This window comes from Salmo salar, chromosome ssa18 (genome assembly GCF_905237065.1).
Source record: "Salmo salar chromosome ssa18, Ssal_v3.1, whole genome shotgun sequence".
In the NCBI taxonomy this organism is placed as follows: Eukaryota; Metazoa; Chordata; class Actinopteri; order Salmoniformes; family Salmonidae; genus Salmo; species Salmo salar.
The window spans coordinates 69,621,099-69,678,649 of record NC_059459.1 but is presented as its reverse complement, the minus strand read 5'-3'; the positions used below and the strand labels follow the sequence as shown (position 1 = coordinate 69,678,649).

The following is a 57,551-nucleotide window of genomic DNA, read 5'->3' as shown; positions in this document are numbered from 1 at the left end:
GGCCTTGCTTTAACAAAGTTAACCATTTTCACTGTAGTGTCCAAAACATTTTATTTTTATTTTTTATTTCACCTTTATTTAACCAGGTAGGCAAGTTGAGAACAAGTTCTCATTTACAATTGCGACCTGGCCAAGATAAGGGAAAGCAGTTCGACAACATACAACAACACAGAGTTACACATGGAGTAAAACAACATACAATCAATGATACAGTAGAAAAATAAGACTATATACAAATGTGAGCAAATGAGGTGAGATAAGGGAGGTAAAGGCAAGAAAAAGGCCATGGTGGCAGAGAAAATACAGTATAGCAAGTAAAACACTGGAATGGTAGATTTGTTATTTGAAGAAAGTTCAAAGTTAAAAATATAAATAATATGGTGCAAAGGAGCAAAATAAATAAAATAAATAAATACAGTAGGGAAGAGGTAGTAGTTTGGGCTAAATTATAGATGGGCTATGTACAGGTGCAGTGATCTTTGAGCTGCTCTGACAGCTGGTGCTTAAAGCTAGTGAGGGAGATAAGTGTTTCGAGTTTCAGAGATTTTTGTAGTTCGTTCCAGTCATTGGCAGCAGAGAACTGGAAGGAGAGACGACCAAAAGAGGAGTTGGCTTTAGGGGTGACCAGAGAGATATACCTGCTGGAGCGCGTGCTACAGGTGGGTGCTGCTATGGTGACCAGTGAGCGGAGATAAGGGGGGACTTTACCTAGCAGGGTCTTGTAGATGACCTGGAGCCAATGGGTTTGGCGGCGATTATGAAGATTATTATAAAAATGTGAATCACATTTTTATTTGGCGTACCCGACGGCATTCCCCAGTTTGGGAATACCAGTTCTTGATGATTGAGGTAGTCTCAGTAGTACATTTCCCTACCCTGGAAGTCATTCTGAATGCAAGTTGCGGGTGATTATACAAATCCTCTTGTTGGATATGCTAACTCTGCCTTGATTCCAACAGGAATTACACATCACTACTGTATGTAGCATAATGACTTGCAGGCCTGATGTGGCCTGTAAACGAGGGCATTCCTAACAGCACTGTGTACTAGGTCCTCAAAGAAAGGCCTTATGATATAATGTATTGTTATAAACAATACAATTTTAAAGGCTACTAAGGCTGATGGAACCGTAAGGAAGAACCTTTAAAATGGTAAAATGGTTATTGGTTCTATTGTTTTATGCGCTGCAAGTCCCATATATAAACATATACCCATGTGGGTGATTGAAAGATGAACTGAGGTCCACACTCCAGATGGTGGTGGTAGTGTTTGCCAACTGACATAAAGTCCTCCTCCTCCTCCTCCGTGGTGGAAAAAGTAGCCAATTGTCATACTTGAGTAAAAGTAAAGAAACGCTAATAGAAAATTACTCAAGTAAAAGTGAAAGTCACCCAGTAAAATACTACTTAAGTAAAAGTCTAAAAGTATTTGGTTTTAAATATACTTTAGTATCAAAAGTAAATTTAATTGAGAAAATGTACTTAAGTATCAAAAGTGAAAGTACAAATCATTTCAAATTCCTGATACTAAGCAAACCAGACAAGACCATTCTTGTTTTTTTTCATTTACGGATAGCCAGGGGCACACTCCAACACTCAGACATCATTTACAAACAAAACATGTGTGTTTATTGAGTCCACCAGATCAGAGGCAGTAGATGACCAGGGATGTTCTCTTTATAAGTGCATGATTTGAAACATTTTCCTGTCATGCTAAGCATTCAAAATGTGTGGAGTAAAAAGTAAATTATTTTCTTTAGGAATGTAGTGAAGTAAAAGTAAAAGTTGTCAAAAATAAAAATAGTAAAGTAAAGTACAGATACCAAAAAAACTACTTACTTAATACACCACTGCAACTACTACCACTGTGAAGGAAGATTTAAGCTTAATGACAACTATGTTAGACAGCTGTACTGTGTGCTTTAAAGTTATTATCCAAGTTGAACTCGAACTGGACAAAATCTGGATTTGAGGAAGGGGAGTATGAAACGTGACAATCCCACGTGTTGTAAATTGCAGAGAGGGGGGAAGGGGGGTATCACTTGGATACCTCTCATATAATAGACACGCTTGCCTAGAAAACTTAATAGAGAGGAGAGGGCTGATCTGAACCAGATGTTCCTTGCCTATATAAACTAAAATGTATTTATGTCTGAGAGAGTCCAATGCTGACTGCATCTAGAAAAGGTCTCCCATGCGCTGGTCACTACTGAATAAACCCTTGTTGAATTCTTAACAGTTTTTTCGACTACAAGAGCTGATTTTTCTACAACACTACTACTATTGAAGGAGGAGAGATTACTAGACACTAATTAGGTGTCCTCTTTTATCTGTGGATTAATTGTTGGAGTAGAGAACACAATTTTGTATAACTCAAAATGGGTAATTTTTTTACAAAGAACCAGAAAGAAAGAAAGTGCACTTCAGGTAAAATAACAACCCAATGTTTATATCCCAGGACAAATTAGCGATCAACAGTAAGCTAGCTAGCTAAATGTCTATGAATGTTTAATGTGTTTCAACTTGTCCCCAAATTAATATAGTTGATTGTCACAATTGTAGATCCATGTGTGCGGGAGGTTTAGGGGAATTAGTGAGTCAGAAATGCATGGGTCGGACTCAAACCCATGTCAACTCTGATAGCCTCTTTACATCCATCCTGTGGCTTTAACATCTGGAACACAGGCCCCTCTATTCCCTCTATATCTGTTTTTCTCTGAAGCACAGGGCACCAAATAAAATACAGCAACTGATCTGTAGTACCATGGCTAATTGTATCAAAACAATCGTTAAAAACTAGCCAACTTCATCAGATTACAGTATTTCTGTATCTTTAAATATCCAAGGCCTATCCAAAATAATAATCCAACACTTACAATCAAATACTTCTATTTGTAAAACAATTATCTACACACGGAAATTTAGGAACAGTAATTCATATTTGTGCAACGTGCAGTTTTATGAAGGGAAGGGAAGTGAAAGCAAAGCTGTTTTACAGACTAGCAACTGTTTTTGTATTCATGAGGGAGGAAATGAGAAGTTATGTGATTACGGGGAACTACAGAGAGGACAAACTAAACCAAGAAAACAAAAAGGGGCACAAGGAAGTGATGCATCCATTTTCTTAAAGGTCTCAGTTCAGCTCAAACTAACTCCATTAGCCATGTGCTCTCATCAAATGAAGCCGTTACATACTCAGACAAAAACTGGGTGTCACGGCTTTCTTCGTCGGAGGACGATATAAGCGAAATCGTCGTCCGAAAAGGTGGACCAATATGCAGCAGAGTTGGTGTTCATTTTCTTAATTTATTCACAAACGTTGAACACGAAAAAACAAGAAACAATAAGCACGACAAATGCCAGTTTTGCATGCTAACAAAAACACGCAATGCAAAAACAATCTCCCACAAATACAAGACAAACACACCCAACTAATATAGGACTTCCAATCAAAGGCAACACCAAACAGCTGCCTTCAATTGGAAGTCCACCCCAATTAACTCAACATAGAAACACACTCACTAGACTTCACATAGAAATACATAAACATAGACCATAACCCAAAACCCGGAAATAATAAATCAAACGCCCTCCTAACTAACACACCACCCCGAACCACATAAAACAAATACCCTCTGCCACGTCCTGACCAAACTACAATAACAATTAACCCTTATACTGGCCAGGACGTGACACTGGGATCCAACATGAATGTAAACCTTGAAATGTTTACTCTATTAACAATCAATTCAATTGGTTAATTTTCAGTACTTCATGAATGTAGATTTAAAAACAATATTCCAGACAATATCTGATTTAATTTCAACAATACATGCAGAAGGCTATTTAATCTCAACAGCTATAAGGGTCATTCCATGTCAAATGGGCACCAATAATGAATTTTAAAAGCCTGTTATGTTAAACGAAATGCCCTTTAATATAGTACACATGGAGAATTCAATAAATCGGACTTGTATTATGACTAAAGACTTGTTGCTAAACAACTTTAACGCAATTGCTAACTAGTGTTAACTAGTGTAATAGCTAGCGTTGCTAGCTGTTCCTGTAGACTTTCAGTCATTGCATTAGTTAGCATTGGCTCGTGAAACTTCCTCTTAACTTTCTTCACACTGGATGCAGATACACAAAAAGGGTATCCATGAGTTCATCTGACTCTGGGGAAGTAGATCAAATAATTTGATGACGCCAGAAACCCACATTAAAGTTTGATCCTGAGATTAAAACACTTATATTTAGCCTGCTACAAATGAGAAGTGTACAGGAGGAGCCTCACCATAGGGATACTCTATAGAGAATCTAGGAAGATCCATTTAGTTAACAAAGTGGGACATTTTCTCTGAACTTGAACTTTAGATACAATATAACAAAGGCAGAGAAGTTGCTTAGATGACGCATGGTGTCTCCAGCGGTCCTCGTCTCCCTCATGGGTCAGGTACTGGCAGCCCATCCTCTGCTCAAACTCCCTCAGGCCACACCACAACTGGAAGTCCTGGGGTGTTAAGGTCATGGTTATGGTTAAGGATAGGGTTATGGTTAAGAGTTATGAGAAGGGTTTGGTTAGGGTTAGAGGTGGGTTAGGTTTGGGTCATTCTTTTGGATCAAACAAATAGTCACATTTACTCATACAGAAAAACACTAGTCAACAAGCATTGAGAGTATCTTCTTATTCATTGCTTGTAGTTCTTTTAGCAATTGTGTCATAGTTTTGATGATTTATATAGTTATTTAATTATCTTAAGCACACATTTTCATTAAAGGGGCTAGCAGCAGTTAATGCATACATTATGACTTAAGTTAATGACATGTACACATTGATTCTTGAAGTATATATATATTATGCCTCATGAGCTTAATTCACCTGTCATACCACATCAGAACCCAAAATATATAGCTATGCTTGTTTTACTTTTACAAATACTGTTTAGCCTCAAAACATTGTTAGAACTAATTTTGGTCAGATAGTAGCTCTGTCTATGAATTTCAAAGTGGTTACGGACTCCCACTTTAATGTATTATTTACTATACAATTATTTACAAGAAATTAGTTACCAATTAATTCATGACTCAGGGATCATTTAGAGATCTTTGTGATTATACATGTATATTACTATAAATTATATGTACAGTATCATTAAAAGTAATTCAAGTCATAATGATGCCCCTCCTCCCTATAGAGTCAAACCCAATGAGGATCGTGCTGCTGGGGAAAACAGGATGGGGCAAAAGCAGTGCAGGAAACACCATCTTTGGAGGAGGGACAGAGTTCAAGATAAACAGTTCAGCCAAGTCCGAGATGTACAAGTGTGAAGCAAAGACCAAGGACATCAATGGAAGAAAACTCACTGTAGTAGACACACCTGGATTTTTTGACACAAACATCCCTGAAGAGGATCTGAAACCTGAACTAGTGAAATGTATTGTAGAGTGTGCTCCGGGGCCACATGCCTTTCTCATTGTGCTTAGAGTGGACCGCTACGGATGTCATGAGGAACAAGTCATTGAAGAAATTGCTAAATGTTTTTCACCAGAGGCCTTCAAATATTCCACAGTTCTCTTCACTCACGGTGACCAGCTTGAAGGAATAACTATTCAGGATTTTGTGAAAACGAATGATAAACTGAGTGAGCTTGTGGAGAAATGTGGTGGCCGCTGTCACGTCATTGACAACAAATACTGGAACACCAATCAGCAGAGTCAGTACAGGAACAACCAGTACCAAGTAACAGAGTTACTCAACACCATAGAGGAGATGGTGAGCGAGAACGGAGGAGAATGCTACACCAACGAGTTGCTCCAAGAGGCAGAGAGATTAATACAAGCAGAGATAGAGAGTCTTAGGAAGGAGTCAATGGGAAAGATGTCAGAGGAAGCGATCAATAAACAGGCCACTGAAAATGTGTGGAAGAAACTCCTGATCAAATTAACAGGGATAGCAACAGGTACAATAGTGGGAGCTCTCCTTGGGGTTGCAGGGGCAGAAGCATTCGTTCAATCAGTACTTGGTAAGATACCCACGATAACTGAACTTGGGGCAGGAGGACTAAACACAGCAATAACAGTAACCATAGCTGGAGCAATTGTAGCTGGGGGGGCAATAGGAGGGAAGATGATAGGAGCTGCTGCAGCAGAGAATGCAGAGACACCAGGAGAGGCAGCAAAGAAAGCAGCTGAGGCAGTCTGAGGTGGGTAAGTATATCTTGGAGCAGGGTCAAGGTATTGTGGACGATGTAAGATGTATGTCAGAGGGGTTGCCTACAGCAAATTGAGTTTGAGTGAAGAAAAGAAGTAGCAGGAGCACTCTAGGTATTCAGAAAACACAGGTGAAATGAGTGAATGAGTGTTAACAACCTGTGTTTCAATAGTTTATTAAACACAACAGCCACTACTCTACACACACACACGAGTCAGTACTCTATACACACAAGTCAGTACTCTACATTTACATTTTAGTCATTTAGCAGACGCTTTTATCCAGAGCGACTTACAGTAGTGAATAGATACATTTCATGTATTTTTTTTGGTATACTGGCCCCCCATGGGAATCGAACCCACAACCCTGGCGTTGCACACACCGTGCTGGCGTTGCAAACACCACGCTCTACCAACTGAGCCACAGGGAAGCTCTATAGACACACACATACACACACACACCGGTACTCTACACACAACCACACACGTCAGTACTCTACACACACACACACACACACACGTCAGTACTCTACACACACACACACACACACACACACACACACACACACACACACACACACACACACACGTCAGTACTCTACACACACACACACGAGTCAGTACTCTACACACAGAAGAAAAACTCTTCAAACTAATAAACATTTCAGACAAATCAAACCTTAACATGTCATTGTTTTAACATAATTACAGTAGAAAATGTTTGATTGCTAATTTCAACAGACTAAAATAAGCATTATTTCCTTTCAATGTAGATGATGAGTAAAATGAAAAAAAGCACACAGTATATGTAACATGTCATTATAACACTGTATGAGTAACAAGACTTAGAAGTGGCTGATAAAACCGTATTTCCCAAGGCATAGATTTGATATCAGGGTTTCCCCTTTTTTACAGCCTAATAGCTTATAGTTCATGGAAATTTAGTCAGTGATGTCACCTAAATTGTATAAATATTGACTTTATTTACAAACAAATCTTGATGACTTTTATATGATTACTATGATACATTTTGTATTTACTCTTTTAAATGATTGCAGAAGGATTGTGTCCTGGCATGTATTCCACTCTGTTGATTGAATTGCTTGCAAAAAAAATAAAAAAGCTACTTGTTCACAATCTGATGGATATTTCTGTGTACATTACAACACGCAATTATCGAAAGCATAAGAGAGAGAGCTGAATATTTAACTCTGCATATTTCAAGAAATGGCATATGAGAGTGCGGTAAGATACCCAATGGGGTCGACCATACTTTTCTCGTCAAAGATTTTTTTTAAAAGTCAACTTAAACTGGAAATCAAATTATCCTCCATCACTACAGCAGTGAATGAATGAAATGTATTATTTAAATATTGAAAAGGTGTGGACTACGGAGAAAAATGGAGAAACTGCTATTTGAGGCCATATGGCATAGAGTGCTACTGTACAAGAACTGAACAATTCCAGGGGATGAAGGATGAGGGGGGTTGAGACATACGTGATGTGTATGGTTGAGGTGGGAACATGTGGGTCAGACCAGGTGTGATGTCATTGACGTTTGTTGAAATGTGTGTGTCTGTTTAGTGTCTTTTGGTTGGATGGCACCGAAGAACATGGCTGACGTTTTACATTCTCCCAACCACTTGTGCTATTTAAAACATTTTTTTGGGTGCTTTGTGTAACTTCTTTTGTAACTTATTGTGTACATAATGTTATGACCCGAAAATAACTTCTGGACATCAGAAAAGCGATTACTCACCGCGGACTGGAAGAAACATTTTCCTTTAACGAGTCCGACGAGAAGGATATCCTGCTTTCACTGGAACAGGCCCAGAGCCACGCCTTTGCGTGAAGAAAAGACGCCTGAAAAGTGGACGCAGTCAGATCTCAACAAGTACATAGGGTGCAGGGGTATTCAACTCTTACCCTACGAGGTCCGGAGCCTGCTGGTTTTCTGTTCTACCTGATAATTCATTGAAGACACCTGGTCAAAATCAGTCCCTGATTAGAGAGGAACCCTTTGATATTTCCACATTTTGTTATGTCACAGCCTTATTCTAAAATTGATTAAATCGTTTTTTCCCTTAATCTACACACAATACCTCATAATGACAAAGCAAAAACAGGTTATACATTTTTGAAAATTAATAAAAACTAAAAAAACGTATTCAAGCCCTTTACTCAGTACTTTGTTGAAGCACCTTTGGCAGCGATTACAGCCTTGTGCCTTCTTGGGTATGAAGCTACAAGCTTGGCACAACTCTATTTGAGGAGTTTCTCCCATCCTTCTCTGCAGATCCTCTCAAGCTCTGTCAGGCTATTTTTAGGTCTCTCCAGACATGTTCGATCGGGTTCAAGTCCGGTCTCTGGCTGGGCTACTCAAAGACATTCAGAGACTTGTCCTGAAGCCACTCCTGCATTGTCTTAGCTGTGTGCTTATGGTCTTTGTCCTGTTGGAAGGTGAACCTTAACCCCAGTCATCAAGGATCTCTCTGTACTTTGCTCCGTTCATTTTTCCCTCAATCCTGACTAGTCTCCCAGTCCATGCCACTGAAAAACATCCCCACTGCTTGATGCTGCCACCAACATGCTTCACCGTAGGGATGGTGCCAGGTTCCCTCCAGACGTGACACTTGGCATTCAGGCCAAAGAGTTCAATCTTGGTTTCATCAGAACAGAGAATCTTGTTTCTCATGGTCTAAGAGTCCTTGAAGTGCCTTTTGGCAAACTGCAAGCGGGCTGTCATATGCCTTTTACTGAGGAGTGGCTTGCGTCTGGCCACGCCACCATAAAGGCCTGATTGGTGGAGTGCTGCACAGATGGTTATCTTTCTGGAAGTTTCTACCATCTCCACAGAGTAACTCTGGAGCTCTGTCAGAGTGACCATCAGGGTCTTGGTTATAGTAGAGCAGTGGTTCCCAAACGTTTTATAGTCCCGTACCCCTTCAAACATTCAACCTCCAGCTACGTACCCCCTCTAGCACCAGGGTCAGTGCACTCTCAAATGTAGTTTTTTTGCCATCATTGTAAGCCTGCCACACACACTATACAATACATTTATTAACATAAGAATGAGTATGAGTTTTTGTCACAACCCGGCTCGTGGGAAGTGACAAAGAGCTCTTATAGGACCAGGGCACAAATAGTAATATAATAATAATCATTAATGTTGCTCTTTATTTAGCCATCTTACATATAAAACCTTGTTTGTTCATCAAAAATTGTGAATAACTCACAACAGGTTAATGAGAAGGTTGTGCGTGAAAGGATGCACATAACTGTGCAATGTTGGAGAGAGTCTCAGTCTTAAATAAGTTCCCACACACAGTCTGTGCCTGTATTTAGTTTTCATGCTAGTGAGGGCTGAGAAACCCTCTCACATAGGTACGTGGTTGCAAAGGGCATCAGTGTCTTAACAGCACAATTTACCAAGGCAAGAAACTCTGAGCGCAGCCCTATCCAGAAATCTGGCAGTGGCTTCTGATTAAATTCAATTTTCACACAACTGCTTGTTGCAATTTCGAAGAGGTTCTCTTGTTCAGATATCGGTAAGTGGACTGGAGACAGGGCATGAAAGGCATGTGGCTCAGTTGGTAAAGCATGGTGTGTGCAACGCCAGGGTTGTGGATTCGATTCCCACGAGGGGCCAGTACAAAAAAAAAAATGCATGAAATGAAATGTATGTATTCACTACTGTAAGTCGCTCTGGATAAGAGCGTCTGCTAAATGACTAAAATGTAAAATGGATAACAAATCCAGTTACTTGTGTCATCTGTTTTGGGAAAGTACCTGCGTAATTGTGCACCCAGCTCACTCAGGTGCTTCGCTGTATCACATTTGACATTGTCTGTAAGCTTGAGTTCATTTGCACACAAAAAATCATACAATGATGGAAAGACCTGTGTGTTGTCCTTGTTAATGCAGACAGAGAAGAGCTCCAACTTCTTAATCATAGCCTTAATTTTGTCCCGCACATTGAATATAGTTGCGGAGTATCCCTGTAATCCTAGATTCAGATCATTCAGGCGAGAAAAAACATCACCCAGATAGGCCAGTCGTGTGAGAAACTCGTCATCATGCAAGCAGTTAGACAAGTGAAAATTATGGTCAGTAAAGAAAACTTTAAGCTCGTCTCTCAATTTTTTAAAAACGTATCAATTCTTTGCCCCTTGATAACCAGCGCACTTTTGTATGTTGTAAAAGCGTTACATGGTTACTGCCCATATCATTGCACAGTGCAGAAAATACACGAGAGTTCAGGGGCCTTGCTTTAACAAAGTTAACCATTTTCACTGTAGTGTCCAAAACATTTTATTTTTATTTTTTATTTCACCTTTATTTAACCAGGTAGGCAAGTTGAGAACAAGTTCTCATTTACAATTGCGACCTGGCCAAGATAAGGGAAAGCAGTTCGACAACATACAACAACACAGAGTTACACATGGAGTAAAACAACATACAATCAATGATACAGTAGAAAAATAAGACTATATACAAATGTGAGCAAATGAGGTGAGATAAGGGAGGTTAAGGCAAGAAAAAGGCCATGGTGGCAGAGAAAATACAGTATAGCAAGTAAAACACTGGAATGGTAGATTTGTTATTTGAAGAAAGTTCAAAGTTAAAAATATAAATAATATGGTGCAAAGGAGCAAAATAAATAAAATAAATAAATACAGTAGGGAAGAGGTAGTAGTTTGGGCTAAATTATAGATGGGCTATGTACAGGTGCAGTGATCTTTGAGCTGCTCTGACAGCTGGTGCTTAAAGCTAGTGAGGGAGATAAGTGTTTCGAGTTTCAGAGATTTTTGTAGTTCGTTCCAGTCATTGGCAGCAGAGAACTGGAAGGAGAGACGACCAAAAGAGGAGTTGGCTTTAGGGGTGACCAGAGAGATATACCTGCTGGAGCGCGTGCTACAGGTGGGTGCTGCTATGGTGACCAGTGAGCGGAGATAAGGGGGGACTTTACCTAGCAGGGTCTTGTAGATGACCTGGAGCCAATGGGTTTGGCGGCGATTATGAAGATTATTATAAAAATGTGAATCACATTTTTATTTGGCGTACCCGACGGCATTCCCCAGTTTGGGAATACCAGTTCTTGATGATTGAGGTAGTCTCAGTAGTACATTTCCCTACCCTGGAAGTCATTCTGAATGCAAGTTGCGGGTGATTATACAAATCCTCTTGTTGGATATGCTAACTCTGCCTTGATTCCAACAGGAATTACACATCACTACTGTATGTAGCATAATGACTTGCAGGCCTGATGTGGCCTGTAAACGAGGGCATTCCTAACAGCACTGTGTACTAGGTCCTCAAAGAAAGGCCTTATGATATAATGTATTGTTATAAACAATACAATTTTAAAGGCTACTAAGGCTGATGGAACCGTAAGGAAGAACCTTTAAAATGGTAAAATGGTTATTGGTTCTATTGTTTTATGCGCTGCAAGTCCCATATATAAACATATACCCATGTGGGTGATTGAAAGATGAACTGAGGTCCACACTCCAGATGGTGGTGGTAGTGTTTGCCAACTGACATAAAGTCCTCCTCCTCCTCCTCCGTGGTGGAAAAAAGTAGCCAATTGTCATACTTGAGTAAAAGTAAAGAAACGCTAATAGAAAATTACTCAAGTAAAAGTGAAAGTCACCCAGTAAAATACTACTTAAGTAAAAGTCTAAAAGTATTTGGTTTTAAATATACTTTAGTATCAAAAGTAAATTTAATTGAGAAAATGTACTTAAGTATCAAAAGTGAAAGTACAAATCATTTCAAATTCCTGATACTAAGCAAACCAGACAAGACCATTCTTGTTTTTTTTCATTTACGGATAGCCAGGGGCACACTCCAACACTCAGACATCATTTACAAACAAAACATGTGTGTTTATTGAGTCCACCAGATCAGAGGCAGTAGATGACCAGGGATGTTCTCTTTATAAGTGCATGATTTGAAACATTTTCCTGTCATGCTAAGCATTCAAAATGTGTGGAGTAAAAAGTAAATTATTTTCTTTAGGAATGTAGTGAAGTAAAAGTAAAAGTTGTCAAAAATAAAAATAGTAAAGTAAAGTACAGATACCAAAAAACTACTTACTTAATACACCACTGCAACTACTACCACTGTGAAGGAAGATTTAAGCTTAATGACAACTATGTTAGACAGCTGTACTGTGTGCTTTAAAGTTATTATCCAAGTTGAACTCGAACTGGACAAAATCTGGATTTGAGGAAGGGGGAGTATGAAACGTGACAATCCCACGTGTTGTAAATTGCAGAGAGGGGGGAAGGGGGGTATCACTTGGATACCTCTCATATAATAGACACGCTTGCCTAGAAAACTTAATAGAGAGGAGAGGGCTGATCTGAACCAGATGTTCCTTGCCTATATAAACTAAAATGTATTTATGTCTGAGAGAGTCCAATGCTGACTGCATCTAGAAAAGGTCTCCCATGCGCTGGTCACTACTGAATAAACCCTTGTTGAATTCTTAACAGTTTTTTCGACTACAAGAGCTGATTTTTCTACAACACTACTACTATTGAAGGAGGAGAGATTACTAGACACTAATTAGGTGTCCTCTTTTATCTGTGGATTAATTGTTGGAGTAGAGAACACAATTTTGTATAACTCAAAATGGGTAATTTTTTTACAAAGAACCAGAAAGAAAGAAAGTGCACTTCAGGTAAAATAACAACCCAATGTTTATATCCCAGGACAAATTAGCGATCAACAGTAAGCTAGCTAGCTAAATGTCTATGAATGTTTAATGTGTTTCAACTTGTCCCCAAATTAATATAGTTGATTGTCACAATTGTAGATCCATGTGTGCGGGAGGTTTAGGGGAATTAGTGAGTCAGAAATGCATGGGTCGGACTCAAACCCATGTCAACTCTGATAGCCTCTTTACATCCATCCTGTGGCTTTAACATCTGGAACACAGGCCCCTCTATTCCCTCTAATGCTGTTTTTCTCTGAAGCACAGGGCACCAAATAAAATACAGCAACTGATCTGTAGTACCATGGCTAATTGTATCAAAACAATCGTTAAAAACTAGCCAACTTCATCAGATTACAGTATTTCTGTATCTTTAAATATCCAAGGCCTATCCAAAATAATAATCCAACACTTACAATCAAATACTTCTATTTGTAAAACAATTATCTACACACGGAAATTTAGGAACAGTAATTCATATTTGTGCAACGTGCAGTTTTATGAAGGGAAGGGAAGTGAAAGCAAAGCTGTTTTACAGACTAGCAACTGTTTTTGTATTCATGAGGGAGGAAATGAGAAGTTATGTGATTACGGGGAACTACAGAGAGGACAAACTAAACCAAGAAAACAAAAAGGGGCACAAGGAAGTGATGCATCCATTTTCTTAAAGGTCTCAGTTCAGCTCAAACTAACTCCATTAGCCATGTGCTCTCATCAAATGAAGCCGTTACATACTCAGACAAAAACTGGGTGTCACGGCTTTCTTCGTCGGAGGACGATATAGCGAAATCGTCGTCCGAAAAGGTGGACCAATATGCAGCAGAGTTGGTGTTCATTTTCTTAATTTATTCACAAACGTTGAACACGAAAAAACAAGAAACAATAAGCACGACAAATGCCAGTTTTGCATGCTAACAAAAAACACGCAATGCAAAAACAATCTCCCACAAATACAAGACAAACACACCCAACTAATATAGGACTTCCAATCAAAGGCAACACCAAACAGCTGCCTTCAATTGGAAGTCCACCCCAATTAACTCAACATAGAAACACACTCACTAGACTTCACATAGAAATACATAAACATAGACCATAACCCAAAACCCGGAAATAATAAATCAAACGCCCTCCTAACTAACACACCACCCCGAACCACATAAAACAAATACCCTCTGCCACGTCCTGACCAAACTACAATAACAATTAACCCTTATACTGGCCAGGACGTGACACTGGGATCCAACATGAATGTAAACCTTGAAATGTTTACTCTATTAACAATCAATTCAATTGGTTAATTTTCAGTACTTCATGAATGTAGATTTAAAAACAATATTCCAGACAATATCTGATTTAATTTCAACAATACATGCAGAAGGCTATTTAATCTCAACAGCTATAAGGGTCATTCCATGTCAAATGGGCACCAATAATGAATTTTAAAAGCCTGTTATGTTAAACGAAATGCCCTTTAATATAGTACACATGGAGAATTCAATAAATCGGACTTGTATTATGACTAAAGACTTGTTGCTAAACAACTTTAACGCAATTGCTAACTAGTGTTAACTAGTGTAATAGCTAGCGTTGCTAGCTGTTCCTGTAGACTTTCAGTCATTGCATTAGTTAGCATTGGCTCGTGAAACTTCCTCTTAACTTTCTTCACACTGGATGCAGATACACAAAAAGGGTATCCATGAGTTCATCTGACTCTGGGGAAGTAGATCAAATAATTTGATGACGCCAGAAACCCACATTAAAGTTTGATCCTGAGATTAAAACACTTATATTTAGCCTGCTACAAATGAGAAGTGTACAGGAGGAGCCTCACCATAGGGATACTCTATAGAGAATCTAGGAAGATCCATTTAGTTAACAAAGTGGGACATTTTCTCTGAACTTGAACTTTAGATACAATATAACAAAGGCAGAGAAGTTGCTTAGATGACGCATGGTGTCTCCAGCGGTCCTCGTCTCCCTCATGGGTCAGGTACTGGCAGCCCATCCTCTGCTCAAACTCCCTCAGGCCACACCACAACTGGAAGTCCTGGGGTGTTAAGGTCATGGTTATGGTTAAGGATAGGGTTATGGTTAAGAGTTATGAGAAGGGTTTGGTTAGGGTTAGAGGTGGGTTAGGTTTGGGTCATTCTTTTGGATCAAACAAATAGTCACATTTACTCATACAGAAAAACACTAGTCAACAAGCATTGAGAGTATCTTCTTATTCATTGCTTGTAGTTCTTTTAGCAATTGTGTCATAGTTTTGATGATTTATATAGTTATTTAATTATCTTAAGCACACATTTTCATTAAAGGGGCTAGCAGCAGTTAATGCATACATTATGACTTAAGTTAATGACATGTACACATTGATTCTTGAAGTATATATATATTATGCCTCATGAGCTTAATTCACCTGTCATACCACATCAGAACCCAAAATATATAGCTATGCTTGTTTTACTTTTACAAATACTGTTTAGCCTCAAAACATTGTTAGAACTAATTTTGGTCAGATAGTAGCTCTGTCTATGAATTTCAAAGTGGTTACGGACTCCCACTTTAATGTATTATTTACTATACAATTATTTACAAGAAATTAGTTACCAATTAATTCATGACTCAGGGATCATTTAGAGATCTTTGTGATTATACATGTATATTACTATAAATTATATGTACAGTATCATTAAAAGTAATTCAAGTCATAATGATGCCCCTCCTCCCTATAGAGTCAAACCCAATGAGGATCGTGCTGCTGGGGAAAACAGGATGGGGCAAAAGCAGTGCAGGAAACACCATCTTTGGAGGAGGGACAGAGTTCAAGATAAACAGTTCAGCCAAGTCCGAGATGTACAAGTGTGAAGCAAAGACCAAGGACATCAATGGAAGAAAACTCACTGTAGTAGACACACCTGGATTTTTTGACACAAACATCCCTGAAGAGGATCTGAAACCTGAACTAGTGAAATGTATTGTAGAGTGTGCTCCGGGGCCACATGCCTTTCTCATTGTGCTTAGAGTGGACCGCTACGGATGTCATGAGGAACAAGTCATTGAAGAAATTGCTAAATGTTTTTCACCAGAGGCCTTCAAATATTCCACAGTTCTCTTCACTCACGGTGACCAGCTTGAAGGAATAACTATTCAGGATTTTGTGAAAACGAATGATAAACTGAGTGAGCTTGTGGAGAAATGTGGTGGCCGCTGTCACGTCATTGACAACAAATACTGGAACACCAATCAGCAGAGTCAGTACAGGAACAACCAGTACCAAGTAACAGAGTTACTCAACACCATAGAGGAGATGGTGAGCGAGAACGGAGGAGAATGCTACACCAACGAGTTGCTCCAAGAGGCAGAGAGATTAATACAAGCAGAGATAGAGAGTCTTAGGAAGGAGTCAATGGGAAAGATGTCAGAGGAAGCGATCAATAAACAGGCCACTGAAAATGTGTGGAAGAAACTCCTGATCAAATTAACAGGGATAGCAACAGGTACAATAGTGGGAGCTCTCCTTGGGGTTGCAGGGGCAGAAGCATTCGTTCAATCAGTACTTGGTAAGATACCCACGATAACTGAACTTGGGGCAGGAGGACTAAACACAGCAATAACAGTAAGCATAGCTGGAGCAATTGTAGCTGGGGGGGCAATAGGAGGGAAGATGATAGGAGCTGCTGCAGCAGAGAATGCAGAGACACCAGGAGAGGCAGCAAAGAAAGCAGCTGAGGCAGTCTGAGGTGGGTAAGTATATCTTGGAGCAGGGTCAAGGTATTGTGGACAGTGTAAGATGTATGTCAGAGGGGTTGCCTACAGCAAATTGAGTTCGAGTGAAGAAAAGAAGTAGCAGGAGCACTCTAGGTATTCAGAAAACACAGGTGAAATGAGTGAATGAGTGTTAACAACCTGTGTTTCAATAGTTTATTAAACACAACAGCCACTACTCCACACACACACACGAGTCAGTACTCTATACACACGAGTCAATACTCTACATTTACATTTTAGTCATTTAGCAGACGCTTTTATCCAGAGCGACTTACAGTAGTGAATACATACATTTCATGCATCTCTTTTTGTATACTGGCCCCCCATGGGAATCGAACCCACAACCCTGGCGTTGCACACACCGTGCTGGCGTTGCAAACACCACGCTCTACCAACTGAGCCACAGGGAAGCTCTATAGACACACACATACACACACACACCGGTACTCTACACACAACCACACACGTCAGTACTCTACACACACACACACACACGTCAGTACTCTACACACACACACACACACACACGTCAGTACTCTACACACACACACACGAGTCAGTACTCTACACACAGAAGAAAAACTCTTCAAACTAATAAACATTTCAGACAAATCAAACCTTAACATGTCATTGTTTTAACATAATTACAGTAGAAAATGTTTGATTGCTAATTTCAACAGACTAAAATAAGCATTATTTCCTTTCAATGTAGATGATGAGTAAAATGAAAAAAAGCACACAGTATATGTAACATGTCATTATAACACTGTATGAGTAACAAGACTTAGAAGTGGCTGATAAAACCGTATTTCCCAAGGCATAGATTTGATATCAGGGTTTCCCTTTTTACAGCCTAATAGCTTATAGTTCATGGAAATTTAGTCAGTGATGTCACCTAAATTGTATAAATATTGACTTTATTTACAAACAAATCTTGATGACTTTTATATGATTACTATGATACATTTTGTATTTACTCTTTTAAATGATTGCAGAAGGATTGTGTCCTGGCATGTATTCCACTCTGTTGATTGAATTGCTTGCAAAAAAAATAAAAAAAGCTACTTGTTCACAATCTGATGGATATTTCTGTGTACATTACAACACGCAATTATCGAAAGCATAAGAGAGAGAGCTGAATATTTAACTCTGCATATTTCAAGAAATGGCATATGAGAGTGCGGTAAGATACCCAATGGGGTCGACCATACTTTTCTCGTCAAAGATTTTTTTTTAAAAGTCAACTTAAACTGGAAATCAAATTATCCTCCATCACTACAGCAGTGAATGAATGAAATGTATTATTTAAATATTGAAAAGGTGTGGACTACGGAGAAAAATGGAGAAACTGCTATTTGAGGCCATATGGCATAGAGTGCTACTGTACAAGAACTGAACAATTCCAGGGGATGAAGGATGAGGGGGGGTTGAGACATACGTGATGTGTATGGTTGAGGTGGGAACATGTGGGTCAGACCAGGTGTGATGTCATTGACGTTTGTTGAAATGTGTGTGTCTGTTTAGTGTCTTTTGGTTGGATGGCACCGAAGAACATGGCTGACGTTTTACATTCTCCCAACCACTTGTGCTATTTAAAACATTTTTTTGGGTGCTTTGTGTAACTTCTTTTGTAACTTATTGTGTACATAATGTTATGACCCGAAAATAACTTCTGGACATCAGAAAAGCGATTACTCACCGCGGACTGGAAGAAACATTTTCCTTTAACGAGTCCGACGAGAAGGATATCCTGCTTTCACTGGAACAGGCCCAGAGCCACGCCTTTGCGTGAAGAAAAGACGCCTGAAAAGTGGACGCAGTCAGATCTCAACAAGTACATAGGGTGCAGGGGTATTCAACTCTTACCCTACGAGGTCCGGAGCCTGCTGGTTTTCTGTTCTACCTGATAATTCATTGAAGACACCTGGTCAAAATCAGTCCCTGATTAGAGAGGAACCCTTTGATATTTCCACATTTTGTTATGTCACAGCCTTATTCTAAAATTGATTAAATCGTTTTTTCCCTTAATCTACACACAATACCTCATAATGACAAAGCAAAAACAGGTTATACATTTTTGAAAATTAATAAAAACTAAAAAAACGTATTCAAGCCCTTTACTCAGTACTTTGTTGAAGCACCTTTGGCAGCGATTACAGCCTTGTGCCTTCTTGGGTATGAAGCTACAAGCTTGGCACAACTCTATTTGAGGAGTTTCTCCCATCCTTCTCTGCAGATCCTCTCAAGCTCTGTCAGGCTATTTTTAGGTCTCTCCAGACATGTTCGATCGGGTTCAAGTCCGGTCTCTGGCTGGGCTACTCAAAGACATTCAGAGACTTGTCCTGAAGCCACTCCTGCATTGTCTTAGCTGTGTGCTTATGGTCTTTGTCCTGTTGGAAGGTGAACCTTAACCCCAGTCATCAAGGATCTCTCTGTACTTTGCTCCGTTCATTTTTCCCTCAATCCTGACTAGTCTCCCAGTCCATGCCACTGAAAAACATCCCCACTGCTTGATGCTGCCACCAACATGCTTCACCGTAGGGATGGTGCCAGGTTCCCTCCAGACGTGACACTTGGCATTCAGGCCAAAGAGTTCAATCTTGGTTTCATCAGAACAGAGAATCTTGTTTCTCATGGTCTAAGAGTCCTTGAAGTGCCTTTTGGCAAACTGCAAGCGGGCTGTCATATGCCTTTTACTGAGGAGTGGCTTGCGTCTGGCCACGCCACCATAAAGGCCTGATTGGTGGAGTGCTGCACAGATGGTTATCTTTCTGGAAGTTTCTACCATCTCCACAGAGTAACTCTGGAGCTCTGTCAGAGTGACCATCAGGGTCTTGGTTATAGTAGAGCAGTGGTTCCCAAACGTTTTATAGTCCCGTACCCCTTCAAACATTCAACCTCCAGCTACGTACCCCCTCTAGCACCAGGGTCAGTGCACTCTCAAATGTAGTTTTTTTGCCATCATTGTAAGCCTGCCACACACACTATACAATACATTTATTAACATAAGAATGAGTATGAGTTTTTGTCACAACCCGGCTCGTGGGAAGTGACAAAGAGCTCTTATAGGACCAGGGCACAAATAGTAATATAATAATAATCATTAATGTTGCTCTTTATTTAGCCATCTTACATATAAAACCTTGTTTGTTCATCAAAAATTGTGAATAACTCACAACAGGTTAATGAGAAGGTTGTGCGTGAAAGGATGCACATAACTGTGCAATGTTGGAGAGAGTCTCAGTCTTAAATAAGTTCCCACACACAGTCTGTGCCTGTATTTAGTTTTCATGCTAGTGAGGGCTGAGAAACCCTCTCACATAGGTACGTGGTTGCAAAGGGCATCAGTGTCTTAACAGCACAATTTACCAAGGCAAGAAACTCTGAGCGCAGCCCTATCCAGAAATCTGGCAGTGGCTTCTGATTAAATTCAATTTTCACACAACTGCTTGTTGCAATTTCGAAGAGGTTCTCTTGTTCAGATATCGGTAAGTGGACTGGAGACAGGGCATGAAAGGCATGTGGCTCAGTTGGTAAAGCATGGTGTGTGCAACGCCAGGGTTGTGGATTCGATTCCCATGAGGGGCCAGTACAAAAAAAAAAATGCATGAAATGAAATGTATGTATTCACTACTGTAAGTCGCTCTGGATAAGAGCGTCTGCTAAATGACTAAAATGTAAAATGGATAACAAATCCAGTTACTTGTGTCATCTGTTTTGGGAAAGTACCTGCGTAATTGTGCACCCAGCTCACTCAGGTGCTTCGCTGTATCACATTTGACATTGTCTGTAAGCTTGAGTTCATTTGCACACAAAAAATCATACAATGATGGAAAGACCTGTGTGTTGTCCTTGTTAATGCAGACAGAGAAGAGCTCCAACTTCTTAATCATAGCCTTAATTTTGTCCCGCACATTGAATATAGTTGCGGAGTATCCCTGTAATCCTAGATTCAGATCATTCAGGCGAGAAAAAACATCACCCAGATAGGCCAGTCGTGTGAGAAACTCGTCATCATGCAAGCAGTTAGACAAGTGAAAATTATGGTCAGTAAAGAAAACTTTAAGCTCGTCTCTCAATTTTTTAAAAACGTATCAATTCTTTGCCCCTTGATAACCAGCGCACTTTTGTATGTTGTAAAAGCGTTACATGGTTACTGCCCATATCATTGCACAGTGCAGAAAATACACGAGAGTTCAGGGGCCTTGCTTTAACAAAGTTAACCATTTTCACTGTAGTGTCCAAAACATTTTATTTTTATTTTTTATTTCACCTTTATTTAACCAGGTAGGCAAGTTGAGAACAAGTTCTCATTTACAATTGCGACCTGGCCAAGATAAGGGAAAGCAGTTCGACAACATACAACAACACAGAGTTACACATGGAGTAAAACAACATACAATCAATGATACAGTAGAAAAATAAGACTATATACAAATGTGAGCAAATGAGGTGAGATAAGGGAGGTTAAGGCAAGAAAAAGGCCATGGTGGCAGAGAAAATACAGTATAGCAAGTAAAACACTGGAATGGTAGATTTGTTATTTGAAGAAAGTTCAAAGTTAAAAATATAAATAATATGGTGCAAAGGAGCAAAATAAATAAAATAAATAAATACAGTAGGGAAGAGGTAGTAGTTTGGGCTAAATTATAGATGGGCTATGTACAGGTGCAGTGATCTTTGAGCTGCTCTGACAGCTGGTGCTTAAAGCTAGTGAGGGAGATAAGTGTTTCGAGTTTCAGAGATTTTTGTAGTTCGTTCCAGTCATTGGCAGCAGAGAACTGGAAGGAGAGACGACCAAAAGAGGAGTTGGCTTTAGGGGTGACCAGAGAGATATACCTGCTGGAGCGCGTGCTACAGGTGGGTGCTGCTATGGTGACCAGTGAGCGGAGATAAGGGGGGACTTTACCTAGCAGGGTCTTGTAGATGACCTGGAGCCAATGGGTTTGGCGGCGATTATGAAGATTATTATAAAAATGTGAATCACATTTTTATTTGGCGTACCCCCGACGGCATTCCCCAGTTTGGGAATACCAGTTCTTGATGATTGAGGTAGTCTCAGTAGTACATTTCCCTACCCTGGAAGTCATTCTGAATGCAAGTTGCGGGTGATTATACAAATCCTCTTGTTGGATATGCTAACTCTGCCTTGATTCCAACAGGAATTACACATCACTACTGTATGTAGCATAATGACTTGCAGGCCTGATGTGGCCTGTAAACGAGGGCATTCCTAACAGCACTGTGTACTAGGTCCTCAAAGAAAGGCCTTATGATATAATGTATTGTTATAAACAATACAATTTTAAAGGCTACTAAGGCTGATGGAACCGTAAGGAAGAACCTTTAAAATGGTAAAATGGTTATTGGTTCTATTGTTTTATGCGCTGCAAGTCCCATATATAAACATATACCCATGTGGGTGATTGAAAGATGAACTGAGGTCCACACTCCAGATGGTGGTGGTAGTGTTTGCCAACTGACATAAAGTCCTCCTCCTCCTCCTCCGTGGTGGAAAAAGTAGCCAATTGTCATACTTGAGTAAAAGTAAAGAAACGCTAATAGAAAATTACTCAAGTAAAAGTGAAAGTCACCCAGTAAAATACTACTTAAGTAAAAGTCTAAAAGTATTTGGTTTTAAATATACTTTAGTATCAAAAGTAAATTTAATTGAGAAAATGTACTTAAGTATCAAAAGTGAAAGTACAAATCATTTCAAATTCCTGATACTAAGCAAACCAGACAAGACCATTCTTGTTTTTTTTCATTTACGGATAGCCAGGGGCACACTCCAACACTCAGACATCATTTACAAACAAAACATGTGTGTTTATTGAGTCCACCAGATCAGAGGCAGTAGATGACCAGGGATGTTCTCTTTATAAGTGCATGATTTGAAACATTTTCCTGTCATGCTAAGCATTCAAAATGTGTGGAGTAAAAAGTAAATTATTTTATTTAGGAATGTAGTGAAGTAAAAGTAAAAGTTGTCAAAAATAAAAATAGTAAAGTAAAGTACAGATACCAAAAAAACGACTTACTTAATACACCACTGCAACTACTACCACTGTGAAGGAAGATTTAAGCTTAATGACAACTATGTTAGACAGCTGTACTGTGTGCTTTAAAGTTATTATCCAAGTTGAACTCGAACTGGACAAAATCTGGATTTGAGGAAGGGGAGTATGAAACGTGACAATCCCACGTGTTGTAAATTGCAGAGAGGGGGGAAGGGGGGTATCACTTGGATACCTCTCATATAATAGACACGCTTGCCTAGAAAACTTAATAGAGAGGAGAGGGCTGATCTGAACCAGATGTTCCTTGCCTATATAAACTAAAATGTATTTATGTCTGAGAGAGTCCAATGCTGACTGCATCTAGAAAAGGTCTCCCATGCGCTGGTCACTACTGAATAAACCCTTGTTGAATTCTTAACAGTTTTTTCGACTACAAGAGCTGATTTTTCTACAACACTACTACTATTGAAGGAGGAGAGATTACTAGACACTAATTAGGTGTCCTCTTTTATCTGTGGATTAATTGTTGGAGTAGAGAACACAATTTTGTATAACTCAAAATGGGTAATTTTTTTACAAAGAACCAGAAAGAAAGAAAGTGCACTTCAGGTAAAATAACAACCCAATGTTTATATCCCAGGACAAATTAGCGATCAACAGTAAGCTAGCTAGCTAAATGTCTATGAATGTTTAATGTGTTTCAACTTGTCCCCAAATTAATATAGTTGATTGTCACAATTGTAGATCCATGTGTGCGGGAGGTTTAGGGGAATTAGTGAGTCAGAAATGCATGGGTCGGACTCAAACCCATGTCAACTCTGATAGCCTCTTTACATCCATCCTGTGGCTTTAACATCTGGAACACAGGCCCCTCTATTCCCTCTAATGCTGTTTTTCTCTGAAGCACAGGGCACCAAATAAAATACAGCAACTGATCTGTAGTACCATGGCTAATTGTATCAAAACAATCGTTAAAAACTAGCCAACTTCATCAGATTACAGTATTTCTGTATCTTTAAATATCCAAGGCCTATCCAAAATAATAATCCAACACTTACAATCAAATACTTCTATTTGTAAAACAATTATCTACACACGGAAATTTAGGAACAGTAATTCATATTTGTGCAACGTGCAGTTTTATGAAGGGAAGGGAAGTGAAAGCAAAGCTGTTTTACAGACTAGCAACTGTTTTTGTATTCATGAGGGAGGAAATGAGAAGTTATGTGATTACGGGGAACTACAGAGAGGACAAACTAAACCAAGAAAACAAAAAGGGGCACAAGGAAGTGATGCATCCATTTTCTTAAAGGTCTCAGTTCAGCTCAAACTAACTCCATTAGCCATGTGCTCTCATCAAATGAAGCCGTTACATACTCAGACAAAAACTGGGTGTCACGGCTTTCTTCGTCGGAGGACGATATAGCGAAATCGTCGTCCGAAAAGGTGGACCAATATGCAGCAGAGTTGGTGTTCATTTTCTTAATTTATTCACAAACGTTGAACACGAAAAAACAAGAAACAATAAGCACGACAAATGCCAGTTTTGCATGCTAACAAAAACACGCAATGCAAAAACAATCTCCCACAAATACAAGACAAACACACCCAACTAATATAGGACTTCCAATCAAAGGCAACACCAAACAGCTGCCTTCAATTGGAAGTCCACCCCAATTAACTCAACATAGAAACACACTCACTAGACTTCACATAGAAATACATAAACATAGACCATAACCCAAAACCCGGAAATAATAAATCAAACGCCCTCCTAACTAACACACCACCCCGAACCACATAAAACAAATACCCTCTGCCACGTCCTGACCAAACTACAATAACAATTAACCCTTATACTGGCCAGGACGTGACACTGGGATCCAACATGAATGTAAACCTTGAAATGTTTACTCTATTAACAATCAATTCAATTGGTTAATTTTCAGTACTTCATGAATGTAGATTTAAAAACAATATTCCAGACAATATCTGATTTAATTTCAACAATACATGCAGAAGGCTATTTAATCTCAACAGCTATAAGGGTCATTCCATGTCAAATGGGCACCAATAATGAATTTTAAAAGCCTGTTATGTTAAACGAAATGCCCTTTAATATAGTACACATGGAGAATTCAATAAATCGGACTTGTATTATGACTAAAGACTTGTTGCTAAACAACTTTAACGCAATTGCTAACTAGTGTTAACTAGTGTAATAGCTAGCGTTGCTAGCTGTTCCTGTAGACTTTCAGTCATTGCATTAGTTAGCATTGGCTCGTGAAACTTCCTCTTAACTTTCTTCACACTGGATGCAGATACACAAAAAGGGTATCCATGAGTTCATCTGACTCTGGGGAAGTAGATCAAATAATTTGATGACGCCAGAAACCCACATTAAAGTTTGATCCTGAGATTAAAACACTTATATTTAGCCTGCTACAAATGAGAAGTGTACAGGAGGAGCCTCACCATAGGGATACTCTATAGAGAATCTAGGAAGATCCATTTAGTTAACAAAGTGGGACATTTTCTCTGAACTTGAACTTTAGATACAATATAACAAAGGCAGAGAAGTTGCTTAGATGACGCATGGTGTCTCCAGCGGTCCTCGTCTCCCTCATGGGTCAGGTACTGGCAGCCCATCCTCTGCTCAAACTCCCTCAGGCCACACCACAACTGGAAGTCCTGGGGTGTTAAGGTCATGGTTATGGTTAAGGATAGGGTTATGGTTAAGAGTTATGAGAAGGGTTTGGTTAGGGTTAGAGGTGGGTTAGGTTTGGGTCATTCTTTTGGATCAAACAAATAGTCACATTTACTCATACAGAAAAACACTAGTCAACAAGCATTGAGAGTATCTTCTTATTCATTGCTTGTAGTTCTTTTAGCAATTGTGTCATAGTTTTGATGATTTATATAGTTATTTAATTATCTTAAGCACACATTTTCATTAAAGGGGCTAGCAGCAGTTAATGCATACATTATGACTTAAGTTAATGACATGTACACATTGATTCTTGAAGTATATATATATTATGCCTCATGAGCTTAATTCACCTGTCATACCACATCAGAACCCAAAATATATAGCTATGCTTGTTTTACTTTTACAAATACTGTTTAGCCTCAAAACATTGTTAGAACTAATTTTGGTCAGATAGTAGCTCTGTCTATGAATTTCAAAGTGGTTACGGACTCCCACTTTAATGTATTATTTACTATACAATTATTTACAAGAAATTAGTTACCAATTAATTCATGACTCAGGGATCATTTAGAGATCTTTGTGATTATACATGTATATTACTATAAATTATATGTACAGTATCATTAAAAGTAATTCAAGTCATAATGATGCCCCTCCTCCCTATAGAGTCAAACCCAATGAGGATCGTGCTGCTGGGGAAAACAGGATGGGGCAAAAGCAGTGCAGGAAACACCATCTTTGGAGGAGGGACAGAGTTCAAGATAAACAGTTCAGCCAAGTCCGAGATGTACAAGTGTGAAGCAAAGACCAAGGACATCAATGGAAGAAAACTCACTGTAGTAGACACACCTGGATTTTTTGACACAAACATCCCTGAAGAGGATCTGAAACCTGAACTAGTGAAATGTATTGTAGAGTGTGCTCCGGGGCCACATGCCTTTCTCATTGTGCTTAGAGTGGACCGCTACGGATGTCATGAGGAACAAGTCATTGAAGAAATTGCTAAATGTTTTTCACCAGAGGCCTTCAAATATTCCACAGTTCTCTTCACTCACGGTGACCAGCTTGAAGGAATAACTATTCAGGATTTTGTGAAAACGAATGATAAACTGAGTGAGCTTGTGGAGAAATGTGGTGGCCGCTGTCACGTCATTGACAACAAATACTGGAACACCAATCAGCAGAGTCAGTACAGGAACAACCAGTACCAAGTAACAGAGTTACTCAACACCATAGAGGAGATGGTGAGCGAGAACGGAGGAGAATGCTACACCAACGAGTTGCTCCAAGAGGCAGAGAGATTAATACAAGCAGAGATAGAGAGTCTTAGGAAGGAGTCAATGGGAAAGATGTCAGAGGAAGCGATCAATAAACAGGCCACTGAAAATGTGTGGAAGAAACTCCTGATCAAATTAACAGGGATAGCAACAGGTACAATAGTGGGAGCTCTCCTTGGGGTTGCAGGGGCAGAAGCATTCGTTCAATCAGTACTTGGTAAGATACCCACGATAACTGAACTTGGGGCAGGAGGACTAAACACAGCAATAACAGTAACCATAGCTGGAGCAATTGTAGCTGGGGGGCAATAGGAGGGAAGATGATAGGAGCTGCTGCAGCAGAGAATGCAGAGACACCAGGAGAGGCAGCAAAGAAAGCAGCTGAGGCAGTCTGAGGTGGGTAAGTATATCTTGGAGCAGGGTCAAGGTATTGTGGACAGTGTAAGATGTATGTCAGAGGGGTTGCCTACAGCAAATTGAGTTTGAGTGAAGAAAAGAAGTAGCAGGAGCACTCTAGGTATTCAGAAAACACAGGTGAAATGAGTGAATGAGTGTTAACAACCTGTGTTTCAATAGTTTATTAAACACAACAGCCACTACTCCACACACACACACGAGTCAGTACTCTATACACACAAGTCAGTACTCTACATTTACATTTTAGTCATTTAGCAGACGCTTTTATCCAGAGCGACTTACAGTAGTGAATAGATACATTTCATGTATTTTTTTTGGTATACTGGCCCCCCATGGGAATCGAACCCACAACCCTGGCGTTGCACACACCGTGCTGGCGTTGCAAACACCACGCTCTACCAACTGAGCCACAGGGAAGCTCTATAGACACACACATACACACACACACCGGTACTCTACACACAACCACACACGTCAGTACTCTACACACACACACACACACACACGTCAGTACTCTACACACACACACACACACACACACACACACACACACACACACACACACACACACACACACACCGTCAGTACTCTACACACACACACACGAGTCAGTACTCTACACACAGAAGAAAAACTCTTCAAACTAATAAACATTTCAGACAAATCAAACCTTAACATGTCATTGTTTTAACATAATTACAGTAGAAAATGTTTGATTGCTAATTTCAACAGACTAAAATAAGCATTATTTCCTTTCAATGTAGATGATGAGTAAAATGAAAAAAAGCACACAGTATATGTAACATGTCATTATAACACTGTATGAGTAACAAGACTTAGAAGTGGCTGATAAAACCGTATTTCCCAAGGCATAGATTTGATATCAGGGTTTCCCTTTTTACAGCCTAATAGCTTATAGTTCATGGAAATTTAGTCAGTGATGTCACCTAAATTGTATAAATATTGACTTTATTTACAAACAAATCTTGATGACTTTTATATGATTACTATGATACATTTTGTATTTACTCTTTTAAATGATTGCAGAAGGATTGTGTCCTGGCATGTATTCCACTCTGTTGATTGAATTGCTTGCAAAAAAAAATAAAAAAAAGCTACTTGTTCACAATCTGATGGATATTTCTGTGTACATTACAACACGCAATTATCGAAAGCATAAGAGAGAGAGCTGAATATTTAACTCTGCATATTTCAAGAAATGGCATATGAGAGTGCGGTAAGATACCCAATGGGGTCGACCATACTTTTCTCGTCAAAGATTTTTTTTTAAAAGTCAACTTAAACTGGAAATCAAATTATCCTCCATCACTACAGCAGTGAATGAATGAAATGTATTATTTAAATATTGAAAAGGTGTGGACTACGGAGAAAAATGGAGAAACTGCTATTTGAGGCCATATGGCATAGAGTGCTACTGTACAAGAACTGAACAATTCCAGGGGATGAAGGATGAGGGGGGGTTGAGACATACGTGATGTGTATGGTTGAGGTGGGAACATGTGGGTCAGACCAGGTGTGATGTCATTGACGTTTGTTGAAATGTGTGTGTCTGTTTAGTGTCTTTTGGTTGGATGGCACCGAAGAACATGGCTGACGTTTTACATTCTCCCAACCACTTGTGCTATTTAAAACATTTTTTGGGTGCTTTGTGTAACTTCTTTTGTAACTTATTGTGTACATAATGTTATGACCCGAAAATAACTTCTGGACATCAGAAAAGCGATTACTCACCGCGGACTGGAAGAAACATTTTCCTTTAACGAGTCCGACGAGAAGGATATCCTGCTTTCACTGGAACAGGCCCAGAGCCACGCCTTTTGCGTGAAGAAAAGACGCCTGAAAAGTGGACGCAGTCAGATCTCAACAAGTACATAGGGTGCAGGGGTATTCAACTCTTACCCTACGAGGTCCGGAGCCTGCTGGTTTTCTGTTCTACCTGATAATTCATTGAAGACACCTGGTCAAAATCAGTCCCTGATTAGAGAGGAACCCTTTGATATTTCCACATTTTGTTATGTCACAGCCTTATTCTAAAATTGATTAAATCGTTTTTTCCCTTAATCTACACACAATACCTCATAATGACAAAGCAAAAACAGGTTATACATTTTTGAAAATTAATAAAAACTAAAAAAACGTATTCAAGCCCTTTACTCAGTACTTTGTTGAAGCACCTTTGGCAGCGATTACAGCCTTGTGCCTTCTTGGGTATGAAGCTACAAGCTTGGCACAACTCTATTTGAGGAGTTTCTCCCATCCTTCTCTGCAGATCCTCTCAAGCTCTGTCAGGCTATTTTTAGGTCTCTCCAGACATGTTCGATCGGGTTCAAGTCCGGTCTCTGGCTGGGCTACTCAAAGACATTCAGAGACTTGTCCTGAAGCCACTCCTGCATTGTCTTAGCTGTGTGCTTATGGTCTTTGTCCTGTTGGAAGGTGAACCTTAACCCCAGTCATCAAGGATCTCTCTGTACTTTGCTCCGTTCATTTTTCCCTCAATCCTGACTAGTCTCCCAGTCCATGCCACTGAAAAACATCCCCACTGCTTGATGCTGCCACCAACATGCTTCACCGTAGGGATGGTGCCAGGTTCCCCTCCAGACGTGACACTTGGCATTCAGGCCAAAGAGTTCAATCTTGGTTTCATCAGAACAGAGAATCTTGTTTCTCATGGTCTAAGAGTCCTTGAAGTGCCTTTTGGCAAACTGCAAGCGGGCTGTCATATGCCTTTTACTGAGGAGTGGCTTGCGTCTGGCCACGCCACCATAAAGGCCTGATTGGTGGAGTGCTGCACAGATGGTTATCTTTCTGGAAGTTTCTACCATCTCCACAGAGTAACTCTGGAGCTCTGTCAGAGTGACCATCAGGGTCTTGGTTATAGTAGAGCAGTGGTTCCCAAACGTTTTATAGTCCCGTACCCCTTCAAACATTCAACCTCCAGCTACGTACCCCCTCTAGCACCAGGGTCAGTGCACTCTCAAATGTAGTTTTTTTGCCATCATTGTAAGCCTGCCACACACACTATACAATACATTTATTAACATAAGAATGAGTATGAGTTTTTGTCACAACCCGGCTCGTGGGAAGTGACAAAGAGCTCTTATAGGACCAGGGCACAAATAGTAATATAATAATAATCATTAATGTTGCTCTTTATTTAGCCATCTTACATATAAAACCTTGTTTGTTCATCAAAAATTGTGAATAACTCACAACAGGTTAATGAGAAGGTTGTGCGTGAAAGGATGCACATAACTGTGCAATGTTGGAGAGAGTCTCAGTCTTAAATAAGTTCCCACACACAGTCTGTGCCTGTATTTAGTTTTCATGCTAGTGAGGGCTGAGAAACCCTCTCACATAGGTACGTGGTTGCAAAGGGCATCAGTGTCTTAACAGCACAATTTACCAAGGCAAGAAACTCTGAGCGCAGCCCTATCCAGAAATCTGGCAGTGGCTTCTGATTAAATTCAATTTTCACACAACTGCTTGTTGCAATTTCGAAGAGGTTCTCTTGTTCAGATATCGGTAAGTGGACTGGAGACAGGGCATGAAAGGCATGTGGCTCAGTTGGTAAAGCATGGTGTGTGCAACGCCAGGGTTGTGGATTCGATTCCCACGAGGGGCCAGTACAAAAAAAAAAATGCATGAAATGAAATGTATGTATTCACTACTGTAAGTCGCTCTGGATAAGAGCGTCTGCTAAATGACTAAAATGTAAAATGGATAACAAATCCAGTTACTTGTGTCATCTGTTTTGGGAAAGTACCTGCGTAATTGTGCACCCAGCTCACTCAGGTGCTTCGCTGTATCACATTTGACATTGTCTGTAAGCTTGAGTTCATTTGCACACAAAAAATCATACAATGATGGAAAGACCTGTGTGTTGTCCTTGTTAATGCAGACAGAGAAGAGCTCCAACTTCTTAATCATAGCCTTAATTTTGTCCCGCACATTGAATATAGTTGCGGAGTATCCCTGTAATCCTAGATTCAGATCATTCAGGCGAGAAAAACATCACCCAGATAGGCCAGTCGTGTGAGAAACTCGTCATCATGCAAGCAGTTAGACAAGTGAAAATTATGGTCAGTAAAGAAAACTTTAAGCTCGTCTCTCAATTTTTTAAAAACGTATCAATTCTTTGCCCCTTGATAACCAGCGCACTTTTGTATGTTGTAAAAAGCGTTACATGGTTACTGCCCATATCATTGCACAGTGCAGAAAATACACGAGAGTTCAGGGGCCTTGCTTTAACAAAGTTAACCATTTTCACTGTAGTGTCCAAAACATTTTATTTTTATTTTTTATTTCACCTTTATTTAACCAGGTAGGCAAGTTGAGAACAAGTTCTCATTTACAATTGCGACCTGGCCAAGATAAGGGAAAGCAGTTCGACAACATACAACAACACAGAGTTACACATGGAGTAAAACAACATACAATCAATGATACAGTAGAAAAATAAGACTATATACAAATGTGAGCAAATGAGGTGAGATAAGGGAGGTTAAGGCAAGAAAAAGGCCATGGTGGCAGAGAAAATACAGTATAGCAAGTAAAACACTGGAATGGTAGATTTGTTATTTGAAGAAAGTTCAAAGTTAAAAATATAAATAATATGGTGCAAAGGAGCAAAATAAATAAAATAAATAAATACAGTAGGGAAGAGGTAGTAGTTTGGGCTAAATTATAGATGGGCTATGTACAGGTGCAGTGATCTTTGAGCTGCTCTGACAGCTGGTGCTTAAAGCTAGTGAGGGAGATAAGTGTTTCGAGTTTCAGAGATTTTTGTAGTTCGTTCCAGTCATTGGCAGCAGAGAACTGGAAGGAGAGACGACCAAAAGAGGAGTTGGCTTTAGGGGTGACCAGAGAGATATACCTGCTGGAGCGCGTGCTACAGGTGGGTGCTGCTATGGTGACCAGTGAGCGGAGATAAGGGGGGACTTTACCTAGCAGGGTCTTGTAGATGACCTGGAGCCAATGGGTTTGGCGGCGATTATGAAGATTATTATAAAAATGTGAATCACATTTTTTATTTGGCGTACCCCACGGCATTCCCCAGTTTGGGAATACCAGTTCTTGATGATTGAGGTAGTCTCAGTAGTACATTTCCCTACCCTGGAAGTCATTCTGAATGCAAGTTGCGGGTGATTATACAAATCCTCTTGTTGGATATGCTAACTCTGCCTTGATTCCAACAGGAATTACACATCACTACTGTATGTAGCATAATGACTTGCAGGCCTGATGTGGCCTGTAAACGAGGGCATTCCTAACAGCACTGTGTACTAGGTCCTCAAAGAAAGGCCTTATGATATAATGTATTGTTATAAACAATACAATTTTAAAGGCTACTAAGGCTGATGGAACCGTAAGGAAGAACCTTTAAAATGGTAAAATGGTTATTGGTTCTATTGTTTTATGCGCTGCAAGTCCCATATATAAACATATACCCATGTGGGTGATTGAAAGATGAACTGAGGTCCACACTCCAGATGGTGGTGGTAGTGTTTGCCAACTGACATAAAGTCCTCCTCCTCCTCCTCCGTGGTGGAAAAAGTAGCCAATTGTCATACTTGAGTAAAAGTAAAGAAACGCTAATAGAAAATTACTCAAGTAAAAGTGAAAGTCACCCAGTAAAATACTACTTAAGTAAAAGTCTAAAAGTATTTGGTTTTAAATATACTTTAGTATCAAAAGTAAATTTAATTGAGAAAATGTACTTAAGTATCAAAAGTGAAAGTACAAATCATTTCAAATTCCTGATACTAAGCAAACCAGACAAGACCATTCTTGTTTTTTTTTCATTTACGGATAGCCAGGGGCACACTCCAACACTCAGACATCATTTACAAACAAAACATGTGTGTTTATTGAGTCCACCAGATCAGAGGCAGTAGATGACCAGGGATGTTCTCTTTATAAGTGCATGATTTGAAACATTTTCCTGTCATGCTAAGCATTCAAAATGTGTGGAGTAAAAAGTAAATTATTTTATTTAGGAATGTAGTGAAGTAAAAGTAAAAGTTGTCAAAAATAAAAATAGTAAAGTAAAGTACAGATACCAAAAAAACTACTTACTTAATACACCACTGCAACTACTACCACTGTGAAGGAAGATTTAAGCTTAATGACAACTATGTTAGACAGCTGTACTGTGTGCTTTAAAGTTATTATCCAAGTTGAACTCGAACTGGACAAAATCTGGATTTGAGGAAGGGGGAGTATGAAACGTGACAATCCCACGTGTTGTAAATTGCAGAGAGGGGGGAAGGGGGGTATCACTTGGATACCTCTCATATAATAGACACGCTTGCCTAGAAAACTTAATAGAGAGGAGAGGGCTGATCTGAACCAGATGTTCCTTGCCTATATAAACTAAAATGTATTTATGTCTGAGAGAGTCCAATGCTGACTGCATCTAGAAAAGGTCTCCCATGCGCTGGTCACTACTGAATAAACCCTTGTTGAATTCTTAACAGTTTTTTCGACTACAAGAGCTGATTTTTCTACAACACTACTACTATTGAAGGAGGAGAGATTACTAGACACTAATTAGGTGTCCTCTTTTATCTGTGGATTAATTGTTGGAGTAGAGAACACAATTTTGTATAACTCAAAATGGGTAATTTTTTTACAAAGAACCAGAAAGAAAGAAAGTGCACTTCAGGTAAAATAACAACCCAATGTTTATATCCCAGGACAAATTAGCGATCAACAGTAAGCTAGCTAGCTAAATGTCTATGAATGTTTAATGTGTTTCAACTTGTCCCCAAATTAATATAGTTGATTGTCACAATTGTAGATCCATGTGTGCGGGAGGTTTAGGGGAATTAGTGAGTCAGAAATGCATGGGTCGGACTCAAACCCATGTCAACTCTGATAGCCTCTTTACATCCATCCTGTGGCTTTAACATCTGGAACACAGGCCCCTCTATTCCCTCTAATGCTGTTTTTCTCTGAAGCACAGGGCACCAAATAAAATACAGCAACTGATCTGTAGTACCATGGCTAATTGTATCAAAACAATCGTTAAAAACTAGCCAACTTCATCAGATTACAGTATTTCTGTATCTTTAAATATCCAAGGCCTATCCAAAATAATAATCCAACACTTACAATCAAATACTTCTATTTGTAAAACAATTATCTACACACGGAAATTTAGGAACAGTAATTCATATTTGTGCAACGTGCAGTTTTATGAAGGGAAGGGAAGTGAAAGCAAAGCTGTTTTACAGACTAGCAACTGTTTTTGTATTCATGAGGGAGGAAATGAGAAGTTATGTGATTACGGGGAACTACAGAGAGGACAAACTAAACCAAGAAAACAAAAAGGGGCACAAGGAAGTGATGCATCCATTTTCTTAAAGGTCTCAGTTCAGCTCAAACTAACTCCATTAGCCATGTGCTCTCATCAAATGAAGCCGTTACATACTCAGACAAAAACTGGGTGTCACGGCTTTCTTCGTCGGAGGACGATATAAGCGAAATCGTCGTCCGAAAAGGTGGACCAATATGCAGCAGAGTTGGTGTTCATTTTCTTAATTTATTCACAAACGTTGAACACGAAAAAACAAGAAACAATAAGCACGACAAATGCCAGTTTTGCATGCTAACAAAAACACGCAATGCAAAAACAATCTCCCACAAATACAAGACAAACACACCCAACTAATATAGGACTTCCAATCAAAGGCAACACCAAACAGCTGCCTTCAATTGGAAGTCCACCCCAATTAACTCAACATAGAAACACACTCACTAGACTTCACATAGAAATACATAAACATAGACCATAACCCAAAACCCGGAAATAATAAATCAAACGCCCTCCTAACTAACACACCACCCCGAACCACATAAAACAAATACCCTCTGCCACGTCCTGACCAAACTACAATAACAATTAACCCTTATACTGGCCAGGACGTGACACTGGGATCCAACATGAATGTAAACCTTGAAATGTTTACTCTATTAACAATCAATTCAATTGGTTAATTTTCAGTACTTCATGAATGTAGATTTAAAAACAATATTCCAGACAATATCTGATTTAATTTCAACAATACATGCAGAAGGCTATTTAATCTCAACAGCTATAAGGGTCATTCCATGTCAAATGGGCACCAATAATGAATTTTAAAAGCCTGTTATGTTAAACGAAATGCCCTTTAATATAGTACACATGGAGAATTCAATAAATCGGACTTGTATTATGACTAAAGACTTGTTGCTAAACAACTTTAACGCAATTGCTAACTAGTGTTAACTAGTGTAATAGCTAGCGTTGCTAGCTGTTCCTGTAGACTTTCAGTCATTGCATTAGTTAGCATTGGCTCGTGAAACTTCCTCTTAACTTTCTTCACACTGGATGCAGATACACAAAAAGGGTATCCATGAGTTCATCTGACTCTGGGGAAGTAGATCAAATAATTTGATGACGCCAGAAACCCACATTAAAGTTTGATCCTGAGATTAAAACACTTATATTTAGCCTGCTACAAATGAGAAGTGTACAGGAGGAGCCTCACCATAGGGATACTCTATAGAGAATCTAGGAAGATCCATTTAGTTAACAAAGTGGGACATTTTCTCTGAACTTGAACTTTAGATACAATATAACAAAGGCAGAGAAGTTGCTTAGATGACGCATGGTGTCTCCAGCGGTCCTCGTCTCCCTCATGGGTCAGGTACTGGCAGCCCATCCTCTGCTCAAACTCCCTCAGGCCACACCACAACTGGAAGTCCTGGGGTGTTAAGGTCATGGTTATGGTTAAGGATAGGGTTATGGTTAAGAGTTATGAGAAGGGTTTGGTTAGGGTTAGAGGTGGGTTAGGTTTGGGTCATTCTTTTGGATCAAACAAATAGTCACATTTACTCATACAGAAAAACACTAGTCAACAAGCATTGAGAGTATCTTCTTATTCATTGCTTGTAGTTCTTTTAGCAATTGTGTCATAGTTTTGATGATTTATATAGTTATTTAATTATCTTAAGCACACATTTTCATTAAAGGGGCTAGCAGCAGTTAATGCATACATTATGACTTAAGTTAATGACATGTACACATTGATTCTTGAAGTATATATATATTATGCCTCATGAGCTTAATTCACCTGTCATACCACATCAGAACCCAAAATATATAGCTATGCTTGTTTTACTTTTACAAATACTGTTTAGCCTCAAAACATTGTTAGAACTAATTTTGGTCAGATAGTAGCTCTGTCTATGAATTTCAAAGTGGTTACGGACTCCCACTTTAATGTATTATTTACTATACAATTATTTACAAGAAATTAGTTACCAATTAATTCATGACTCAGGGATCATTTAGAGATCTTTGTGATTATACATGTATATTACTATAAATTATATGTACAGTATCATTAAAAGTAATTCAAGTCATAATGATGCCCCTCCTCCCTATAGAGTCAAACCCAATGAGGATCGTGCTGCTGGGGAAAACAGGATGGGGCAAAAGCAGTGCAGGAAACACCATCTTTGGAGGAGGGACAGAGTTCAAGATAAACAGTTCAGCCAAGTCCGAGATGTACAAGTGTGAAGCAAAGACCAAGGACATCAATGGAAGAAAACTCACTGTAGTAGACACACCTGGATTTTTTGACACAAACATCCCTGAAGAGGATCTGAAACCTGAACTAGTGAAATGTATTGTAGAGTGTGCTCCGGGGCCACATGCCTTTCTCATTGTGCTTAGAGTGGACCGCTACGGATGTCATGAGGAACAAGTCATTGAAGAAATTGCTAAATGTTTTTCACCAGAGGCCTTCAAATATTCCACAGTTCTCTTCACTCACGGTGACCAGCTTGAAGGAATAACTATTCAGGATTTTGTGAAAACGAATGATAAACTGAGTGAGCTTGTGGAGAAATGTGGTGGCCGCTGTCACGTCATTGACAACAAATACTGGAACACCAATCAGCAGAGTCAGTACAGGAACAACCAGTACCAAGTAACAGAGTTACTCAACACCATAGAGGAGATGGTGAGCGAGAACGGAGGAGAATGCTACACCAACGAGTTGCTCCAAGAGGCAGAGAGATTAATACAAGCAGAGATAGAGAGTCTTAGGAAGGAGTCAATGGGAAAGATGTCAGAGGAAGCGATCAATAAACAGGCCACTGAAAATGTGTGGAAGAAACTCCTGATCAAATTAACAGGGATAGCAACAGGTACAATAGTGGGAGCTCTCCTTGGGGTTGCAGGGGCAGAAGCATTCGTTCAATCAGTACTTGGTAAGATACCCACGATAACTGAACTTGGGGCAGGAGGACTAAACACAGCAATAACAGTAAGCATAGCTGGAGCAATTGTAGCTGGGGGGCAATAGGAGGGAAGATGATAGGAGCTGCTGCAGCAGAGAATGCAGAGACACCAGGAGAGGCAGCAAAGAAAGCAGCTGAGGCAGTCTGAGGTGGGTAAGTATATCTTGGAGCAGGGTCAAGGTATTGTGGACAGTGTAAGATGTATGTCAGAGGGGTTGCCTACAGCAAATTGAGTTTGAGTGAAGAAAAGAAGTAGCAGGAGCACTCTAGGTATTCAGAAAACACAGGTGAAATGAGTGAATGAGTGTTAACAACCTGTGTTTCAATAGTTTATTAAACACAACAGCCACTACTCCACACACACACACGAGTCAGTACTCTATACACACGAGTCAATACTCTACATTTACATTTTAGTCATTTAGCAGACGCTTTTATCCAGAGCGACTTACAGTAGTGAATACATACATTTCATGCATCTCTTTTTGTATACTGGCCCCCCATGGGAATCGAACCCACAACCCTGGCGTTGCACACACCGTGCTGGCGTTGCAAACACCACGCTCTACCAACTGAGCCACAGGGAAGCTCTATAGACACACACATACACACACACACACCGGTACTCTACACACAACCACACACGTCAGTACTCTACACACACACACACACACGTCAGTACTCTACACACACACACACACACACACACGTCAGTACTCTACACACACACACACGAGTCAGTACTCTACACACAGAAGAAAAACTCTTCAAACTAATAAACATTTCAGACAAATCAAACCTTAACATGTCATTGTTTTAACATAATTACAGTAGAAAATGTTTGATTGCTAATTTCAACAGACTAAAATAAGCATTATTTCCTTTCAATGTAGATGATGAGTAAAATGAAAAAAAGCACACAGTATATGTAACATGTCATTATAACACTGTATGAGTAACAAGACTTAGAAGTGGCTGATAAAACCGTATTTCCCAAGGCATAGATTTGATATCAGGGTTTCCCTTTTTACAGCCTAATAGCTTATAGTTCATGGAAATTTAGTCAGTGATGTCACCTAAATTGTATAAATATTGACTTTATTTACAAACAAATCTTGATGACTTTTATATGATTACTATGATACATTTTGTATTTACTCTTTTAAATGATTGCAGAAGGATTGTGTCCTGGCATGTATTCCACTCTGTTGATTGAATTGCTTGCAAAAAAAAATAAAAAAAGCTACTTGTTCACAATCTGATGGATATTTCTGTGTACATTACAACACGCAATTATCGAAAGCATAAGAGAGAGAGCTGAATATTTAAGTCTGCATATTTCAAGAAATGGCATATGAGAGTGCGGTAAGATACCCAATGGGGTCGACCATACTTTTCTCGTCAAAGATTTTTTTTTAAAAGTCAACTTAAACTGGAAATCAAATTATCCTCCATCACTACAGCAGTGAATGAATGAAATGTATTATTTAAATATTGAAAAGGTGTGGACTACGGAGAAAAATGGAGAAACTGCTATTTGAGGCCATATGGCATAGAGTGCTACTGTACAAGAACTGAACAATTCCAGGGGATGAAGGATGAGGGGGTTGAGACATACGTGATGTGTATGGTTGAGGTGGGAACATGTGGGTCAGACCAGGTGTGATGTCATTGACGTTTGTTGAAATGTGTGTGTCTGTTTAGTGTCTTTTGGTTGGATGGCACCGAAGAACATGGCTGACGTTTTACATTCTCCCAACCACTTGTGCTATTTAAAACATTTTTTGGGTGCTTTGTGTAACTTCTTTTGTAACTTATTGTGTACATAATGTTATGACCCGAAAATAACTTCTGGACATCAGAAAGCGATTACTCACCGCGGACTGGAAGAAACGTTTTCCTTTAACGAGTCCGACGAGAAGGATATCCTGCTTTCACTGGAACAGGCCCAGAGCCACGCCTTTTGCGTGAAGAAAAGATCGCCTGAAAAGTGGACGCAGTCAGATCTCAACAAGTACATAGGGTGCAGGGGTATTCAACTCTTACCCTACGAGGTCCGAGCCTGCTGGTTTTCTGTTCTACCTGATAATTCATTGAAGACACCTGGTCAAAATCAGTCCCTGATTAGAGAGGAACCACACACACACACACACACACACGTCAGTACTCTACACACACACACACAGAGTCAGTACTCTACACACAGAAGAAAAACTCTTCAAACTAATAAACATTTCAGACAAATCAAACCTTAACATGTCATTGTTTTAACATAATTACAGTAGAAAATGTTTGATTGCTAATTTCAACAGACTAAAATAAGCATTATTTCCTTTCAATGTAGATGATGAGTAAAATGAAAAAAAAGCACACAGTATATGTAACATGTCATTATAACACTGTATGAGTAACAAGACTTAGAAGTGGCTGATAAAACCGTATTTCCCAAGGCATAGATTTGATATCAGGGTTTCCCTTTTTACAGCCTAATAGCTTATAGTTCATGGAAATTTAGTCAGTGATGTCACCTAAATTGTATAAATATTGACTTTATTTACAAACAAATCTTGATGACTTTTATATGATTACTATGATACATTTTGTATTTACTCTTTTAAATGATTGCAGAAGGATTGTGTCCTGGCATGTATTCCACTCTGTTGATTGAATTGCTTGCAAAAAAAAATAAAAAAAGCTACTTGTTCACAATCTGATGGATATTTCTGTGTACATTACAACACGCAATTATCGAAAGCATAAGAGAGAGAGCTGAATATTTAAGTCTGCATATTTCAAGAAATGGCATATGAGAGTGCGGTAAGATACCCAATGGGGTCGACCATACTTTTCTCGTCAAAGATTTTTTTTTAAAAGTCAACTTAAACTGGAAATCAAATTATCCTCCATCACTACAGCAGTGAATGAATGAAATGTATTATTTAAATATTGAAAAGGTGTGGACTACGGAGAAAAATGGAGAAACTGCTATTTGAGGCCATATGGCATAGAGTGCTACTGTACAAGAACTGAACAATTCCAGGGGATGAAGGATGAGGGGGGGTTGAGACATACGTGATGTGTATGGTTGAGGTGGGAACATGTGGGTCAGACCAGGTGTGATGTCATTGACGTTTGTTGAAATGTGTGTGTCTGTTTAGTGTCTTTTGGTTGGATGGCACCGAAGAACATGGCTGACGTTTTACATTCTCCCAACCACTTGTGCTATTTAAAACATTTTTTTTGGGTGCTTTGTGTAACTTCTTTTGTAACTTATTGTGTACATAATGTTATGACCCGAAAATAACTTCTGGACATCAGAAAAGCGATTACTCACCGCGGACTGGAAGAAACGTTTTCCTTTAACGAGTCCGACGAGAAGGATATCCTGCTTTCACTGGAACAGGCCCAGAGCCACGCCTTTTGCGTGAAGAAAAGACGCCTGAAAAGTGGACGCAGTCAGATCTCAACAAGTACATAGGGTGCAGGGGTATTCAACTCTTACCCTACGAGGTCCGGAGCCTGCTGGTTTTCTGTTCTACCTGATAATTCATTGAAGACACCTGGTCAAAATCAGTCCCTGATTAGAGAGGAACCTTGAAAAAATGCAGTGTAACTGACTTCGAAATCCAGAGTTGAGATTGATGGATGTAGGGTTTAGGGGTCAATTTGGGATTAGTCCCTTATGTGTGAAAACCTATGTGTTATGCTCCTCACCCACCATCAACGTAGCCTAGTGATCAGTCTGGTTCCACCAGTCCACCACCAACATGTCTCCTAGTGAGGCCTTGTTCCTTTTCACTCTCAGAGGTTTCTGTAAGCTCCACCCACTGACTGTTGAGCTGTCATTCAACCAATCACATTAATTCTGCCCTGGAGGCAGACCTGCTAATTAGAACAATATTGAGTAAGGAAAACTGAACTGAGCTATTTAGAAGTCTGGAGTTCTGGTTGCCTTGTCTATCATGACTATCGGGTGCCACCTACTGTCATCATTGATATATAGTGATATCTACTGTCATCATTGATATATAGTGATTTGTCTTCATTGATATACAGTGCATTCATAAAGTATTCAGACCCCTTGACTTTTTCTACATTTTGTAATGTACTCGAAATTGAGCTTGTGTTCTTGGGGACCTTCAATGCTGCAGAAATGTTTTGGTACCCTTACCCAGATCTGTGCCTCGACACAATCCTGTCTCGGAGCTCTACGGAAAGTTCCTTCGACCTCATGGTTTTTAATCTGACATGCACTGTCTACTGTGGGACCTTATACATACAGGTGTGTACCTTTCCAAATCATGTCCAAGTATTTCTGTTTTTATTAGATGTGCAAACAATTCTGAAAACCTGTTTTCACTTTGTCATTATGGGGTATGGTGTGTAGATTTATGAGGGGGAAAGAAACAATTGAATCCATTTTAGAATAAGGCTGTAATGTAACAGAATGTGGAAAAAGTCAAGAATATTTTCAGAATGCACTGTATATTAATATAGTTTTACTATATTGTAATGTAATAATGTAGCAACATAGTAATATAGTAACGTAGTAAAATATACTGAAGAAAATATAAATGCAACATGCATGTCATAATCTTCTCCTTCATCTGAAGATATCTCAAAGTCAGAGTCAGACCAAAATGCAAGCGGGATGTGGATACTCATCTTTTAATGTAAAGAATAAAGAATACACGAAAATAACAATACACACGAACGACTTCCGACAGGCCAACAGGCTATACATACAAAAAGACTAGCAGTGTTAGCACAACCACCCACAAACCCAAGTGACAAACATACTCCTAATTATATGACTCCCAATCAGGAACAACGATCACCAGCTGTCCCTGATCGGGAGCCACACAGACCCACATAGAAAGACAACACCCAGAACACACATACACAGACATACTCTGCCACATCCTGACCAAAACTACACAACAACACCCTCTGCTGGTCAGGACGTGACAGTACCCCCCCCTAAAGGTGCACACCCCGAATGCACCTAAAAAAAGAAACCACAAAATCCCCCAAAACCACAACAAAAACAAATACCCCCTAAACAATAAGGGAGGGTGGCTGCCGTCAACGATGGCACTGTGCTACACCCTCCCTCCCCAACCCACCTATCCTGGAGGTGGCTTTGGTTCCGGGTCTCCTGCCCTCCAGGTTGTAGACAGACTCATTGGGGTCCGGGTTGTAGACAGACTCAATCCGTTGTGGATCGTGGGCAGGTTCCTTCATTTCCTCGCTGTAGGCAGACTCATTCAATACACAGTTAGTCACATTCAGTTCTGAGTCGTAGGTAGACTCCTTCGGTTCCGGGTCACAGACAGACTCACCCGGTTCCGGGTCGCAGGCAGACTCCCTTCGGTTCCGGGTCGCAGGCAGACTCCCTTCGGTTCCGGGTCGCAGGCAGACTCCCTTCGGTTCCGGGTCGCAGGCAGACTCCCTTCGGTTCCGGGTCGCAGGCAGACTCCCTTCGGTTCCGGGTCGCAGGCAGACTCCCTTCGGTTCCGGGTCGCAGGCAGACTCCCTTCGGTTCCGGACTGCACACTGGTGGTGGATACTCCGGACTGCACACTGGTGCCGGATACTCCGGACTGCACACTGGTGCCGGATACTCCGGACTGCACACTGGTGCCGGATACTCCGGACTGCACACTGGTGCCGGATACTCTGGACTGCACACTGGTGCCGGGCTCTTGAGGCTGGGCCGACGCACTGGAAGCCTGGTGCGTGGGGCTGGTAGAGGTGGTACCAGGCTGAAGACACGCACCCTAGGGCTAGTGCGAGGATCGGGAACAGGCTGAATAGGACTAGGCCAACTCATGGGAAGCTTGGTCCGGGTTGCTGGTACTGGTCGTGCCAGACTGGAGGAACTCACCTCCGGGATAGCATGAGAGGCGGGAACCGGAAAGCCTGGGCCATGGAGGCGCACAGGTGGCCGTGACCGCACCGCCTGCACAACCCGTCCTGGCTGGATGGAACTAACAGCCCTGTACGAGCAGGGTGCTGGTACAGGCGAACTGGGCTATGCAGGGGCCTGATGGTTGCCGTGCGTAGAGCGGGAGTAGGGTAGCCTGGTCCTAGGAGGCGTACCGGCGACCAGACGCGCTGCACAGGCATCCTCCTACCAGGCTGGATGCCCACTCTAGCACGGCATCTGCGAGGGGCTGGAATGGCGCACACCGGACTGTGCGTGCGTATGGGCGAGATAGTGCGCACTTCAGCAAAACACGGCGCCCTCCACCTCATACGCTCCTCCATATACTCACGGGTAGCTGGCTTATGGCTCTTCTTAGGCCTAGCCAAACTACCCGTATGCCCCCCAATTTTTTTTATTGGGGGTGCCTCTCCGGCTTCCTCGCCAGCGCGTTCCTGGCCTCATATCGCCGCCTCTCTGCCTTAGCTTCTTCCAACTCCTCCTGTGGGCAACGGTATTCCCCAGCCTGGTGCCAAGGTCCAGCCCCATCCAGAATCTCTTCCCAAGTCCATTCTTCACCATAGTCCATATAATCAGTGTTCCTCTTCTCCTTCTTCCGCTGCTTGGTCTTGTTGTGGTGGGTGGTTCTGTCATAATCTTCTCCTTCATCTGAAGATATCTCGAAGTCAGAGTCAGACCAAAATGCAAGCGGGATGTGGATACTCATCTTTTAATGTAAAGAATAAAGAATACACGAAAAAACAATAAACACAAACGACTTCCGACATGCCAACAGGCTATACATACAAAAAGACTAGCAGTGTTACCACAACCACCCACAAACACAAGTGACAAACATACTCCTAATTATATGACTCCCAATCAGGAACAACGATCACCAGCTGTCCCTGATTGGGAGCCACACAGACCCACATAGAAAAACAACACCCAGAACACACATACACAGACATACTCTGCCACGTCCTGACCAAAACTACACAACAACACCCTCTGCTGGTCAGGACGTGACAATGCAACAATTTAAACTATTTTACTGAGTTAGAGTTCATATAAGGAAATCAGTCAATTTAAATAAATAAATTAGGCCCTAATCTATGGAATTCATATGACTGGGCAGGGTCGCAGCCATGGGTGGACCTGGGAGGTTATAGGTCCACCCACTTGGGATCCAGGCCCAGCCAATCAGAATGAGTTTTTCCCCACAAAAGGGCTTTAATACAGATAGAAATACTCCTCAGTTTCATCAGTTGTCTTGGTGGCTGGTCTCAGACGATGAAGAAGCCTGATGTGGAAGGCCTGGGTAGGAGTGGTTACATGTGATCTTCTCTAAAATGAAGTTGGAGGTGGCTTATGGTAGAGAAATTAACATACAATTCTCTGGCAAGAGCACTGGTGGACTTTCCTGCAGTCAGCATGCCAATTGCATGCTACCTCAAAACGTGAGCCATCTGTGGCATTGTGTTGTGTGACAAAACTACACATTTTAGAGTGGTCTTTTATTGTCCCCAGCACAAGGTACACCTGTGTAATGATCATGCTGTTTAATCAGCTTCTTGATATGTCTCATCTGTCAGGTGGATGGATTTTCTTGGCAAAGAAAAAATGCTCACTAACAGGGATGTAAACAAATGTGTGCACAACATTTAAGAGAAATAAGCTTTTTCTGCATATGGAACACTTCTGGGATCTTTTATTTCAGCTTATGACACATGGGACCAACACTTTACATGTTGTGTTTATATTGTCGTTCAGTATAATAATGTAGTAATGTGGTATTATAGTTTTCCCTTTCCGAATGTGCCATGGTTACAACCGCTCGCTGGACATGTGGGTGGTGGTGGGTGTGGTCCTGTATGTCAGCCTGAGTGGAACGTTCTCTCTCAACGAAGGCGAGGACATCGGACAGCAGATCACCAACGCTGCCTTCATGTACCCCCATCTGCCCTGGTCTAACATCTCACTAGAGGGTAAGTCTGTACCCTGCCTGCCCTGGTCTAACATCTCATTAAAGGGTAAGTCTGTAACCATCCTGACCTGGTCTAACATCTCATTAGAGGGTAAGTCTGTAACCATCCTGACCTGGTCTAACATCTCATTAGAGGGTAAGTCTGTACCCCTCCTGCCCTGGTCTAACGTCTCATTAGAGGGTAAGTCTGTATCCCGCCTGACCAACATCTCACTAGAGAGAGAGCAAAGTTTCCCCCTAGTGTTTTGTCGAAGGCGGGGGGAGCAAAGGCCAATGAATCAGCATTCAGGGCTGACAAAAACAACAATTTATTTCCATAGCCCTGAGCTACTGATACCTTCAAACAAAAGTCCTTGCAGCCAAGATTATACTAAATCGTTTCAAGTAGATGTTTGCGGTGCTAATTCCAAACAGAGTCAATGAAAAAATATATCCACAGGAAAAAGCACACACAGGATGTCAAAGTTAAAACCCTGGTCTAACATTATATCTGTCAGGGGGTAGGATCAACCTGCTCTAAGTGTCAGTGAGACGTAGGTTCAGTGTGGGGAAGGCCCTGGGACACCCCTGGCTACAGGTAAGAGACCTCATGGGCTGCCAGTACCTGACCCATGAGGGAGACACCATGCCCAGGAGAGAGGCCTCCTCCCCTCTCACTTCCCCTGGACCTCAAGGCACGACGATAGCCTGTGACTCTAGGCCCAAACGTTCAAAGCTTAAATGTTGGACAAAATGGCTACTGTATTTGTATTTGTATTTATTATGAATCCCCATTAGCTGCTGCCAAGGCAGCAACTACTCTTCCCGGGGTCCAGAAAAAGTAAGGCAGTTCATTTTAAAAACATTACAGGACATTCACAGACCGTGTGCCCTCAGGCCCCTACTCCACCACTACCACATATATACAGTACAAAATCCATGTGTACGTGTGTGTATAGTGCGTATGATGTCGTGTGTGTGTGTGTGTGTGTGTGTGTGTGTGTGTGTGTGTGTGTGTGTGTGTGTGTGTGTGTGTGTGTGTGTGTGTGTGTGTGTGTATGAATGTGTCTGTGCTTATGTTTGTGTTGCTTCACAGTCCCATAAGGTTCCATAAGGTGTTTTTGAATCTGTTTTTTAAATCTAATTTTACTGCTTGCATGAGTTACTTGATGTGGAATAGAGTTCCATGTAGTCATGGCTCCATTTAGTACTGTGCGCCTCCCATAGTCTGTTCTGGATTTGGGGACTGTGAAGAGACCTCTTGTGGCATGTCTTGTGGTGTATGCATGGGTGTCCGAGCTGTGCGCCAGTAGTTCAAACAGACAGCTCGGTGCATTCAACATGTCAATACCTCTCATAAATACAAGCAGTGATGAAGTCAATCTCTCCTCCACTTTGAGGCAGGAGAGATTGACATGCATATTATTAACATTAGCTCTCTGTGTACATCCAAGGGCCAGCTGTGCTGCCCTGTTCTGAACTAATTGCAATTTTTGTGGCACCTGACCACATGACTGAACAGTAGTCCAGGTGCGACAAAACTTGGGCCTGTAGGACCTGCCTTGTTGACAGTGCTGTCAGGAAGGTAGAGCAGCGCCTTTGACCATGACAGTTTACAATCCAGGGTAACTCCAAGCAGTTTAGTCACCTCAACTTGCTCAATTTCCACATTATATTTTACAAGATTTAGTTGAGGTTTAGGGTTTAGTGAATTATTTGTCTCAAATACCATGCTTTTAGTTTTAGAAATATTTAGGACTTACTTATTCCTTGACACCCATTCTGAAACTAACTGCAGCTCTTTGTTAAGTGTTGCAGTCATTTCAGTCGCTGTAGTAGCTGACATGTATAGTGTTGAGTCAGTCGCATACATAGATACTCTGGCTTTCCTCAAAGCCAGTGGCAAAACATTAGTAAAGATTGAAAAAGTAAAGGGCCTAGACAGCTGCCTTGGGGAATTCCTGATTCTACCTGGATTATGTTGGAGAGGCTTCCATTAAAGAACCCCCTCTGTTTTCTGTTAGACAGGTAACTCCTTATCCACAATATAGCAGGGGGTGTAAAGCCATAACACATAAGTTTTGCCAGCTGCAGACTATGATCGATAATGTCAAAGGCCACACTGAAGTCTAACAAAACAGCCCCCACAATCTTTTTATCAATATCTCTCAGCCAATCATCAGTCATTTGTGTCAGTGCTGTGCTTGTTGAATGTCCTTCTCTATGAGCATGCTAAAAGTTTGTTGTCAATTGTTCTACAGTAAAATAGCATTGTATCTGGTCAAAAACAATTATTTCCAAAAGTTTACTAAGGATTGGTAACGTGCTGATTGGTCGGCTATTTGAACCAGTAAAGGGCCAGTAAATTACTTTTGCTTCCCTCCAAGCCTGAGGGCACATGCTTTCTAGTAGGCTTAGATTGAAGATGTGGCAAATAGGAGTGGAAATATCGTCCTGTCACGGCTGTCGGAAGGAGCGGACCAAAGTGCAGCGTGGTAGTAGTTCCACATTTTATTAAATCCATGAAACTTTGCAATACATAAATAACTGAACTGACAAAACAACAAACCGTGACCCAGAGAGAAACAAACACTACTCAAATTATAATAACCCACAAAAACCCAGGAAGATAAACCCCTACTTAAATATGATCTCCAATCAGAGGTAACGAGGACCAGCTGCCTCCAATTGGAGATCAACCCAACAACCCCAACATAGAAATAGAAAAACTAGAACTAAAACATAGAAATAGAAAACATAGAAAAACACAAAACACCCCCTGTCACGCCCTGACCTACTCTACTATAGAAAATGACATCTTACTAGGGTCAGGATGTGACAGTCCACTACTATGCTCAGTAATTTTCCATCCAAGTTGTCAGGCCCCAGTGGCTGGACTAGAATACTGGTGTATTTTAGTGTTCATCATAAAAAGCTAAATAAATGTAACTACTGATGAGCTGCTAAAGAAGCACACAGAAACGTATGCTTTTTTATGGACAAAGTCTTTAAAGTCTTTAAAAATATATATATTTATTATGATTTTCTCTTCTAAAGGATTCCTCAATTTTAGGACTGTGGATTGAGTATTCCGTATTCTGTTGATGTATCTATTTATAAAACAATAAGTGTGTATCACATTTGTCAGCAACGATTATGAATCTACACCACACAACAGCAGTACAGAGGCTCTCTCGCTCTTTCTGTATGTATCTGGAAGAACAACTCCCATTCTCTTATGAGAAAGCAAAATTGTCTCTCTCTCTGAAGCTACTGTTTGCTGGGTTAATACAATAGTTTAAAATGTTTATTTTTGTTCTTGTGTCTCTCTCTCTTACTCTCCCAATTGATTGTTATGAAGGTGTGTGTGTACATCTCACTGTGATTGGCTAAAACATTAATTGAATTACTTCTAGAATGTTTGTCAGTTTTGTAAAGTTTACATTTCCCCTTTTCATCACACCTATTCATATGACTCTCTCTCTCTGTATCTCCTCCTCTCTCTCTACTCACTCTGTGTGTGTGTGTGTGTGTGTGTGTGTGTGTGTGTGTGTGTGTGTGTGTGTGTGTGTGTGTGTGTGTGTGTGTGTGTGTGTGTGTGTGTGTGTGTGTGTGTGCGCATGGGTGGGTGCGTCACCCTTATCTTTACGGCAAGGAGGGATCATTACACATGAATACTACATTATACAAAGATACATTATCTCAGGAATGCTGTGCTCCTAACATTCATATGTAGAAACCAAGTGTCTTTCAAATCTTGAAATCGTGAGGGGTATAGAGGAGGACTTTATAGGTTTGGTTGAGGTCAGGATCAGTTACTACTTTGAGGCTCCACTGTTGAGATTGAGGAACTGTATCTCTGTCATATTCTCAACCCTTCTACTGTTGAAAGAGAAAGTAAAATATAGAGTTTGCTAGTGTTTACTCTTTATAAACATTTAACTCAATAGGTTAATACTTTATGAATGTAGATATTTTTTAAATGTTCCATACATCATCTTGGAGCATTTCATCTCATTTCATCTCAAGGGTATTTAACAGCTATAAACAAAATGTAATCCCAAAACTCTAACCAATCTGTTTGGTTTTATGGCTGTCATATTATCAAGGTCAGCGGTACTGTATGACATGTCATCTAGTTATGGGGAACTACAGAGATAACAAGAGAGACAATGGCTGTGTGTCATTCCAGGAAGATGTTCACTCCCCTCTCCTCTCGTCTACTCCCCTTCACAGATCTGATAGGACTGGATATGTGAAAGCAATGTGGCGCAAACTAGATGGAGCTATTGCTTACACCTTACCAGTTGTCACAGATCGGCGAAGCGGAGTGCACGAAGGCAGAGGGAAGAAAACATCTTCCTGGAAAGACATAACACATGCAGGTTTCAACACTCCATTCCTTCCTCATAGCAGAAAACATTTAGACACAGCTAATCAGATTGTTTAAGTTCACATTCTGTCATTTGAGTAGAGGATACTTGTCTTTATGAGAAGATGGCTTCATCGTCTGGTGAGTGTCTGTTAAATAGAACATATTTTATATTTTAGATGACATTATGGGGCGATTTCCCAGTCAGAGCTTTAATTAAATCAGGACTAGGCTAATTCTGCTACTATTGCTTATCTTCACATTACTGACTTCTAGACTATAGCGGCAAAAAACGAAATACTTTAATTTAAAGGGATAGTTCATTATTTTGGCAGTGAGGGCCTTTATACTGTTACGAGATGTCAAGTTAGGCATTACTTACTATGCACTGAATGGAGCTGTATGCATGCTACAGAGTGATGCTGAAATAAAGAATAAACCACATACAAAACAATACTTCCCCGGAGTCACATGAACTCGTGGATAAAAAATGTTATGTCTCTGCGTCCAGTATGAAGGAAGTAGCTAACTGGTGTTAGTGCAATTGCTAACTAGCATTAGTGCAATGACTGGAAATCTATGGGAACAGCTAGCATGGTAGCTGTTCCTGTAGACTTCCAATCACTGAGCTAACATTAGTTAGCATTGGCATGTGAAACTACCTATTAACTTTCTTCCTATTTGACGCAGACACAAAAAAAGGTATCCACGAGTTCATATGACTCTGGGGAAGTAGATCAAAAAATGTGATGATGCCAGAAAGTCACATTAAAGTTTGATCCTGAGATTAACACATATATTTATTCTGCTACAAATGAGAAGTGTACAGGAGTCTTGCCATAGAGATACTCTATAGAGAATCTAGAAAGATCCATTTAGTTAACAAAGTGGGATATTTTCTTTGAACTTAAACTTTAGATATAATATAACAAAGTCAGAGAAGTTGCTTACAGATCTCCTATGTTCCTTCACTTTAGGATCAAACCAATAGACACGTTTCCTCATACAGAAAAACATTGGTCGACAAGCACGGAGAGTATCTTCTTATTCGTTGCTTGTAGTTCTTTTAGCAAGTGTGTCATGTAGTTTAGAAGATTAATATAGTTATTGTTAATCAACTTTTTACCACACATTTTCATTAAAGGGGCAATCAGCAGTTAATACATCCATTTTTTGAATTTTGTATTAATTATCTGTACCCATTGATTCTTGAAGTACACAGACCCCTTGACTTTTTCGACATTTTGTTACGTTACAGCCTTTTTTTTCAAATGTATTAAATATTTGTTTTTCCTCATCAATCTACACACAATACACCATAATGAAAAGCGAAAACAGTTTTTAGAAATGTTTGCAAATTTATAAAATATTAAAAACAGAAATACCTTATTTACATAAGTATTCAGACCCTTTTGTAAGGGGTGCATACGGGCGGCAGAGAAGTCAGGCTCGGGGGGGGGGGGGACAAAAACTGTGTTACCATGAAGCAGTTTAATAATAAAACCACCGGAATCAGAACAAACAATCAATGGGTACAAAACCCGTCGCACACCAGATAAACGTGCACATGCACTTACAATAAACAATTCCGGACAAGGACATGGGGGGGAACAGTAGGTTAAATACACAACATGTAATGATGGAGTTGAAACCAGGTGTGTGGAAAGACAAGACAAAACAAATGGAAAATTAAAAATGGATCAATGATGGCTAGAAGACCGGCGACGCCGACCACCGAACGCTGCCCGAACAAGGAGAGGAACCAACTTCGACGGAAGTCGTGACACCTTTGCTATGAGACTAAACATTTAGCTGAGGTGCATCCTGTTACCATTGAGCGTCTTTTAAATATTTGTACAACTTGATTGGAGTCCACCTGTGGTAAATTCAATTGACTGGACATGATTTGGAAAGGCACACACCTGTCTATATAAGGTCCCACAGTTGACAGTGCATGGCAAAGCAAAAAACAAGCCATGAGGTCAAAGGAATTATCCGTAGAGCTCCGAGACAGGATTGTGTCGAGGCACAGATCTGGGGAAGGGTACCAAAACATTTCTGCAGCATTGAAGATCCCCAAGAACACAGCGGCCTTCATCATTTTTTAATGGAAGAAGTTTGGAACCAGAGCGTCGCTGCACAGCTATTTTCAGATCTCTCCAGATCGGTTTCAAGTCCGGGCTCTGGCTGGGAATCTCAAGGACATTCAGAGACTTGTCCAGAAGCCTCTCCTTCGCCCCAGTCTGTGGTCCTGAGCACTCTGGAGCAGGCTTCATCAAGGATATCTCTGTAATTTGCTCCGTTCATCTTTCCCTGACCAAGGCCCTTCTCCCCCGATTGCTCTCTTCTTAGATCTGGTCGCCCGGCCAAACTGAGCAATCGGGGGAGAAGGGCCTTGGTCAGGGAAAGATGAACGGAGCAAATTACAGAGATATCCTTGATGAAGCCTGCTCCAGAGTGCTCAGGACCACAGACTGGGGCGAAGGAGAGGCTTCTGGACAAGTCTCTGAATGTCCTTGAGATTCCCAGCCAGAGCCCGGACTTGAAACCGATCTGGAGAGATCTGAAAATAGCTGTGCAGCGACGCTCTCCATCCAACCTGACAGAGCTTGAGAGGCTCTGCAGAGAAGAATGGGAGAAACTTCCCAAATACAGATGTGCCAAGCTTGGAGTGTCATACCCAAGAAGACTCGAGGCTGTAATCTCTGCCAAAGTTGCTTCAACACATTTCTGAGTAAGGGTCTGAATTCTAATGTGAATGTGATTTTTCAGTTTGTTCTTTTTTATACATTTGCTAGAATTTCGAAAAACATATTTTTGCTTCGTCATTATGGGCTATTGTGAGTAGATTGATGAGGGGATTTTTTAAATATATATAGTTGATTGTATATATATATATATATATATATATATATATATATATATATATATATATACATATATTACTCCTTACAGAACTGGTGTGACTGAGTTAGGTTTCTAGGCCTCCCTGCTCGCACATGCTTTTTCAGTTCTGCCCACAAAGGTTCTATGGGATTGAGGTCAGGGCTTTGTGATGGCCACTCCAATACCTTGACTTTGTTGTCCTTAAGCCATTTTGCCAAACCTTTGGAAGTATGCTTGGGGTCATTGTCCATTTGGAAGACCCATTTACGACCAAGCTTTAACTTCCTAACTGATGTCTTGAGATGTTGCTTCAATATATCCACATAATTTTCCTCCCTCATGATGCCATCCATTTTGTGAAGTGCACCAGTCACTCCTGCAGCAAAGCACCCCCACAACACATATACATACATATATATATATATATATATATATATATATATATATATATATATATATGTATGTATGTATGTATGTATGTATGTATGTATGTACAGTTGAAGTCGGAAGTTTACATACACTTAGGTTGGAGTCATTAAAAGTCATTTTTCAACCACTCCACAAATGTATTGTTAACAAACTATAGTTTTAGCAAGTCGGTTAGGATACCTACGTTGTGCATGACACAAGTATTTTTCCAACAATTGTTTACAGACAGATTATTTCACTTACAATTCACTGTATCACAATTCCAGTGGGTCAGAAGTTTACATACACTAAGTTGACTTTGCCTTTAAACAGCTTGGAAAATTACAGAAAATGATGTCATGGCTTTAGAAGCTTCTGATAGGCTAATTGACATCATTTGAGTAAATTGTAGGTGTACCTGTGGATGTATTTCAAGGCCTACCTACAAACTCAGTGCCTCTTTGTTTGACATCATAGCAAAATCAAAAAAATCAGCCAAAAAAAATGGTACACCTCCACAAGTCTGGTTCATCCTTGGGAGGAATTTCCAAATGCCTGAAGGTACCACGTTCATATGTACAAACAGTAGTACGCAAGTATAAACAGCATGGGACCACGCAGCCGTCATACCACTCAGGAAGGAGACATGTTCTGTCTCCTAGAGATGAACGTACTTTGGTGTGAAAAGTGCAAATCAATCCCAGAACAACAGCAAAGGACCTTGTGAAGATGCTGGAGGAAACAAGTACAAAAATATCTATTTCCACAGTAAAACGAGTCCTATATCGACATAACCTGAAAGGCCGCTCAGCAAGGAAGATGCCACTGCTCTAAAACCGCCATAAAAAAGCCAGACTACGGTTTGCAACTGCACATGGGGAAAAAGATTGTACTTTTTGGAGAAATGTCCTCTGGTCTGATGAAACAAAAATAGAATAGTTAGCCATAATGACCATCATTATGTTTGGAGGAAAAATGGGGAGGCTTACAAGCTGAAGAACACCATCCCAACCGTGAAGAACGGGGGTGGCAGCATCATGTTGTGGGGGTGCTTTGCTGCAGGAGTGACTGGTGCACTTCACAAAATGGATGGCATCATGAGGGAGGAAAATTATGTGGATATATTGAAGCAACATCTCAAGACATCAGTTAGGAAGTTAAAGCTTGGTCGTAAATGGGTCTTCCAAATGGACAATGACCCCAAGCATACTTCCAAAGGTTTGGCAAAATGGCTTAAGGACAACAAAGTCAAGGTATTGGAGTGGCCATCACAAAGCCCTGACCTCAATCCCATAGAACCTTTGTGGGCAGAACTGAAAAAGCATGTGCGAGCAGGGAGGCCTAGAAACCTAACTCAGTCACACCAGTTCTGTAAGGAGTAATGGGCCAAAATTCACTCAACTTATTGTGGGAAGCTTGTGGAAGGCTACCCGAAACATTTGACCCAAGTTAAACAATTTAATGGCAATGCTACCAAATACTAATTCAGTGTATGTAAACTTCTGACCCACTGGGAATGTGATGAAATAAATAAAAGCTGAAATAAATGATTCTCTCTACTATTATTCTTACATTTCACATTCTTAAAATAAAGTGGTGATCCTAACTTACCTAAGTATTAAATGTCAGGAATTGTGAAAAACTGAATTTAAATGTATTTGGCTAAGGTGTATGTAAACTTCCAACTTCAACTGTATAAGGCTGTAACGTAACAACATTTTGAAAATGTCAAGGGGTCTGAATACTTTCCCACTGCACAATATATATTATGCCTCATGAGCTTAATTCACCTGTCATACCCCATCAGAACCCAAAATATATAGCTATGCTTGTTTTACTCTGTTTTTAAACAATGTAAATGTGAGCAAACATTGTTTAGCCTCAAAACATTGTTAGAACTATAATTTGTCAGATAGTAGCTCTGTCTATGAATTTGAAAGTGGTTACATTTCTCCAGCCTCATCCCTCAGCTGTTTACCAAAGTAGAGGTGGGTGACCACTCTGTTATTGGTTCAATAAAGGACTCTAGCTTTAATGTATTATTTAAGATACACTTCTTTACAAGAAATGTGTTACCAATGAATTAAGTAATGACACAGGGATCCTTTAGAGATCTTTGTGATTATACATGTATATTACTATAAATAATATCTCCAGTGTGTCAATGAAAATACATTTAAGTCATAATGACACCCCCTCCTCCCTACAGGGTCAAACGCAATGAGGATTGTGCTGCTGGGGAAAACAGGAAGTGGCAAAAGCAGTGCAGGAAACACCATCATTGGAGGAGGAGATGAGTTCAAGATAGACAGTTCAGCCAACTCCGGAACGCACAAGTGTGAAGCAAAGACCAAGATCATCAATGGAAGAAAACTCACTGTAGTAGACACACCTGGATTTTTTGACACAAACATCCCTGAAGAGGATCTGAAACCTGAACTAGTGAAATGTATTGTAGAGTGTGCTCCGGGGCCACATGTCTTTCTCATTGTGCTTAAAGTGGAAAAGTACACAGTCCTCGAGGAAAGAGTCATCACAGAAATCGAGAACTTTTTTTCACGACAGATCTTCAATTATGCCACAGTTCTCTTCATTTACGGTGACCAGCTTCCTGAAGGAAAAACTATTCAGGATTTTGTGAAAACAAATAAGAAACTGAGTGAGCTTGTGGAGAAATGTGGTGGCCGCTGTCACGTCATTGACAACAAATACTGGAACACCAGTCAGCAGAGTCAGTACAGGAACAACCAGTACCAAGTAGCAGAGTTACTCAACACCATAGAGAGAGAGGACGGAGGAAGATGCTACACCAATGAGATGCTTCAAGCAGTGGAGGGAGTCATACAAGCAGAGATAGAGAGTCTTAGAGAGTCAAACAGCCAGATGTCAGAGGAAGAGATCGAAAAACTAGCCAAGGAAAGAGCGAGAGAGAAACTCCTGATCAAACTGTCAGGGGTAACAACAGGTATAGTGGTAGGAGCTCTACTTGGGATTACAGGGTCATTGGCAGTAGTACTTTCTCTCTTAAGTAGTACAGCAGCAGCAGCAGCAGCAGCAGCAAAAGCAGCAGCAGCAGCAAAAGCAGCAGCAGGAGGAGTTGTAGGAGGAGTAGCAGGAGGAGTAGCAGGAGAAGTATCAGCAGCAGCAGGAGTAGCAGGAGTAGCAGCAGCAGCAGGAGGAGGAGTAGCAGGAGCAGTAGCAACAGCAGCAGCAGGAGGAGTAGCAGGAGGAGTAGCAACAGCAGCAGGAGTAGCAGGAGGACTAGTAGGAGGAGGAGTAGCAGGAGGAGTAGCAACAGCAGCAGGAGGAGGAGTAGCAGGAGGAGTAGCAACAGCAGCAGGAGTAGCAGGAGGACTAGCAGGAGGAGGAGTAACGGCAGCAGGAGGGGTAGTAGGAGGAGCAGCAGCAGGAGGAGTAGCGGGAGCAGCAGGAGTAGCAGGAGGAGTAGCAGCAGCAGGAGGACTAGCAACAGCAGCAGGTGTAGCAGAAGGAGTAGTAGCAGCAGCAGCAGGAGGAGTAGCAGCAGCAGCAGAAGGAGTAGCAGGAGGAGTAGCAGCAGCAGGAGGATTAGCAGCAGCAGGAGGAGAAGCAGCTGCAGCAGGAGTAGCAGGAGCAGTAGCAGGAGGAGTGGCAGGAGGAGTAGCAGGAGGAGGAGCTGGAGGAGGAGCAGCAGCAGGAGCAGCAGTAGGAGGAGCTGGGGCAAACATTGGAGTGGGTACAGGGTTAGGCATAGCTGTTGGTTTGATAGCAGCATTAACAGGAGGAATAGGAGGGGGCATAATTGGAGCTGCTGCAGCAGAGAATGCAGAGACACCAGGAGAGGCAGCAGAGAAAGCAGCTGAGGCAGTCTGGGAGGTGGGTAAGGCAATTTGGAAGAAGGGTCAAGGTATTGTGGACAGTGTAAGATGTATGTCAGAGGGGTTGCCTACAGCAAAGTGAGTTTGAGTGATGAAAAGAAGTAGCAGGAGCACTCTAGGTATTCAGAAAACACAGGTGAAATGAGTGAATGAGTGTTAACAACCTGTGTTTCAATAGTTTACTAAACACACCAGTCAGTACTATACCACAGAAGAAGAAAAACTGTTCAAACAAATAATAAACATTTCCGACAAATCAAACCTTATAACATGTCAGTGTTTTTGCAGAATTACAGTAGCACATTTTTTATTTCAATGTTTTAATTACAGTAGCACATTTTTTATTTCAGTGTTTTAACAGAATTACAGTAGGAAATGTTTGATTTCAATGTTATACAGAATTAGAGTAGCAAATGTTTGATTGCTATTTTCAAATGATTAAAATAAAAATGATTTCCTTTCAATGTAAATGATGTAATGAGTAAAATAAAAAATACCACCAAAAAAACATATTATACTGTATATAACATGCACGACTACATCTCAAATCAAATCAAATCAAATGTATTTATATAGCCCTTCTTACATCAGCTGATATCACAAAGTGCTGTACAGAAACCCAGCCTAAAACCCCAAACAGCAAGCAATGCAGGTGTAGAAGCACGGTGGCTAGGAAAACTCCCTAGAAAGGCCAAAACCT

The 57,551-nt window shown here is 40.5% G+C and overlaps 4 protein-coding genes across 6 annotated transcripts; all 4 read left to right on the top strand.

The window, feature by feature from the left end:
- Nucleotides 1-2,065: 2,065 nt before the first annotated feature.
- Nucleotides 2,066-6,602, top strand: LOC106577875 (GTPase IMAP family member 7-like). The gene is made up of 2 exons (XM_045701442.1): nucleotides 2,066-2,426; nucleotides 5,195-6,602. Exons 1-2 carry the CDS (start codon nucleotides 2,378-2,380, stop codon nucleotides 6,199-6,201), a joined length of 1,056 nt encoding a protein of 351 aa, XP_045557398.1. The 5' UTR covers nucleotides 2,066-2,377; the 3' UTR covers nucleotides 6,202-6,602.
- A 5,936-nt stretch (nucleotides 6,603-12,538) lies between these two features.
- Nucleotides 12,539-17,426, top strand: LOC123728750 (GTPase IMAP family member 7-like). The gene is made up of 2 exons (XM_045701441.1): nucleotides 12,539-12,897; nucleotides 15,666-17,426. Exons 1-2 carry the CDS (start codon nucleotides 12,849-12,851, stop codon nucleotides 16,670-16,672), a joined length of 1,056 nt encoding a protein of 351 aa, XP_045557397.1. The 5' UTR covers nucleotides 12,539-12,848; the 3' UTR covers nucleotides 16,673-17,426.
- Nucleotides 17,427-22,966: 5,540 nt separating this feature from the next.
- LOC123723963 (GTPase IMAP family member 7-like) lies at nucleotides 22,967-37,978 on the top strand. Of its 3 annotated transcripts, XR_006760502.1 has the most exons (3): nucleotides 22,967-23,330; nucleotides 26,098-27,108; nucleotides 36,579-37,387. XR_006760502.1 is itself a non-coding variant. In XM_045701439.1 (2 exons), exons 1-2 carry the CDS (start codon nucleotides 27,054-27,056, stop codon nucleotides 37,499-37,501), a joined length of 978 nt encoding a protein of 325 aa, XP_045557395.1. In that variant the 5' UTR covers nucleotides 27,015-27,053; the 3' UTR covers nucleotides 37,502-37,978. The 3 variants fall into 3 exon arrangements, 2 of the variants coding, with proteins under 2 accessions (XP_045557395.1, XP_045557396.1); XM_045701439.1 differs by lacking the exon at nucleotides 22,967-23,330 and having other exon boundaries at nucleotides 27,015-27,108; nucleotides 36,579-37,978; XM_045701440.1 differs by lacking the exons at nucleotides 22,967-23,330; nucleotides 26,098-27,108 and adding an exon at nucleotides 33,452-33,810 and having other exon boundaries at nucleotides 36,579-37,973.
- Nucleotides 37,979-49,630: 11,652 nt separating this feature from the next.
- Nucleotides 49,631-57,037, top strand: LOC106577872 (GTPase IMAP family member 4-like). The gene is made up of 3 exons (XM_045700598.1): nucleotides 49,631-49,841; nucleotides 55,204-56,472; nucleotides 57,030-57,037. The coding sequence occupies exons 1-3, from the start codon at nucleotides 49,826-49,828 to the stop codon at nucleotides 57,035-57,037; spliced, it is 1,293 nt and encodes a 430-aa protein (XP_045556554.1). The 5' UTR covers nucleotides 49,631-49,825.
- The last annotated feature ends 514 nt before the right edge of the window (nucleotides 57,038-57,551 follow it).

Coding starts and splice junctions, on each gene's coding strand:
- LOC123723963 (XM_045701439.1), top strand. CDS start 27,054: ATGCAGAGACACCAGGAGAGGCAGCAAAGAAAGCAGCTGAGGCAGTCT. Junction 27,109..36,578: donor GCTGAGGCAGTCTGAGGTGG/GTAAGTATATCT, acceptor TCCTCCCTATAG/AGTCAAACCCAATGAGGATC.
- LOC106577875 (XM_045701442.1), top strand. CDS start 2,378: ATGGGTAATTTTTTTACAAAGAACCAGAAAGAAAGAAAGTGCACTTCA. Junction 2,427..5,194: donor AGAAAGAAAGTGCACTTCAG/GTAAAATAACAA, acceptor TCCTCCCTATAG/AGTCAAACCCAATGAGGATC.
- LOC123728750 (XM_045701441.1), top strand. CDS start 12,849: ATGGGTAATTTTTTTACAAAGAACCAGAAAGAAAGAAAGTGCACTTCA. Junction 12,898..15,665: donor AGAAAGAAAGTGCACTTCAG/GTAAAATAACAA, acceptor TCCTCCCTATAG/AGTCAAACCCAATGAGGATC.